This window comes from Ictalurus furcatus, chromosome 25, assembly GCF_023375685.1.
Source record: "Ictalurus furcatus strain D&B chromosome 25, Billie_1.0, whole genome shotgun sequence".
Taxonomy (NCBI): domain Eukaryota; kingdom Metazoa; phylum Chordata; class Actinopteri; order Siluriformes; family Ictaluridae; genus Ictalurus; species Ictalurus furcatus.
In genome coordinates this window covers 2221455-2292847 of record NC_071279.1, presented here as the reverse complement: position 1 = coordinate 2292847, position 71393 = coordinate 2221455, and the positions used below count along the sequence as shown (strand labels likewise).

The following is a 71393-nucleotide window of genomic DNA, read 5'->3' as shown; positions in this document are numbered from 1 at the left end:
CTGCTGTTGGTTTCAGACAATAATATCCCGAACTGAAGGTCATGAAATTTATTCTGGAAATGAAAAGGATACTTCTTGAATCCCATTGGCAGACAGTAGAGGAGGAGGTTTGTCCTAGCTTGCAACGTGCACCATGTGTCCAGGCGTGTCCTTCTCGCTGTAAGTTGACGGGTTCACAGACAGATTGCTGTCAGAAGGTCAAACCACTCGGTGGCTGTTTGGATATTCAGAGCAACTGTGCAAATGCTTGTTTGGAAATTCAGAGCACAATAACACATTCTGGATGTTCTGGCTGCAAGGCTGGGGGAATCCAACATGTTCCAAAACAGTTAGCCATTTCAACTGGTGCGCCTGACAGCCTCTGACAAGCCAGACAGTTACAGTTTGTTATTATTATTATTATTATTTTTTATACACATACGTGTATTTCTTTTAACAATAGTCTGGGGCACTTACATAATACCACTATATGCTGATTTTTCAGACTTTCACCTGAAATTAAAAGTGCACTACTGGCAAAAATGTGCTATGCTAGCTTCTGTTGAAAAATTCATGTGTGTGTGTGTGTGTGTGTGTGTGTGTGTGTGTGTGTGTCACTGCCTTTGCCATTCTTTGCCAGCAGACAACAGAGCTCTGGCAAGAAGTGCCACATTACTCACACGGCATGCCCATAGTGACATCAGTACATGGATTCTCTCTTTGTGATGCTCTTTCTTCCACCTTCACCCTCAATCAGCTACCGATCTTGTGATTTTGGCCCAACACATTATACACACTCCTTAGGTTTGGGCAAAACCAACCAACCAGACCTGTTTATCGCAGCTGAAATGAGTGATTCAGATTATCGGTTGCTTTTTACATAGATTTGTAAATTGCCGTTTTGGCCCACTTAACTTCAACGAGAAACTGATTCGCCGATAGAAATGAGTTCTTGTGTGAATTATGACGAGTGGCTTGAATCTATGACGTCCATCCATCGTCTATACCGCTTATCCTTTTTAGTGAACCTGGAGCCTATCCCAGGGAGCATGGGGCACAAGGCGGGGTACACCCCGGACAGGGTGCCAGTCCGTCGCAGGGCACGATCACATACACATACACACTCACACACCCATTCATACACTTCGGAGACTTTTAGACACGCCGATCAGCCTACCATGCATGTCTTTGGACTGGGGGAGGAAACCGGAGAACGCTCCCTGGGGTAGACTCCAGGTTCCCCTCAACCCTGAAGGATAAGCGGTATAGAAAATGGATGAAAGGACGAACGCAACCTTAATTAGAGTATGTTTTGAGATGACTAGAAATTAGCTCAGAACATAATACGGAAAACAGATTCCACTTTGGGCTAACACTGACTCTTCGGCAGAGTTCTGGCCCTGTAGCGTACACAGGAATGAACTCCCAGGACGCGAACTCGTTCTATTTTTAACCGATTTAATACGGCGCTTAGATGATGTCGTGCGTCAGCCGAAACTATCATTAATATAAACCTATCATTTATGCTACACTCCTAGACATTCAGAGCCGTGCTCGCAGAAGACGAATCACCTTCTGATTCGAAAATTCAGCTGCTCTGTAGCGTATATCTTAGCGTACATATAACGCATTCTCCGTTAAAAGAAAAACATATTTGACTGCTATTCGGGTTTGACGTCAAAGCCACATTTGACTTCCAGGAACCCTGGTGTATTGCCTTCTCCCATAACTACACATATTCCTAGACCTATTATTTTTAATTGTTTTTTTTTTTTTAAAAAAAATCCACCTCAATCGTATGATATAGTAATTTTTTAGAACATCCATTTACTTGCAGAGATCAGAAAGACCAGCAGGACTTATGAACGAATCATAGTGCTCCTCATTGGTCTGATCATGACTACAGCAGTGCTGTCACTGTTACTGTTTCACGTACAGTTTTATAATTACGACGCAGTGCCATTACGACGACGTCTTTCGTCGGTTAAAGGCTCGGAACTCTTTCCGGAGTTTCTGGCTGAAGTTTCGGGTGTGAATGAAGGGTAGCTGCTTTGCTCCTCTCTATACTGATCATTCGGCATGCAGCAGATCACAGCAGCGAAGGGCTTGTCAGTCAGCTCTCAATCAAAGCAGAGCCATGGTCTCTACGCTGCCCCCTCTCCTCTGTATTGATTTCCTGCTTTTTCATCTCTGCTGTCTGATATTCTCTCTGGATACATGCAAAGTTTGGGCCAGACCTGGCGAGCTGCGCGCCTGCTCTCCTCCTGCGTCCCACCCTCTCTGCTCGTGCACGCCGAGTTAAAGTGGAACAAAAGAAGCAATAATGGGCATTTTCAAAGTCTGTCCTCGAGGGGGCGATGAGGTTAGGAATGCACTCTTCATCCTTTGTGAATTGGCAGAGGAGGATTACAACTGTAAACATTTAGGGTAATGCACACACACACACACACACACACACACACACACACACACGAACTCTCCTCTTCTTTGCTCTTTGTCTCATTTCTAGACTCTAATAGATATGCACAAATAGAGGCGGCTTAGGAGAAGAGATAGTATGGATGCTGAAGGAAAAAGGAAAGCAAGAGAGCAGAGAGACAGGAAGCGAGAGAAAGACAGAGACGAGAGAAGAGAGGGAGAAATGGTTGAGTGACTTGATAAATGAGGAGTCAGGCTGAATGAGGGATGTGCATGGCTGCTTGCTGCTGCTGTGTGAGACTCGGCGTACACGGCCAGAATGTAAAGCAGCAGGCACACACAGGGAATACAGCAATACAGAGGCTGTCCCAGGCCCCCTGCAGGAGACACACACACACACACACACACACACACACACACACATCGATTCACTTCCAGTCTGCCTCTCCTTTCCTCTCACATTCTTTCACTTGTAGACACATACTGTATACAGAATACAAAAAAAAAACACATCCAATAAAAGTATTACATATATATAGATATATAGAAGCTTTTCAGATGAAACACACTTACACGATACATCACAGACCGCTCGTTCACATCTCATCGTCTTGTGTTTTCCCTTTTCTAACACAGGTCCGGCCATCTCTGTTCCTGGAGGGTCACGGTCCTGCACAGTCGAGTGATTTCCCAGCTCGCACACACTCACTAAAGCGAATAATACGAATGAGGTGTGTTTGAGCAGGCAAACCAGACCTGATAAACGACGACTCGACTCATAATCCTGCAGCTAATGAGCTGGAACAGGTTCATTTGAGGAATTATACATTTAAAATAGCAGGAGTCCACATGCTTTATCTCATCAAGATGAAATCTGCTCTGCGTTTTAGCCATCGCAGTACCCACTGCTCTGAATACGCGTGTTTGAAAGGGGCCTTTGTATATCGGAGCCATCACTTGAGAAAAGTTCCATACATCAGATACTTAAACGCTTCTGTAACTGGTACGATGTTTGTGAAGTTTTTCTTGTTCTTATCTCTCTTTTAGAGTGAGCATATTTGTTGGTAAGGTTGGTCACTTTATTAGGAACACATGCACACCTGGTCATTTATAAAATGATCCGATCGAGTGGCGGTAGCGCGATGTCTAAAATAACGCACATACAGGTCAAGAGCGTCCGTTAATGTTCACACCACGCGTTCGAAAAAGGGAAAAATGTGCTCTCAGTGACTTTGTTTTGATTTGGTTTGACTATTTCAGAAGCTGCTGCGCTCCTGGAATCTGAAATCACGCACAACTCTCGAGAATGGTGCGAAAAACGAAAAAAAAAAAACACTCGGCGAGCAGCGGGTCTCGGTTCGGAAACATCTTGTTGACGAGAGAGGTCGAAGCCGATGAGAATTGCCGGACTGATTTGAGCTGACATAAAAAGGCTCGAGTGACCACTCTTTACAACCACGGTGAGCAGAAAAAGCATCTGAGAACACACAACATGCCAAACCTTCAAGCAGATGAGCTACAACAGTAGAAGACCACATTGTGCTCCACTCCTGTCCAGCCAAGAACAGGAAACTGACGCTACAGTGGGCACAAGCTCGCTGAAACTGGGCAGTTGAAGTCTGGAAAAACATCACCTGGTGTAATGAAGCTTGATTTGCGCTCCAACGGGCAGCAGAATTTGGCATCGCTAGAATGAATCCATGGACCCAGCCTGTCTTGTGTTAACTGTTCAGGCTGGTGGTGGTGGTATAACGGTGTGGGGAATGAACAGAACCCTACAATAACGGGTCTTTCTTTCAGAGACGACCCCGTGTAGGAGGATAAGCGGTGCAGAAAATGAATGAATGGATAATTATACAACATTATTATCCATTTCAGTTATTACTGTACTGCTACTATCAACTTAACAAAAAAACAACAACAACAACAACAAAAAAAACACGATTACCTTGCTCTGAGATTTGAGAGGAGAATAATCCCTATTATAACTCTGAAGAGCTGACCTACAAGTGGACAAAAAAAAAAAAAAATGAGAAGAATTAACATAAAGGTAGGCAGCTGTAAATGTCCTTGTGTCTGCTTTAAAACTGAACACCGAGACAGCGAGGAAGGGGGGGGGGGGTTGTGGGGAGTGCAATATGAAAGTAAATAGGGAACGTGCTCAAAAAACGCCTTTGGCCACACGCACAAATAGCAATGTACTGGCGTCATTAAAAAGTTAATTAATCTTAATTAACTTCTCCTTTGTCTCAAAGTTCTTTATTGCAGGCGAGATGATTTGCCACACAAGGGGAAGAATTGGGCTGAGCCTAATGCTGTAATCAGCGGGCTGCAGGAGGCCAGGCGCTCGAGCTGCTGATTGCTTTTCTGACAGAGACTTACGCTCTGACATGCCGCTGTGCCTTTTCTCTTTCTCCCTCCTTCTCTCTCTCTCTCTACCACCCTCTTCTGTTTGAGGAACAATATACATCAGGCACAGTTTGAAGCAGAAAGTGTAAAATCCAACACGAGGCTCGGGCAGTTCTTTCTCTCGAGCTGTTTGCAAATGCACAACTGAGCATGTCGTGTTGCAGTTAGCAGGCGAACGCCGGCTTTGCATGACAATGCTATTTGGTGTGGCGGTAGCGAAGGAGGCGGAATGAAAGAGAAGACACACTCGCCTCCTCTTTAACTCACTGTTTGATTGTTCGCGAGCTCTGCCTGTACTGTGTGTGGGGATGTATTCAAAAAAGAGAAAGGAAGATACGACACTGTAAAACATTTCGTGGAAAATGTACTGGCAGGAAACATTAGTGTAATATATTTACAGGGAATTATTGTACTATTTTTTTATTATTTTTTTTTTACAGCATATCACTGAATGTTTACACTAATACTGTAATACAGTAGTAAAATAAACCATAACCCCATTGCATTTGCCTCACGATTTTATTCAAAGCAACTTCCATCCATCCATCTTTATGCTTTTCAGGGTCACGGGGAAACCTGGAGTCTATCCCAGGGAGCATGGGGCACAAGGCAGGATACACCCTGGACAGGGTGCCAATCACATACACACTCACACACCCATTCGGACACTTCGGACACGCCGATCGACCTACCATGCGTGTCTTTGGACTGGGGGAGGAAACCGGAGTACCCGGAGGAAACCCCCGCAGCACGGGGAGAACACGCAAACTCCGCACACACAGGGCCACGGTGGGAATCGAAACCCCCGACCCTGGAGGTGTGAGGCGAACGTGCTAGCCACCTTGCGCCCTAAGCAATTTCCAATTGACGCAAAATACAACTGAGAAGTAGAAGGTTAAAGGTCTTGCTCATGGACCCCAAACATAGCAGCTTGGCAGTGCTGGGATTTGAACTTACGACCTTCTGATTTGAAGCTCAAAGGCTTTCCCACTAAGCCACCAGGTGAAAAAGAATAAAAGATGAATTTCAGTGGTTCACCAAACTAAAGTGTCTTTACCAGCATGTAAACTTAGACCAATAGAGAGTTTGTGTTCGACTAAAATAAACGGCACAAAAAGGGTTTTCAGGTTTTGGCACAAAGAGAAACTATACCATTCTCACTCCTGCCTAAAACGTTCCATATCCACACTACACATAGTGTACTACACATTCTGGTCTTTTATAGTAAACCAACTCACTACTATAAATACCTAATCAGTTACAGTACGGTCCTGTAAAATAATAACAAATCGAATCAAATAAAACATGTGCCCTGAGATGGACTGGCACCCTGTCCAGGGTGTACCCCGCCTTGTGTCCGATGCTCCCTGGGATAGGCTCCAGGTTTCCCCGTGACCCTGAGGGAAGGATAAAGCGTTATAGAAGATGGATGGATGGATGAAATAAAACAAAACATCATTTTGCTGCAAAATAAATACTGTAAATGTACAACAGTGAAGACTCCACCTGGAGGAACCAACAAACCCTCGAACAAAGCATTTTTCAAACCTAAACATGTCTTTCCACTCTGTTTTAAAACCAGATTTAAGTAGACTGAGGCTGGAGGTAGATCTACAACAAGGATTGTAGCCCAAAATGTGTTTTGCTTACACTTCACCCTGTCTGGAAGTTTGTATTTCACGCCTAGAGATGCCGTCTCTCATGCGTCTCTGTGTGTGCACGACAGATTCCAGGCAGCCTTATTATTTCACAGTGCGGAGTGAGGTAAATACGAAGGGAGGCAGAGTGGCACGCCACGGCTCTACACTAGGGGCTGCTGGGAGAACAGGGCCGCCATCTTGCCTGCATTATCTGTCTTCCATATGTTCACCCTAGGCTGCCTCATGCTGCCGTAATTGACTTTCTCCCATAGAGCCCAGCCATAGCTGCAGGCAGTAGTGCACGTATGTGCCTGTGCTCACCCTGATAAAACTATTACCCACTCCCTGGTGATTCTGTGTGTGCGCTCAACGTTTGCGCGTTTGTCGCTGTGCACGCACGAGTCTAAAACCGTAACCTAACCATTGCATCATAGTTGGAATACGGAGACATGGTAGAAGTTCTGGTACAGAAAAAGATCTGGGACTTGGACTGAACTCGTACCCACACAAGCTGTCATGCTCTTCTCGGTGTTGAAATAGAAACCCCGCTCTGCTACAGAGGATTTATGCGGTGGATGCTTTACATATGAGAAAATAACCAACAGCTCCCATACTGCAGAATCCTGCTGATTTTTCCCGCTCCTGTGGCTCCTGTATTTGATCTGCTCCTGATAAAGCATCACCTGTGGCACTACTGTAATTTTTTTTTTCCCACTGATTCGCCTCGGGCTCTGTTATCGGCGGCTCAGACCGGGAGCTTTTAAGTGTCGCAGAGCTGATTGTCACCCGGGCTCGTTAAATTCGTTAATTTTATTGAAGGCTGTCACGTTTGCATAGGGGAAGAGAAGCAGTAAATTATTCATCATCCCTTGAAATGCAAACGACAGCTGAGGCAAGGGAGTCGTGCTATGTAGGTCACTTCCTTTCCTAACAACCCCCCCCCCCACCCCATTCATCCCCGCACCAATCCCCCCCTCAAAAAAACCACCAGTCAGAGAGAGAGAGAGAGAGAGAGAGAGAGAGAGAGAGAGAGTTAACTGCTGCAGAACCAATTGCAGTTAAGCCTGCTGAAACCCCAAAGATTGCAACAAACTCTCACACACCGCAATCTACTGCAAATAGAGATCATCCTCAGGTCTAATTGTAGCTCCAGGAACAACTTCTCATTAGCTCTAACTACACTCTTACATTTTGTGGGCTGAAAGCTGCACTGGTTTCTATCACAAAGCTATTTCATGCTCAATTCTGATTGGTTAGAAGGTGTTGATGAATTTTCTTTAACAGCAGCTCTGACAAAATGGATATTAAACGCACTCCTTCTAATACATTATCATTTCTATGGTAACTACTTGGGCGCACGGTGGCTTAGTGGTTAGAACGTTCACCTCACACCTCCAGGGTCGGGGGTTCGATTCCCACCGTGGCCCTGTGTGGGCGGAGTTTGCATGTTCTCCCCGTGCTGCGGGGGTTTACTCCGGTTTCCTTCCCCAGTCCAAAGACACGCATGGTAGGTTGATTGGCGAGTCCAATGTGTGAGTGTGTATGTGATTGTGCGCCCTGCGATGGATTGGCACCCTGTCCAGGGTGTACCCCGCCTTGTGCCCGATGCTACCTGGGATAGACTCCAGGTTTCCCCGTGACCCTGAAAAGCATAAAGCGGTATAGAAGATGGATGGATGGATGGTAACTACATAGACAGAGACTTGTACAGTATAATGGACGTTCCACATTAATGAATTTAAAAGCTACGTGCGAGGATTTACCGTATATGGTGGATGAGGACATGTTTATTTAGTGTCAGCGCTTTGTAACACTCACAGGTACATTCCACACTCCTATCACTAATCACATTTCCTTTTTAATTTCACTGCAGTGACTGAATTCAAAAAGTTCCTACAACCTTACCATACGTTCATACATACAGCGACTGGAGACCATTCATTTTCAGTGAGCGACTTCCGGCGACCTGAGTGACAGCAACCATTGGTGACTAGATGTGGGCGTGTCCAGCGAAAGTTTCACTTTACGCAAATTTGGTGAAGCGACTTGCTGCAGCGACTACCAATGGGAGCGAAGACAGTAGAGCTCATGTGAGTCGTGATCCGCCACGCTGCCTGCGAGTCCAAATTTTGTTTCATGGACCCAGAGAGTCCGGCACTCGCGCTTTTCGCCGCTGATGGATGGCCGCAAAGGCAAAGAGCTCACACTGCTTCTCCTTCATCTCGTAGGATATGATGCACACTGGTAAATTTAATATCCAAACGCTTTCCCTCCAGAATGTTTTATTTTAGCGGCAAGAAAAAGTGGAATGCGAGTTGCAACACACACTGATAAATGTTACTATGGCAACCAGTAGTAGAAACTGGTAGAAACGCTCACTGGTGACTTCACAAAACAATGACTGGCGACTGAACGTGTGAGCGTACCTTAAGTCATGAAAATTACTAAATGATTATGTTTTATGATGAATAACTAAATAAAAAACTCTTATGATATGATTATGACACTACAGTTAGTTGCTATATGACTGAAAGAAGACTTAAAGGGTTTTTAGACTGGTGACCTTTAGACCCTGACCTCGTGAACTAGCATGAGCGTGTTTCTGATCGGGACTACAAAGCACTTCTGTAAGTCACTCTGGATAAGAGCGTCTGCCAAATATCATAAATATACACAGAAAACTGTAGAGTGAGACATTCTCGTTCAGGTGAAGGGCTGTAGGAACAACCAAAGAATGGGAGGTGTTTGATTGAACCTTTTCCCAAGACTGAAACGTAGCCACACATCCCGCGATAAATTACACACATATTAATACTGCAGGATTTCCTTTCAAAGTTTGTGAGTTTCATATGTGTTTGCTAACGGAATGACATAAAGGAAATCCATAACAGACCACAAAAACACATCAGTATCAATAAACTGATAAATAAACACAGTCTGAATTTCCAGACAGACAGACAGACAGATAGACAGACAGACAGATAGACAGATAGATAGATAGATAGGCAGATAGATAGCTCGATAGATAGATAGATAGATAGATCGATAGATAGATAGACAGATAGTTGATAGATACATAGACAGATAGTTAGACAGACAGACAGACAGAGAGATAGATAGATAGATAGATAGGCAGATAGATAGATCGATAGATAGATAGATAGATAGATAGATAGATAGATAGACAGATCGATAGATAGATAGACAGATAGTTGATAGATAGATAGATAGACAGATAGATAGACAAACAGACAGATAGACAGATAGATAGGTAGATAGATAGATAGACAGATAGATCGATAGATAGATAGATAGATAGATAGATCGATCGATAGATAGACAGTTCGATAGATAGATAGGCAGATAGTTAGACAGACAGACAGATAGACAGATAGATAGATAGATAGATAGTTAGACAAACAGACAGATAGATAGGTAGATAGATAGATAGATAGATAGATAGTTATACAAACAGACAGATAGACAGATAGATAGGTAGATAGATAGATAGATAGACAGATAGATAGACAGATTGATAGATCGATAGACAGATAGTTGATAGATAGATAGGCAGATAGTTAGACAGACAGACAGATAGACAGACAGATAGATAGATAGACAAATAGTTGATAGATAGATAGACAGATAGTTGATAGATAGATAGACAGATAGTTGATAGATAGATAGACAGATAGTTGATAGATAGATAGGCAGATAGTTAGACAAACAGACAGATAGATGGATAGATAGATAGATATATCGATAAATTGATAGATAGGCAGATAGTTATACAAACAGACAGATAGACAGATAGATAGGTAGATAGATAGATAGATAGATAGATCGATAGATAGACAGACAGATAGTTAGACAGACAGACAGACAGACAGACAGATAGATAGATAGCTAGATAGATAGATAGATAAACAGACAGATAGGCAGAGAGATAGGTAGATAGATGGATAGATAGATAGATAGATAGATAGATAGATAGACAAACAGACAGATAGATAGGTAGATAGATGGATAGATAGATAGATAGATAGAGAGATAGATAGAGAGAGTTATACAAACAGACAGATAGACAGATAGATAGATAGATAGATAGATAGATAGAAGAAGCCTATATTTGTCACATATACATTACAGCACAGTGAAATTCTTTTCTTTGCTTACCCCAGGATGTCAGGAAGTTGGGGTCAGAGTGCAGACTCAGCTATGATACAGCGCCCCCTGGAGCAGAGAGGGTTAAGGGCCTTGCTCAAGGGCAAAACAGTGGCAGCGTGGCAGTGCTGGGGCCTCCGACCTTCTGATCAGTAACCCAGAGCCTTAACCGTTGAGCCACCACTACCCTTTAATAGATTGATAGATAGATGGACAGACAGATAGACAGACAGACAGACAGATAGGTAGGTAGGTAGATTGATTGATTTCAGGAACAGGACTGGGGAAGCCTCCTACACCGTATTTACCCTTCTTTACCTTGTGGAATCCCTTAGCTTTATTAGATTTGAGGCTTTCATATTGTTGTCAAGTTATTAAAGGTCATCCAATGACCTAAAATCTCCATCCATCCCACCATCTCTCACTCTCTCCATTTCCCTGTCTGAGTCTCTCAGTATGACTAAGTTTTGCTCTTATTTCCCTTTTCATTATGATTCAAAGTCAGTGCGCTTTTTAGTCTGCTGTGCTGGTGGGGGGCGTCTGTACTCTCTGTGGGAACAGGCAGCCATTTTGGCTGCATACAGCGAACCTGATGGCGTAAATACGGCTGCCATCAATCAATCCCTGGAGCCCTGCAGCGACACCATCCCTAATCTCTCCCTCACTCTTGCATTCACTCTCTGAGTACCATTTAAAGGCACATGGCTCTGAAACAAAGCACCAGTGACCTAAATGACAGTGATCAGAAAGTCTGTACACCTATAATAGAACTAGCATGAATTATTCAGCAAAATATGAATAACTTCTTCACTGGTCAGGATGAACCATTTATTCACTATGGACAGGTTCTGCAGTATAACCCATACGGGTTATACAGGTCTCGGCATGCTTCTTCTTTTTTTTCTTTTTTTTTAATTTCTAAACTTAACCAGCAATGATTACGTAGATCATGATTTTGATATAACCGTGAGAGATGGAAAAATAATGGAAGGAGGAGATGGGGAACACATGGCTTGCAGTATGATCCAATGTTCTCTGGAATAAGTGAAACCGCCAGTTTAGATGAGGAAACAGCTGTGAGTCTGTAGGTAGCTTAATCAAAATGAGCATGCAAACCAAGTGTTCAGACAGTACCTGTCAGAGTAGTGCTGTTTCTCACATCGTGCACACTATCACTGTCACGACTCTCACGCTACACTGTCCTTAAACTTTGCCTATTTGGGATGTAAGTGCTTTACACGAATACTGATTTTAGGTGCAGTGACGGGGATTGTGAGGGTGTTTGTTAGAACTCTACTTTATAACAAAGACCTCGTAATTTGCTGCTTATATGAGATTGAAACTTGTATTAAGAAGTCCTCACCACTGGGTTTGTGTACTAAAAAAAAAAAGAGTACCTAATAGGCAAATATTTGTGATACGTTTCAATAAATACCTTAACCTAGTAGGTGCACAGTCAGGTTTTACATCAATACTCTAAAGAATATTGGAGGGATTTATTTAAAGAACGGGGATCTATCAGAGTCTGATCTTCACAACACATGTGTTCGTGGAAGTGTATCATGGCACGAACAAAGGAGATTTCTGAGGAGTTGTTGACGCTCATCAGGCTGGAAAAGGTCACAAAACCATCTCTAATGAGTTTGGACTCCACCAATCTACAGACAGACATATTGTGTACAAAAGGAGGAAATTCAAGATCATCGTTTTCCTCCACAGGAGTGAAGACCATCAAAGATCACTCCAAGAGCAAGACGTGTAATAGTCTGCGAAGTCACAAAGGAACCCAGGGTAACTTCTAAGCAACTAAAGGTCTCTCTCTAATTGGCTAATGTTAATGTTCATGAGTCCACCATAAGGAGAACACTGAACAACAATGGTGTGCATGGCAAATCTGCAAGGAGAAAGCCACTGCACTTCAAAAAGAACATTGCTGCCAATCTAAAATAAACTAAAGGTCACGTGGAGGAGCCAGAAGGCTACTGGAAATATGTTTTGTGGATGAATGAAAAGCTTTGGTCGTTGTCATGTTCATGTGTTGCTCCTCATAGCCTGCATGTTTTTGCCTTGCATCCATTGTTTCCATTTATGGTTCTTGTTTTCACAGTTTTGGTCGTTTGTTTTGCACTTTATACAATAAAAATCCGCACTTGCTTCTGCCACCTCCGCAAATACCTGACAGTATAATCGAAACCCTTGCACTGTACTTAAATTTTGGAAGCTGTGGCTAGAGAAACACATTCAAAAGATAAACCTCATCACTAAATTTCACATTCCCTACCACCGGCATTCTTTTAAACCTGAATAATTAGCACAAACTGCACCAGGATCTGGAGAAAAATTTGTTCTGTGCCATTTTAAACAGGACTCAACATGTCTAACCGCACTCCAGATTTTGGGATGAGGTTTGTCATGACAAGCATCATGACTGAAGAATTGTGGGTATACATCAGTAGCGAAAATTAAATGTACTATCTGGAATTACAGCTCAACACAAAATGGGTTTTCCAAATGACAAAGGTCTGTAATATTCCTGAAATGTCATGAGAGCTGATGTGACAAGCAGCTTAGCTGTAAATGGAAATGATTTATGCTAGGTTTTCATTAGTTTGGGTGGTGTGGTTAGAGATTAAGAATTGTCTCTTGATTTTGTACATTTAACTGAAGATTCATCTTCATTGATTCGCAGAAATGTCAGGCATATTTAATAATCAATAAAGTATGTTTAAAACAGCAAAAAACTTTATTTTTTTAACATGCTGTTCCAACTTGTCCAACAGTGAATACTGCAGGAATGTCTGGTCCACTTGGGGGCGCACGGGGCGCTTAGTGGTTAGCACGTTCACCTCACACCTCCAGGGTCGGAGGTTCGATTCCCACAACGCATGTTCTCCCCGTGCTGCGGGGGTTTCCTCCGGGTACTCCGGTTTCCTCCCCCAGTCCAAAGACATGCATGGTAGGCTGATTGGCGTGTCTAAAGTGTCCGTAGTGTATGAATGGGTGTGTAAGTGTGTATGTGATTGTGCACCCTGTCCAGGGTGTACCCCGCCTTGTGCCCAATGCTCCCTGGGATAGGCTCCGGGTTCCCCCGTGACCCTGAAAAGGATAAAGCGGTATAAAAGATGGATGAATCCACTTGGGCTACTCAAGGTCCCAGGGGTTCATTGTCACATTTCCACCCCAAACACTGCTAGATATAATATTTTGAAACAAACGCAGTGACACAGAAAGCCCGTGGTTTATTGACCATTTTTGAACGGCGTGTGAGCAGAAAGGAGGCCAGCTGAAACTTAAGAAGTGAGGTGAGCAGACAGGAGCTGAATGCTAACTGAAATGAAAAAGGTCAGAGCTGAAAGGCATAACCCATCCCCACAGCACCTCCCTTTGCTGGCTGGAGCTGTGGAGGTTCTCATCATCTACTATTACGACTCCCTGACAGCTGTGAATTTCTCCATACTGGAAATCAATACAGGTGGAATGTAAAAAGAGGTCTTCAACGATCTTTAGCATTCCAGACTCGTCTGACTGAAAGATATTGTTACCTCTTACACGCAAGTTATCAATCTATAAACCCACAAATTTGATCATATGACCACATAAGGTGAGGGGTGTTATTACTTCTAGAGAGAGAGAGAGAGAGAGAAAGAGAGAGAGAGAGAGAGATCTAAAAGGGAAATCTAAATTAGTGGCAATTATGTGCAGTGTTTAACTCCTCAACAAAAGTACTTTGTTTTTATTTTGCTCTCTACTGGTGTAGAGGCAAGTGACAGGGTACACAGCAATACTAGATGTGCATGTCGGTGAGTGTGCTCATGAAGATGAGATCGTGATTGAAGGTAAAGATGTATGCATATATAGGCATGTGCACTACTGTATACAATACCATTGTATTCCCTTTCCATTGGTGGGAAAATCATTCTAATGGCAGCACCCTATCCACTCCACACACCTCAGTGACACTCCAGCTGAAATGCCGCAGTGCCCTTAGCTGGCAGTGCCACTCAACTCCCTCTTGGCTTCCATGCTAGGCTGACTTCAGACTGGGAATGTTGCCAAGCCGCCACTGCTTGAGAGAGATGGAGAGAGAGAGAAAAAAAATGAGGTAAAGATTGCATTTGACCATAACATTTGGTTAAATCGGTCTTAACATAAAGAATGCAGCTTCCCATACATGCATATATACACGCATTACTGGTAACATTTAGAGCTAGAGAAATGGGAGTAGGAATATGAAGACGGATAGAGACCACAGGAATAAAAAGGACAGAGGGGAAAGAATGAATGCAAAGAAGCTAGTGGGAGAGAGCGAGCGAGAGAGAGAGAGAGATGAAAATCAATAGCTAGGTTCCATGCAGGGCAGGCTGCTGTGGACTGTGTTGTCAAGGTGACAGAGGAGCTGTGGGGCTTGGTGGCATTGGCTGATAAATGGGCGGCAGGTGAATGACCTCATGCTACCAACACTGCTCCACACACTCCACACACTGCACTCAACCTCCAGTCATTCCCAATAATACAGAACTCTGAGCTTTGTTTACTCTATACACTATAGCTTTACTATGGCACTTCATGGTAACTATGGTTAACAAACTCTGAACTACAGAAGGGAAATAAATATTTGTTATTTAATACACTTCCCATGCGTATATCCACTTCAAATTTCTTTTGACATTGGACTTACTACAAAAAAAAAATATGTATTCATAAGAAGAAAAATATGAAAAAAGAAATATATATAACTACATTGCTACATAAAGTATGTACAGTATGTGTAAGAGGGCAGACAGTGTTAGCCTTCACTCTTCCCAGTTCCTAGCTGTTGTGTGATAGCAGAGAGCTTCCTATTGGACGGTAATTGGCAAATGACCAAATTGGGAGAAAATGGAGTAAAACTCTACCAAACTAAAAGTTTGGCCACGCTGTTCATAAAAGGGGTTTCTTTTGTTTTCCTACTATTCATGCTCTACTACTATTTCCATCTGCTACTATTTCGAATATTTACATTAACATTATGAAATAGCATGTTATAAAGTTATACAAACAGTATATAAGGTGTTGACCAAAACTACAGATATTTAAAATTCTTAACCCTATTCCTGTGACGATCTCCCCTCGTGCTAGCGCTGCGGTATTGCAGTGTGCTCGGAAAACCGAAGCGCAAGCTCCTTATGCGAGCTCAAAGCGCGAGCTCTTAGCGATCGCACGCTTTTGTGTCTTCAGCGACATTGACTTTGTTTACTTTGGACACGTGCTTTTGTTACGGTTTATGTCCCGTCTCCGTCCCTGTTTTGTCATCATGCGAATGCGTGTCATCATTGCTTTCAGCTGTCCTGTGTTTCACTCCTGATTACGTTTGTCATTTAAACCCCTCCTGTCTCTTTGCACATCGCGTAGTATTGAGTGTATTCTTGTTACCTAGCGGTTGTTCCTTGTTTCTCGTTTTGATTCATGGTTATTGACTTTGTTTCTCGTTCTGGATTCTAGCCTTGCCCAGGGTATGCCTGTTTGTAGATCGCCTGACCCATCGCCTGTTTTGACCACGCTCTTGTATCATGATTTGGATTTGTCGCTCGCAAATAGACGTCTTTAACTACACTTGCATCCGTCCCCACTGCCATTATGTAGAATACGTGACCATTCTTGAATTGCATGCTCTTGGTATTTCCTCAATCTGCTTCACAAAAACACCTAGGAGACAGGGCTCCGGGCTGTTGCCATTTCTACGCTTTCAAGGAGTTCTCAGGGACAACATTATAAAACAAGACTTGAGGAAAAAGTTACAGGGCCACAGCAAAGACCTTCAACATCCCTGTCAGTACAACTGGTCAGATAATATGTAAGTACAGGGCATCTGCAGGTATCAGCACTTCAAATTTAATGCTTTTTAATTCCATATTCAAATATGGTATATGGTATCTGTTACGATTTCCCCTCGAGCTAGCGCTGTAGCATGCAGCGTGCTCGGAGACCTGAAGCGTGAGCTGATGTGCGAGCTCTCAGTGAACGCATGCTTTTGGGTCTTTAGTGACATTGACTTTGTTTACTTTCTACTTGTGCTTTTGTTATGGTCCTGTCCCCGCCTCTGTCTCGTCATTGGTTGTTTCCCGTAGGTGTGCTATCATTGTTTTCAGCTGTCTTGTGTTTCACCCCTGATTACGTTTGTCATTTAAAACCCTCTTGTCTCATTGCACATCTCGTAGTATTGAGTGTGATCTCCTTACTAAGCGGTGGTTTCTTGTTTCTCGTTTTTGATTCGTGTTTATTGACCTTGTTTCTAGCCTTGCCCGGTTTATGCCTGTTTGTAGATCGCCTGACCCATTGCCTGTTATTTCGAACACGTTACTATCTCATGATTCGTATTTCTCTGCCTGACCCTCTCAAATAAAAGTCTTCAACTGCACTTGCATCCGTCCTCAGCTTCAGAACGTTTAATACGTGACAGTATCAAATTTAAGACCCGCACGTCACGTCAATCAGCTACAGTGTTCGTGCATATACGTCCATTTCTGGGTTTAAGTAAACTATAGCAGGGTAAACTTCTACAGAGGGATATGGGAGCCTGTAGCAAACCATGCATTACCATTTACTCCAACAGTGAAAGGAAAAAAAGCGCCAGCATTTCCTTTCCATGACTCCAAGAGCGGGGGAAAAATACAGCGAGAAGGATTACAGCAATCAGAAGAGAAAAAGATGTCAAATTTACCATCACTCCTTCAGCAGCTGTGTTAGAATCCGCCTCGCAGCAGTGTTTACAAGGTTGTTTTTTTTTTTTTTGGAATTTAATGCCAGGGTAATATAACAAGTAGTGTTATAAATATACATACATTTTTGTAAAGAAGAAAATATAAAAACCTTTGCTATTTTGTAATATTACTCTTGCAGTGAATAATACTTAATAATAATAATAATAATAATAATAATAATAATAATAAGAAGAAGAATTAATTTTTAATTGGGGGTAGAAATAGTACTAACACAATAGTAATATATTTCTGACTTAATTCACTTTCATGTGTTAGAGCTTGTGGCTTTTATTTTGGCGGAAAACGGCAGGAAGACGTCTGTGTAGTTGGCAACAGTTTTTTTAAATTCACTTCTCATCACCAATCAGGTGAAATACTGTAAACCTCTGCCCACAAAAATGTTTGAGATTACGCTAACGTAAAACCAGAGAGAATCTGGTGCGTCGTGTCTAAATGCAGGTTAAAGGCGACTCAGACTCACAGCACAGACAGAGATGAAGTCGGTGTGGAGCGAACCGCTCTAAAACTCTAATGAGCCACACACACACTCTTGAGAGAAACACGGTCACACGGGTTTACCGTCTCTAACGGCAACGAAATCAGATCTACATCTGCTTTACGGTGTCGGTTCTGTTGCCTTATTAAGACCTTTGAGACGCAGATTTAAGACATTTTAATGCTAATTAAAGCCTTATTTTTTTACATTAAGGACTTTAAGACGTTTAACGACTTTTTAAGGATCTGCGGACACCTTGAGGTAAGAAGGTTACGGTTATGGAACGACAACTGATGGTGCTCCAGACAGGCACAGCACGAAAGCTCTCACGACACACTCTCAGAATAATGATAAGGAAGGTGAGTGAGAAGCCTGCAGTCACTTGAATCGAAAAGAGTTGCAGGATGACCTGAAAGCTAAAAAAGAAACAGAGATAGACACAGAACACCACACCCACACCCACGTGAAGTATGGAGATGGGAGCATCATGATAGGGGGCTGCTTCTCTGCAAACAGGACTGGGGCATTACGCACCATCAACGCAGACATGAATGGAACGAGGTACCAGGAATCTGGGGAGATGATGATTCGTTTCCGTACAGCCAAAATATCTCTAGAAGGCCTTGATGGTGTAGCCAATCTCCTGACTTGACTCTCAATGAGAATGAATGGAGGATTGTGAAATTGTGAGTCCATCAGATGGACCCTTGTAACCTTGGGGAATTGAAGATGATTTGCCAAGAGGAAAGGGCCAAAAACTGAATCACAATGCTGCAAGAAGCTAATTACTTCATCCTGTAGACGTCTCAAAGCTGTCTTTACCAACAGCAGCTTTGCAACAAAGCACTAATGTTTAAAATTTGAAGTAATTTCCACTTACTGTACATGTAGACACTGTGCATGCAGCACTCTCATGGCAATAGGTGATAGAGAAAGAAATGCTGTGCTTCACCCATGGGCTCTGCAAGCTGCCAAGCTCAGCAGATGGCACAGGCTCAGTGTAGAGAGATGCGTCTCATGAATCCACCCTACTTTCTTCTCTCTCTCTCATGATTAAGCGGTGGTGGGCACTGTGGCTCCAGGGGCCATGCAGGCACCATCGAGCAATCTCTCAGGTGGGTTGGGGATGGGGGGATGGGGGGATGGGGGAAGCAGGATTTTCAGTGTAACCAAAATCTGGAGTTTAGCCCTCACTAGGTCAGACTCTGCACACATGCACACACGCACACACACACACACAGTGTGTATTCACAGAAGCATGATGTATGCTAGTGTGAATGGGGATGATGCACAAAGGCACAGTTCATTCTAATAGTCCCACTAGGTGTTCTTTAGGGGCTGCTGGTGAATTTGTCTCTGCCGCGCTCCTCGACTGCTCCATTTTGTATTTAGCCTTGCTGTTGTGCTGTGTGCTGTGTGTATATATGTGTGTGTGTGTGTGTGTGTGTGTGTGTGTGAACATTCAGAGGGCATCTGCAGTTCCAGAAGGCCATGCTCCAACGAGACAGAAAATGTGGCACAACAAACCTTCGCCTGGTCTGACTCATCTCACAAAATGAGAGAGAGAGAATGAGAGAGAGAGAGAGAGAGAGAGAGAGAGAGAGAGAGAGAGAGAGGAACGTCAGCACTATGATGCAGTCAGATGTGGGCTGAAAGCAGTCTCTCCCTTTCTCTCTGCCTGTCTCTTGTACTTTTCCTCCTTGTCTCACCCTCTGCATCCTTCTGAGACACCCAGTCAACAAAAAAAAAAGGGACAATCCTTCATTCCTTATAACCTTAAATCAACTGCGGACACCCATTTGATCTCCACTTCAAATATTCAATAATGTACACAACATGTACATGCATCCATTTGGGCTGATGCCGTCAGGCGAGGATCTCCTGGGAGGCTAATTAAATTGAAGGCAGCCCCTGCTGTTTGCTGATGAGATGCAGTGTTCTCCGGCTACTCTCTATGCCTGAATCCTCAAAGCCAGCTTGTGTTATGGAAGCAGAGCCTTCATAGATGTCTTGTCACTGTGACGCTTTATTGTTTTCTGGGGAGGAACAGAGGAGAGAAAGAAAAATAGAGAGAGGCATTTGATGGATGAGTCAGTACAAATACCGGGAAATTCCCCAGACAGAAGACAGGGGGCACCGTAGAGCTGTTCATATTGGCCTCTATGAGATTCGACGACTCGACCTACCCGTTAAGATCGTCTCCTGTCTTCTTTCTTTCCTCGGTCCATCTTTTCGACATTTCTCAGGAGATATTCCTCTTTTTCACTAGCGGCTTCCAATCGCGGCATCAATTGTAAGCATTCGTAAAATGCAGTCCTTTGTCCTTGTTGTGCTTGGAGTGAAGGTCTTTTATCATTTTGCAGCCTCCTTCATCTTCATACACCTTGCTTTCCTTTTTCAGTTCTATTCTCTGCAGTCCTCTTCATCCTTTTCACTCTGTCTCGATCGTTGGTTCATATCGGGGACCACCGCCCTCCGGTAACACACGTTCACATGTGGATTAGATTGTAGCAATTAAGAGTTTCTTTTCAAAAGCCTGACAAGTGCCAGGGGATGAACATTAACACACTAACACTTTAACTCAACCCAGCAGTATTTTTGCTAACAAAATCAAATTGCTTCAAACCCAAGCGCCATGGAGAGACAAAATCTCACGCTGCCTTTTCTGCCTCGATTAGAGTCGAGGCAGTCGAGTGTTGGGTCTCTGCCAGCATGAACAATTGCAGCTATTTTTTGGTTCAAAGGTTTACACAGGCTGCCTCCTCTTCTCTCTTTATTATTATGATCAGCTTCATTGCACATCTTAGTGAAGACAATGAATGGGAGGATCACACACACACACACACACACACACACACACACACGAGTGAGAGGCCCCAGCTCAGCGCTCCAGTCCATGTGCCCTGCCAGACAAACCAGCACACGTATGTGTGCTGCTGATCCAGAGACAGAGGCCTCTCTCATCAGGTAATGATATCTCACGCCTGGTTAGAGCGCTGCCGCATAATTAGAAGTGTGGGAGCTGATGGATGGTTGAGTTGTGCGGAGTGGTGGAGAGCAGAGCTGCCCAGCTGACCTTGTCATCATTACGGATAGAAGGGTCGGCCAGAGCAACCACAGCTCCAGTAAGCAGCTGCTTCCTTTAATGGCACCATTTGTTCTTCACCTTGTCCTGACTTGCTCTCCCTAGATTCACGGTCAAGGGCAACTGAGAGTCTGCCAAGCTGACTGGTGATCTCTGCACAGGATAACAACGTGTACTGGCCAGACTGTAGTCGAGCGTGGTTTTTTTTTTTTTACTGACCTCACCTTTCTCTCTATTCACCTTCTTTCAGTCCCGCTCACAAAAACATGCGGTTATAAATGATTACTGAGCTGCCAGTAAAATCCCTTATGGGTGATTTCAATTGTCAATTTTTTTTCAATTTGTAATTAAAAAAAAAAAAAGTGTTGCATCTATTTGAAATGCATTCATCCATCTTCAGTAACCGGAGGAATGGTGGCTTTGTGGTTAGCACGTTTGGTTCAATTCCCGCCTCCGCCCCGCATGCGCAGAGTTTGCATGTTCTCCCATTGCTTTGGTATTACTCCAGTTTCCTCCCCCAGTCCAAAGACATGCGTTGTAGGCTGATTGGCCTTTCTAAATTGTCTGTAGTGTGTGAATGTGTGTGACTGTGCCCTGTGATGGGTTGGCACCCCGTCCAGGGTGTCCCCTACGTTGTGCCCCGAGTCCCCTGGGATAGGCTGCAGGCTCCCCATGACCCTGTGTAGGATAAATGGTACAGAAAATGAATGGATGGATATGCAGTAACTACTTTATTCTGGTCAGGGTTAAGGTTGATGTTGCAGCTATCCAGAGTACACCAGACACAAAGAAAACACTCGGGATGGGATCTGTACAGCTGTTAAAGTGGAATTTTTTAAACAGAGAGTGGCAGAACTCACTAAGGACATCCATCCATCCATCTTCGATACCACTTTATCCTTTTCAGGGTCACGGGGAAACCTGGAGCCTATCCTAGGGAGCATGGGGCACAAGGCGGGGTACACCCTGGACAGGGAGCCAGTCCATCGCAGGGCGCACTCACATACACACTCACACACCCATTCGTACACTACGGACACTTTGGACACGCCGATCAGCCTACCGTGCATGTCTTTGGACTGGGGGAGGAAACCGGAGTACCCGGAGGAAACCCCCGCAGCACGGGGAGAACATGCAAACTCCGCACACACAGGGCCACGGTGGGAATCGAACCCCCGATCCTGGAGGTGAGGCGAACGTGCGCCCTTTCACTAAGGAAATATCAAATGGTAAAACATGGAAAGCGAATTAAACGCTGCAATAGAACACGGTGTGTGTCCATTCAGCGGCGGTCAATTAAACTCATGCTTTGCATGCATCTAGCATCAAATCTTTACTTACGATATCAGATTACATTACGTCCTAGCTAGCTAGCAAACGTGAGCACCAAACCAACAAGCTAGTTACATTAACACATGATCTGATCAAACGATTTGGTCACGATGGCGACGAAATAACTCGATCGCTAAACCGAGGGCGATACGAATGAAATGTACGTCGAATCAATTGCGACTTGACCTCAGTAAAGCTGGCTCAGGGTACGATATTGACCCTAAGTGAGGACGCAAAACTTGCACGTGGAAAAAAGGGAGAAAAAGACGGATAGAAAATCGATATGACCGACAGGCTGACCCGTCTGACCGTTTACCAGAGCTCTAACGTTATCAGCTGATCACGCCTGATGTGTTTTCACAGTACGAAATATCATTTTACAGTTAACTTCACATCATCGACATTTGTCGTGTACAGTACCGTTCAGCGAAACATATTTCAACGTCTTCACCAGTGGCTCCGTTACGCTGCAGGAGGTTGTTTGTTGCCATGATTTAGGTCTAGCCGTCCTCTTAGAGAGAAGGGTCACGCCAAATCTTCCCAAGGTTGTTCTGAATGATCACCTTTATTACGTGATAAAACATTTCTGTCCTGACGGCAGCGGGTCCCTTCCAGCATGACAATGTTCCCTTCCACAGGAATCGGGAGCTCGTCGCCTGGCGTTACGAGTACGAATATGGCGTAAATCATACGGTATGGCTTTTACACTCACGAGACGTCGACCCAACTGAAGACCTTTGTGAGATTTTATAGTGATGTGTTAGACAGTGATCTCGAGCACCATTTCCAGCTCCAGAGACTTCCAGAGGTGCGCTGAAGTTCGTCAACAGATTAATAGACAGTAAAACTGATTGACCCTTTACAATTTATTCCACACCAGCAATGTGGTTCCTACAGGATGTCAGGATTAGTGCCACAATACAAAATACGGTATTTTATCTTGATCATTTGTGCCAGTTGCAGTATTTTATTTCAGTACACACACACCATCCATTTAATAGGAAGACCTGTACACTTGCATATTTATGCAGTTTTGCAATCATGTGGCAGCAGGACAACGCATAAAATCACACAGATACAGGTCAAGAGCTTCAGGTAATGCTCACATCAAACGTTAGAATGGAGGGGGAAAAGAAAAAAAAAAAAAACATGATCCCAGTGACTTTGACCAAGGCATGGTCGGTGGTGCCAGATGGACTTGTTTGAGTATTTCCGAAACTAATGATCCCCTGGGAATTTTACGCACAACAGTCTACGTCCGAGTTTACACAGAACTTAGCGAGAAATCTTATGTTTCCAGAGTCCAAAGTACTTCAAAGAGAGTAAAATTTGAATAATTTTGAAGTGGATGCAGCAGGTTTCGACTGAGCGGTGGTTGATGAGCTAATCACAAAGCGCGTGAGGCGGCCTGGAAGCCACACGGCACTTCGTATTCTTCCAAGCTCTCCCTCTTAAGCGGAAGAGCATCACCTGGCCATCTGCACTATTCAGGTCAAGGACACCATGCTTCCGTTGCACGCATACTCCAACTTCAGACAGGCTCACATCTACAGAAATATCTTTCACAGCTGAGACAAGTCGAGAGTTCTACTGTTTTGGGACCTATATAGACATTATGCTGGCAAAACTGTGTGGACACTTGACCGTCACACCCGTATATATAGTCCTTCCCCAAATTATTGCCACAAAGTTGAGATCACAATTGTATAGGATGTATTTGTATGCTGTAGCGGTACAATTTCCCTTTAGTGGAACTCCAGCACGACAGTGCTCCTGTGCACGACGTGAGCTCCATGAACAAACTTGCCAAAGTTGGAATGGAGGAACTCGAGTGACCTGCATAGAGCCATGACCTCAAATCCACTGAACACCTTTGGGATGAACTGCAACACCCCCGTGCCTCTGACCTCACTAATGTTATTGTAGCTAAATGGGCAAATCCACACAGTCGTGCTCCCAACTCTAACCTTATAAAACCTTCCTAGAAGACAGAAGGTCATTATAACAGAAAATGAGGAGCTCGATCTGGAATGGCATTTCAAAATGGACACACGGACGTGATGGTCAGGTGTCCACAATGTTTGGCTGTGTAGTGTACCAGAACAAATTAAACAGTCTGGGAAATAAGATACTGCAGTTTAATCTTTTTAAACAACACACTTTGTTGTGCTAGATATGGAAGCGTGGCTTGGGGAACTAAGGGCAATTGGGGAACAGCAGAATGCTGCAGCGTTGCTGTTAACCTTGCTGTGTAACAGTACCATGTGCAAGTCAGGCAGGATGGACCCTGACCCTTGACAGAACAGGCCCAGAGTACAGACTGAGTGGACAGAGATGGATGACAGGAAGTCTTAGAATGAAATAGTAGCTCAACCTCTTTCACGTTTCACTCAGAGATGCTGAAGGGCCACGGAGATTGCTTCCTCCCAGATCTGTTCCCACCAAGCTCTCTGCCTGCTCTTCGGCACGACTTCAGAATCCTCCTAAGTGTCTGTATCACTGCTCTCTCCATTCAAGAAGCTTCTCCACAGCTCATCAGAGTTGGTTCACACACACCACTCGGGTTATCGATTCCTCCAGCTTCACAGACTCCAAACTTCCTTTTCTACATTAGCGCAACCAAAACAACAAACCAGCCAGCCTTCCTAACAGAACCTTCTCCTCTCTTTTTCACTAGAGATATCAAACAGTCAGGCTAAGTTCTGAGGCGGGAGTTACTTATGCTGATGTTGCTCCAGACAGCTGTCATGGAAACAGATGTCTGCTCGGTTATGATGTGCCAATGTGTTTGATTGTGACTCCCTGTGCCTGCACAGCACGGTGCCACCATTGATGTTACGGCGAAAAGAAGGCCTCGCACTGGATTCATTATCGGAAATTCCCCTACACTTTCTGCTCCCAGGTTGGAGGAGACGAGTCAGCTGTGAGGCGCTGTTTGAAGAGCGGCGAGACCAGATGCGCGCTAATGACAGCGTGTTTGCCGCCCCTCCTCCACTCCCTTCATCCTCGACGAATTAACACCGTGTCTGACTATCAAACAGAGAAAGGTGGAGGGATCTACGATTCAGAACATGCCCTCTTTGGAAGCTGTTTGCTCGCGTGCACGTGTCGTGCCAGAATGGGCCATGCACTAGTCTGTAAAAAGGGAGTTGAGCTTGAAGTGCTCTGCTGCAGTTCTAACTGAAGTTCTTGGCTTTCAGCTCCATCAAACAGACTGCAGCACTGTATACTAATGTCATCTGGGTGTGTTACACACAATGGAGCTCTGTGTAAAACGAAAAAGCTCGACTGACAACTACTAGCTGTGTGAGGTGATACACACTCAACACCCTGCTAGCGATATGAATCCACAGTCTCGCCCAAAGGTATTGCCTTCATATCCCAGCGTCAACGATACACGTCTCCACAGGCCTCCAGAGGAGCCGAGATGCTGCAGTGGAGATCAGAGCAGAGCATGCTGGGAGCTATGTTGGGATTCACACCTGCCTTCGTCTCATGAAGGAGAATATGTTCTCAATCCCCGTCTTTGCTGCGGGGCTTATCAGAATTTTAACATGTAGCATCGATGTCTAGACACAGGCTTACTGCAGAGAGCTGCACTCATCCAGCCAGACTGGAAACAAATACCCGATGCTCAGAGGACACCATCGCACTGTTGAGCATGTACCCGAGAGGCCATGCTTCCCCAGGTAAATCAACCCGACCTTCACACTGCTTAGATCCCGCCCTATAGGTTGTACGTCTTGGATTTAGTCATCAAACGTGTACAAGTCCAAATATGCATTGGTGTCGTGTGTAACATTAATAAACTAAAATTCCTGTACTTAACATATATTCCCCACAAAAAGCGTGCTATTGGAGAAAGCTAGTAATGCTCAGTGGAAGTTATTAAACAATGCAGAAATCGTTTAAAACGTCTCTCGAGTATTTGCATTTCTTTTCACTATTCTATAAACAGATTATAGCTCCAGTCTTGGTGATCCACAGGAAGAAATAAAAAAAAAACCCCAAACAACTGCAGTGCCATCTGGTGTTACGTTACGGTATTACAGTGGGTGGGTTATATGGAAGTATTTTGCGGACGATTTTCAAAAGCTTTCCTGTCTGCGGACGCATAAATTGTGAAAAATGAAAGCTGTTCATTACCGTTCGCATTTTCATTTACACAAACGTACGGCTTCTGCTAAATTTCGAACGGAAACAGTTCATTCACAACTGCATTTCCTACGTCTTACAAGTTCGTATCGAAATAGCAATAGGAAATCCCTTCGCGTTTGCATTTCCGACGCCACGCGCAGAAACATGACGCGAGTGTGACGGCACTCGTAGTCGAACGCATTTTAGAGCGCCTCGGGGTCGTACGTGGCCATAAAGCAAGCAGACGCAGTGTAAAGTTTTCGTCGAGGTGTAATTTTAACTAGCAAATCGCCCATAAAAACTATCCCGTTTCCACAAGCAAGCATTAGAGTCAAGGAAAGTTGGCTTTCAAACAACTCTTCACCTCACAGCTGTAGCGTTTGGAATAACCAGCATGTTTTGCACAGAAACAGGACCTTATTATTAAGAATATTATTACCATTTTAAATTTTATTGGCGGCGGCGGGGGGGGGGGGGGGGGGTTGATATCCACTCGGTTATGAATATTTACCACAGGACCAGAATGTTCATGAGACACGTGTTGAGATTTCAAGGACATATCACGTCCCCTTTATCGTATCAAATCCTCAAGTTTATTAAAACTTTATGCGAGCAGTGTTACGTCACTTCCGAATACAAACACGCCCGTAGTATACTTCAACCTCCAGCACTGACTGGCAGGTTCCCGTGCAAGAAAGGGATTGCGATTCCGTTCGGATTTTGGCAGGCGCCGTACACGACGCAGAGGAAGAGAAATAGCAAGCGGGGTAACCGCTATCGCCGTTTCGATACGACGGGGTCACGGGTCGTAAGACACGGGAAATGCAACTGCAAATTGCTGTTTCCATTGGAAATTTGAACGCGACTGCGAATACGATTCGCGGTCGCTTTTGAAAATTGTCCGCAAAATACTTCCACAGGGTATCACAATACGTTAAAACCAACAGATGATACAAATTAGACATACTGATATCAATAATGACATGATACGGTCTATTAACATTTAATTACTGGTTATTAACTAACTGGTTATGTATGGTTAAGCCCTCATGAAAACCCCGTTCTTTTACCATGCCTGTAAACCTGTGTGTTCAGAAACAAAAATGCTAGCAAAGCATCCAAACTCAGATGTTATTTATTTACAACAACAACAAAAAAAAGTCAAATGAAAATTTGAACATAAAAGTGCAGAAGCTTGCATTCCACAATGAGAACACACACAGTATTAATAACCTGAGCTCGTGCGTGAACACAGCAGCAGACTTCGTTAGCTAACACCAGTTACAACTGAGGCTTTGCTGCTCCCTCTCGAGAGAGCCTGTCTGCCTCCTCGTTTCCTAAATAGCCAGCATGGCCTGGGATGTGCATCTGAAAAATAAACAATAGAGAAGGATTGAAGACGGATGAATTGTGTTAACATCGAACAATGCCATCTCTCACTATAAAACCACAACACTGCCGGTCCAAAAGTCTGGACACACACTACATTCAATCTAGATTTTAAACTGGCAGGACATTTGGTAAAGGCTTATGGTTGATATTTGTTTTTACGACACATGTAGATGGTGAAGTCAATGCCCAAGTGTACAGTGCCGTCCACTGATATTGGCACCGTTAGTAAATATGAGCAAAGGCGGCTGTGAAAAAGTGTCTAAATTATTGTTTAAAAAAAATTTACACAAAAATACTCTGCTCTCATGGATATGAAAAAACAGATTTATCCAAAAAAAAAAAAAAATGTATGTTAAATATAGGTGTGCGATGAATTTATATGAGAAAATATATTTGAAGTATATTCCCATTGACATTTTTTTAATGTTATTTATTTACGTTTATAAATAAATAAATAAGAATAGGGCAACAACCAGGAGCTTATTGAGAAGATTCCAAGAGCATGAAATTCAGGAATACGGTTAAGAATTTTTAATAATCAGTAGTTTTGGTCAACATTTTTCCATTGTATAATTCTACACATGCTACTTCATAGTGTTAATGGAATTATTCTAATTAGTAGCAGATGGTAATTGTAGCAGAGCATGAATAGTAGAACAAAGAAAACCCTTTTATGAACAGCGTGGCCAAACTTCTGTCTGATAAGAGTTTTACTCCATTTTCTCCCAATTTAACAATTACCACCCAGTAGGAAGCTCTTTTGGACTCCTGGTCTTTTGTGGGTGTGGCATCGTCAGGCTTCAAAGCTGAATCTCATTGGGTGGGTGAAATAAATAAATGAACAAATAAATAAATAAATAAATAAATAAATTCTGCTGCGTCACTCTGGAGTTTAATGCATCTTAACAAAATATCTTAAACTAATAAACAACAAACCGGTCTAAATGTAGCACATAGAAATAAGCGTTTTATTGAGCTCAAATTATGTTTAATATGACTAAACATTATTAATTTATTATTAAAATTAAGTAAAAAAAAAACACGATATATTCTGAGGAAAAGTACCTTCGTGAGACCCGACAGAAAGTGTACATCAAGGTACGGCCTGCCAAATTCAACCAATAACCACACGAGCGAAATTTACTGCACTTGAACACTGCAATTAATAACAACCGAACCAAATTAATAAGATACGTCATAAAACACACGGACTTTAAATTAGACAATCCAGGGTGTGTGTGTGTGTGTGTGTGTGTGTGTTCGTTCTAACTGAGACCACACCTACTGTATCAGGAAACATACCCATTTAACATCAAGTCCTCCATTTAGCTCATCAAGCTTTTGGAAGTCTTCTTTATTGACCACCTTGCCACCTGTTTGGAGTCTCCAGCCATTGGTTTTCCATTTCTTTACCCAGCTGGTAATCCCTTCATGGAGCAAAAACATGCAGAGTTTTACACTAAAACATGAATATCATTTTTTAATCATGAACATATGGAAACCTGCATCAGAAGACTGATCGAGGACCTTCAAACGTGCTTTCATATGAACTCAGAAGGCAGGTGAAAATATACCGTTAATAGTGAACTTGCTGTCTGTGTAGACAACCAGCTTCTTGATCTCCATATGTATAGCTTGCTCCAGCGCCTTGCAGGCTGCCTGAACCGGAAATGGAAAATGAAGAGCATCAAACAGACAAAGCATAGGAGAAAAATCTGTATTACGCAGAAGATTTGATGATCCAATCCCTTATCAGTAAGTCTGTCTATGCTGTAACATTTGTTAATTGAGGCAGATTGTTTTGCTTAAGTTTACTTCGATGGAACCGTTTTAATCGGACGTTAGAGATCTTACTCGCGCCACACTGTTCATCACACGATGAATCCGACGTTGTGAGCGAGGACCGACGCGGCCTCCTTACTTTGCTTGCGTTTCCTCATTTGTAAGTCGCTTTGGATAAAAGCATCTGCTAAATGAATAAATGCAAGTGTACTAATAGATCGCTACCGTTACGATAAACGTCAGAATTCACACCGCAAGCCGCAAACACGGCATATAACGACAAACCCCGCCCCCCCCGGCTGTCACTTGACGATTACGCCTCCTGAGGTCATGTTGGGTATAAAATGTAACGTCGACAAACAGTAAACTCTGGGTTTTCTAATAAAGCTAGCGGCGTGACGTCGCGTGCGTTTGACATCACGCGCCATCGACTGGGAAACGGCTTATACGCCCGGGTAGTAAAAAAATCGCTAGTGTTCAATTTGAGACGATATTACCCTTCTACACGTCATACACTAGACAATTCGGTACACAGTGCATAGTGTAAGTGTACAGTACGTCATTAGGGATACAACTCTTTTGGGACTTTACTCTTCGATGCGTGTTTTCGGAACACGACAGGCCCCGCGCCGTGTGCAGACCGACCAATCGATAATGAGATAATGACTTTCATAATCGATTAGTTATTGCATATCTAATACACACACACACACAATTATTACTATTTTTTTAAAATCATACACGTATTTGTTTAGGAGCACATCACATGTTCAATCCAAAGAAAGCATTCGCATTTGGTTACATCTCTAGTCCGTAATGATCATGACAAGTCATTTAGCTTATAAAAAAATAATAATAAATAATAAAAAAAAAAGATATTTATGAAGGGCTTTAATTTTTTTAAAACAAAATGATAAACATTTTTTCTATCACCTTTTGTTTTTATCATTTGTTCACCAGGGGTGTCAATAGTTCTAGAGCTGAACGTAGGCTCTATGGACCAAATAATGAAGCATTTTTGACCCCCTTTATTGAAGTCAACGTATGTAACGTACTGAGCCCCCACTGAATCGAATCGAACACTGGGTAAAAGGTCTTTCAATGCTTAATCACTACCGTCATCTCAACTTAGTCCTGGAGTAGACCAGATCTACATCAAGGAAAAGCAGCCCTTAGGTTTTCCGTTGATTTATGGGTGTAAATGTTCTTCTGATAATGAGAGCCTTGTAATAACTCACCTGCAGTTCAGCTCGTTGGTTGGTCTGTCTCCCTGGTAACCTCTCTGCAACGTTACTGTAGAAAGTAGAGCAAAAAACAAACCGGCTCAGAAAATCCTAGGCTGAACAGCTCATTTTATACAACTCCAAACCGGTAACTAAAGACTGATTAGGTTGTGTTGGAGATTACGTTCTTTTATCAGAAAACACATTTGTTATTACGTGATCGAAGAGCGTTACTCACAGAGGGTGACTGGGACCCCAGTACACTCCGATCCCTGCACGAGCGCCATGTCTCCCATTTTTTGTACAACAGCCATCTGTGTACACCACCACCGCATCTCCTACGACCAAAACCAACACACCGTCTGTAAGCTGCAGTTCAGACTTTTAACTCAATGCTCTGGTGTTTGAACGCTGAATAAAGAGAAACCTCCTACCCCATATTTTCAAAATTATTACCCATGTAAGTGAGTCCGCTAGTACTGTTGGCAGCAGAGGGGTCGAGTTTCGCTCGTTTTACACTCCCTCCATCAACCTCGTCCTCTTCAACGGACCTTTTAGAGCAAACGGGAACACTTGGGGTATGCAGGGTGGCTTCAGAGTCTAGACACACAAAAACCTCATTGAACATTGAACTACAGCACGGTAAAGAAAGGACGGACATGACGGCTTTCGCTTACTGATAGAAACAAACAGATTTATAATAAATAAAAAGGTTGATCCGATTTAAACCAGACATCAAAGAGAAACAGAGAGAGTGTCTTTTAAGATCTGCAATTATATCCCCTTTAAAAATAAATAAAATTGAGAAGTAGTAGTGTGCTAGTAGGATCCTAAAGGCAAAAAAACTGTGGAAAATTGCTACCAGATCTTGATCACTAATGCTCTTGTGCACCATTTTCATATCAGAATTCCCCTTCCCCTCGATTCATGCTCCACTACAGCCGAGTTACAATCGTGTATGAAGGTCAGTTGTGTTTGAAGGGGTCCTGTGATTAGTAATTCTGTTACAGGGGTTGAAATTACAACCCACAATCATCAAAGCTGATATTATATTGATTAGCGAGTCAGTCTGTTTGTTTGTAAATGAGACCTTTTAGCTGTACTCATGTTCGACACACATGAATCAAAGAGGGCTTCGGGTGAATACAAAACACACAAAGCAGTAACGAGCAATACGTAGAGTTCATTTCGGCGTACGATAAAAGCGGCTTCGGCGTGTCAGATTTTTAATGTGCGGCTCAAGAAGCCGGCAGGGATGATCTATAATCTCCCAAAAATCTATACATTTCGTACAAATGGTCATCAGGATAAGCCAGGGGATTGTGTCCGTCCCTAAAAAGTTCTTTCCCTTCGAACACTGATGAAATATTCTTTTTTTTTTTACAGTTAAAGGGACCCCTGGATATGTTCCATACTCTCTCTCTCTCTCTCTCTCAGCTGTTTAATAGCCGTCACCTCACGTGAAGATTTATCTTAAAGCTCTTTACTTCTTACTCTCTGTGGAGGTTGTCTCGTTCCTTACAAAAGCCCAGGCTTCATCTTCACGACCAAACTTTTTATACCGTGCATCAGGAAATCTGTCCACTTGAAATTTGCACTCTTCCCTTTGGGATGAAGAACAGAAACAGGTAAGGATTAAAGCGAATACACACTGTGTGTTAAGAGTGAGAAGACGAAGAGTTGGAGTGCTCACCATGTTTGGTACACACCAGGCCTGTGTCCTTTCTTTACGGCGTAAAAGAAACTGCCCTTCTTACCCATTCCCTCAGTGCTGACACACAGAGCTCTGCGTACAAGCCTGGAAACACTGGATAATCTCAACATAACCTCTACTCAATCCATGCTAATAAAACAAGACCAACCAAGCGCCACGTTAGGAACAACAGTGCTCACCGAGAAAGCGTAGTTAGGCCTGAAGCTAACTTTAACTGGAGATGCGACAGAATAAGTGATGTGTAGGTTTGGTAGCTAGTTAGCAAAACATGGCGGCACTCATGTTTCGGCAATTTCCGTCTTTCAAAAACAGAGCTAAAACAAAGGGCAAAAATAGAACCGTATAAGTGTGTCTATTTATTCTAGCAATACGATATATTATTATTTTTATTATTATTTTAATTTTTTTCAAAATTAACGACTTGTTTATTCGTCGTGCAGGTGAGTTGTTGCGCGCTTCTTCTTCTTCTTCTATAAGGGCGCTTGGCAATACTGCCACCTAATGGCCTGGAGTGTGGAGCATCTATAGAGTGGCGCAAGGATGACGTCACTTCGTAGCGCCAAAACCCGGAAACGAATTAGCATTTTATAGCATATTTTATTTTATTTTTTTTCTTAACAACACGAACAATAAAAACGAGACATAGAATATCACGAAAACAATACAAATACAATAACCAAGAGCCAGAGGGGAAGAAAAATAATAATAATAATAAAAATACAAGGTTTATATACAACATTGAAAGCAGTCTTTTGAAAGATTGAAAGATTTTTTTTAAATTTTTTTTATGCCCATCAAAGATAAAACATAGGAATTATGGTCTACCAGAAACATTGACAGTAGCGGTATCTTACCCAAAAATTTGCATTTGTGAATAAAAAAAAAGCCAAGTATCATGAAGAGATTAATAGTGTACTGAAAATACATTTACGTTTATTCATTTAGCGGACGCTTTTATCCAAAGCGACTTACAAATGATAAAATACAAGCAAAGCGATATATCAAGCAAAGAACAATGCAAGTAGTGCTTTTATAGTGATAAGCATTTTAGAATGGCTTTTATTATATAATAAGAATTTGAGTTGTGATAAAGGAAAAAAAAATATGAAAGGTATTAATTAGAGACGCACCGATTATCGGCCGATACATCTGTGCATCTCTAATTAATACCTTTAATATTTTTTTAAAGGCTATTTTTCCGTTATCGCTATCGGCCGATAGTTTAAAAGCATCCGACGATCAGGACCGATTATATCCTGTCAATCAAAAGATGGCGGGAAAACACATCGATTTCATGCTGAGTGTAAAGATGATGTTTCTTGTGTGGAATGATGACAAAACTGCAGTTTGGAAGCTCTGTAATCTCTGCACCGCTAAAATTTTAGCAACAGAAACGGAAGTTTCGGCGTCAAGTCTAACGTTAATTAGAGTAATGTGTTTTCTATTTACGAGACCAGTTACTGTGAAACAACTTGCTGAAATGGAGAGAATAAAGTTTTTATTTCCGTTTCTTTCAGAATTCTTTTGAATCAATTATTATTAATTTAAAAGAAGGTATAAAAGGCAACACTATCGGTATCGGTTATCGGTATCGGCCGATATCACTCTGAATAATCAGTTATCGGTATCGGCTGAGAAATTTAGTATCAGTGCATCTCAAGTATTGATGCATATTCTGACATTTTTTTTGAGAGAGAGAGAGAGATAGGTACATACGAGTTAGCAGTTTAGCCCTTCCGGTTCCATTGTCTAAACTCAATGGGTTTTTTGAATGGGATTTAGATTAAAAACCTGAAATAAGGTCTATGGTGAACAAAGATTAAAATTTTTTCACATTTTATTCTACGACATAAAAATACACCAGTAACACCCCGTTCATGTTTTTTTTAAAAAGCTTTTACGTGTATTGAAAAAGGCGGTTGCTAACATGTTGCTAAATGGCACTACAGAGGTTGTCAGGGACAAGGTTTAGGTATACTGTGCACAATTCCCCACCAAAAATATGGATGAAGATCCATCCACAGAGTAAATCTGTAAAATGTTTTTAAATCAAGTTTGAAAAAGTTTGTCGGAAGCTCGGTGATGGTGACGCTGGACTCGAGCGACCGTGGTGTAGTTCCTTTATAGCATACAGTTCACTTTTTATTTCTGGCGATTGTATCCAGGCTTCAAAATTAATAAAAGTTGGGTTCGTTTGTGAAAAATATCTTCATGGACACAACATATTATTGTAAACTTTTGTCGATTACAGGGCTTATTTTTTTCCCGATAATCCAAAAGCCTATGGGAAAATCCTATTGGGTTTTTGTCGAGGGAACTGGTGTGATGCTAACTAGCAATGCTACCTGCTGTTCCAGCACACCACCCCTAAAATAAATGGGTAATTTCTATCTTAACCCTCCTATTATGTTATGGGTTGATCCATTTCCACATTTCTCTCTTTTTCTCCTTTAATTTTTTTTGACTTTCCTCATTTAGGGTCATGAACTTATATGCAAATATTTAAAAAGGGTTAGTAAAAAAAGTTTTTCTCTTTTAAGCTGTTCTTTGCTGTTTTTGTGTGTATTTAAACTCTGGAAGTCATTTTGCCCCGTAACATAATGGATGTAACTTTTTCCCCCAACATAGGGTTAAACCATAAAGAAAATATTTCCCACTAAACTTTTCTGTAAATGTCTTTGTCTTGAGAGGCCCATCCATCCATCCATCCATCCATCTTCTATACCACTTATCCTTTTCAGGATCGTGGGGAACCTGGAGCCTATCCCAGGGAGCATCGGGCACAAGGCGGGGTACACCCTGGACAGGGTGCCAATCCATCGCAGGACACAATCACATACACACTCACACACCCATTCATACACTACGGACACTTTGGACATGCCGATCATCCTACCATGCACGTCTTTGGACTGGGGGAGGAAACCGGAGTACCCGGAGGAAACCCCCGCAGCATGGGGAGAACATGCAAACTCCGCACACACAGGGCCACGGTGGGAATCGAACCCCTGACCCTGGAGGTGTGAGGCGAACGTGCTAACCACCAAGTCTTGAGAGGCCTTCAAACTGAAATAAGTATTCTGATTCTAACAACATAAAAATACTAGTTTTTTTCTTTTTATAAAGTATGCAAATTTTGCTAAAGTGTGCTAGATAGAGTTTCATCTGCAAAAATGTATTGATTGTCATCTATTGTTTTTATTCATTTATTTATCTTATGGACTCGGGGCGTCTTGCCTTAAAGTCGTGTTTTATTTATCGTTTTCCTGACAATCACAACCTGCTTCCCAGCTCCTGTTTATTATTATTACCTAACACGCGCGCGCTTCTTCTTCTTTTTCTTCTTCTTTTAGTGTTAATGGCGGTTGGCAAACCAACTAAAGGTGCATTACCGCCATCTACTGGACTGGAGTGTGCGCAGTAGATTGGCAGAAAAAATAAACTAAAATGGAAAATAATAATAATAATAGTAATAATAATAATAATAATGATAATAATACCAAAACAATAATACATAAATAAAAGAAAATAAATAGATAAATAACTATATACTAGATATTACTACTAGATTACTAAAGTCTCTCACTTATCCCAGTATTTCTCACACACTTTCCCTTGTTGGCAAAAAGGCAACGCGCGCCCCCTATAGACCGGAAGAGCAAACGCACTTCCCGCGCACATTTCCCATGATCCTCCGGGGCGACGCGCTTTTACCGGCCTCTCGCGAGATTACGGCCTCTTTCCAGGCCGTCGTTGACTGAGGTAGGTTAGTTCAGTGTAACGTCTCGAGCTGATAACGTGCTAAAATGTCGAAAATAGACAGTTTATTAGAGTTTTATTTGTTGATATGGTGTAAATACCCCGGGATGCGTTAGATAAAGGCGTTAGTTGAGTCGGATGGCATTTTGGAGGGAGTAATTGTTAAGAGTTTTAACATGGCTAGCTGAAGTGACTCGCTGTTCATGGAGAAGCGCGGTAGAAAGGGCTTGGGCCCGTCTCAGGCTCTGCTGTATTGGGAGTATATTTTAGGTAATTTGATCCATTTTGTTTACATTTTTTTTGTGTGGATATAATGCTAAATGTAAATGTTTGCTAAGCTGACTACTTTTGTGTCCTTCCTAGTGAGGGAGTGTTAGCTCGCGCTGCTAATGAGAACCACGCCGAGATCACTTCAGACCAAAATCCTCATTTTTCTGTTCCACTTTTCAGCAGCTGTGTCCTGAAACCACTCATTTACTGCTAGAGTTTAGTTTATTAATGGCTGCTTCACTGGTTAGGTTGTTAATGCCTGTGTGATTAGCTAGGAGAGGTGTGTTAGCTAGCTAAAGCCTCAGAAACCTAGCCTCAGTTTTATCTAGCTGAAGAAGAAACTTGTCAGAGGTCTGACTTGGTGTGTGTGTGTGTGTTTCAGTCATAGGCCATGTTCAGTAGCAGTGCGAAAATCGTGAAGGCGAACGGTGAAAAGCCAGATGAGTTCGAGTCTGGTATTTCCCAGGTAAGATGATCAAACCTATCCTTGACTTCTCACTCGTGTCCTGTCCCGTGTGTTGACCGCGTCTCCTCGCTGCTCTGTGACAGGCTCTTCTTGAGCTGGAGATGAACTCTGACCTGAAGGCTCAGCTGAGGGAGCTCAACATCACTGCTGCTAAGGTCAGAAATGATTTTTTTATTTGTTTATTTATTTATTTTTTCCTCCCTTTTTAAATCAGGCCATGAGCAACACTTGACATGCGGTGCTTTGTCTGGTGTCTCTTGCTGGATGCTGGCAGTTAAGCTCATAAATCCTAAAGCTGGACATGAGAGATGGATTGAGAGATGGCAGATGTCCTCAAGTTTGAAATCATTACCTACGTCATAACATTATACCTTTATATACCTGGCCAGAAAATAAGGTATGGTTTTGGGGCTAAACACTTTGTAGTGATTGCAAGATTATCAGTAAAGAAGCTATTATACAATTTGTGACAGAATGCTGGAGTGTTTATTATTTTTTTTTTTTTAACTGTGTAAAAGCTTTACATATCCTAATTGGCTTTAATGCGTTCGGTCTGTTCCTGGTCTTAAAGTTGCACATGAATGAATTCGTGTAATATCCAAGAATCTTGGATATGATTCATTTTAATGACTGAGTGTTTAATCACTGTAATGAAAAGGCAGTTTCCAGTTTTTTTTCCCCTTTAACACACCTTGAGTTTGATGGTCAGTTAGACCATAAACACTCGGGATAGATTTCAGCTGTTGGGTTCGTTGTGTATGCTTTTACAGTTAGCGAAGATGTTGGGATACCAACTGATATGTCTTTTTATATATTAAATATCCCACCCTTCTGAGTCGGACAGAAGGGAACGGGTTCCTACCCGAGTCTGGACCCTCTCTAGGTCACTTCCTCGGTTATATCAGTTTTTCCATTCTGCTGCAAGTGCTATACAAGTGAACTTGAACTCAATCTAATGTTGGCGGTGCACTTGTGAAACACCTCGTCAGACTTTTTATTTACCAACGTGGGCATCCTGTGAGTCGGCTCTCATGTGGCTCTGTCCGTGTGGCGTATGGGAGCGTAGCACTCTAGTGCCATGACGTACAGTCCCGTTCCACGACGTTGGATAGCAAGCATGTCCCCGGCGTTTAGCTGGCGAGGGCGGCGTCCTGTATATTCCTAGGTCTTTCCAGAGCCTCATGGGCCGTTACTGGGGAGGTAAACCATGCAGCGCATAATCTCAGTCTTTGAGGATGTTTCGTTCATTGTACTGTAATGTTGTCGAAGCTTTGAGAGATCTGAGGCTGAGGAACACTGTTTGCTTTTTGTTCTTTCAGGAAATCGAGGTTGGTGGTAGCAGAAAAGCCATCATCATCTTCGTGCCCGTGCCCCAGCTGAAGGCCTTTCAGAAGATTCAGGTGCGGCTCGTGCGGGAGCTGGAGAAGAAGTTCAGTGGCAAGCATGTGGTCTTCATTGCACAGGTAAGGATGTGTGCTACCTTTTCCTCCCAGGTGGCTGTTCTTTAGCGTCATACACAATCAAATGACAAGTGTTTTGGCTGGTAGTATATCGGGAGTGGACAAACTATACATTATCTAGTCCACTGGGCCAGTAAATGCCCCAGCATGCTTAACCAGTCACATGTTCTGGCTTCCTGGAAGTGGTAGCTATATGTAGCCCATATGTATGACCAACAAGTCTGCTCACTTACATTTAAAGGAGTTTGGTTGTGCTTAGTATGTTTGTACACACCCAACGTGGACATCCTGTGAGTCGGCTCTCATGTGGCTCTGTCCGTGTGGCGTATGGGAGCGTAGCACTCTAGTGCCATGACGTACAGTCCCGTTCCACGACGTTGGATAGCAAGCACGTCCCCGGCGTTTAGCTGGCGAGGGCGGCGTCCTGTATATTCCTAGGTCTTCCCAGAGCCTCATGGGCCGTTACTGGGGAGGTAAACCATGCAGTGCATAATCTCAAAACTGTTGCTAAGCCGGATGCTTAGACGTTGCGAGTTTGTAATACAAAGCTGTTTATTTGCAGAGGAGAATCCTGCCCAAGCCCACGAGGAAAAGCCGCACAAAGAACAAGCAGAAGCGTCCAAGGAGGTAAGCCTGGCCGTTTGTTACTGACTTTAATTAGTATGATTGGATGCTTGATGTCCTTGTACTGGACAGATGAGGTTTATTTTTGCAAGAAAACAAAATAAACACACACCCAACGTGGACATCCTGTGAGTCGGCTCTCATGTGGCTCTGTCCGTGTGGCGTATGGGAGCGTAGCACTCTAGTGCCATGACGTACAGTCCCGTTCCACGACGTTGGATAGCAAGCAGGTCCCCGGCGTTTAGCTGGCGAGGGCGGCGTCCTGTATATTCCTAGGTCTTCCCAGAGCCTCATGGGCCGTTACTGGGGAGGTAAACCATGCAGTGCATAATCTCACTAATTTCTATATTATTAATCATTGCATTAAATATGATTTAAAGAGCCCATGTGGATAGATTTATTTATTTTTTTAAAATGCTCAAGAAATAACTTGCAAGGGATTAAGCGTCTCTGCACCTCAGATATTAAAAGGCTTGAATCTTAGTTTATGTGCAAGTAGGAGTGGCTGATACGGCCAAATGTTTTCATTGTACGTGTTGATCACGTTATCAGTAAATACAACACTCTGTGATGTCTAACAATATTAAGTACAATATAATTTGTCCTTTAAATCGCATGACCACACCGAATGATTAGTGATCATAAATCAATTAGCATGCTACTTCCAAAGCCCGTGTCTGTACTCGACTAACTCCGGCGTAATTGAAGCAAACTATGAGCATCTTTTCCATCCACGCTATTTAGCAGCATGTTTATAAAAACAGGTTCTTGTATATATTCTGGATATAGACGTTGGTGCATTCTAATAATAATGCAGGCCGTAAGTGACTTAAGTTAATGATTTTACACCCAAAAGCCTCTTAGGAGTCCACGCATGCGCGTCAAACAGCGCCCGAGAGACAGAAAGTGCATTAACTGACCAAAATATTCACTTTGATCATGTTTGATGCTGTATTTACAAAACAAAAGTAATTGTTTGAGAGTAGTAACTGTAATGGAGTTCTAACATGTAACTGTGTATAAATGTCAGAAGTGTCGTACATTTACAGAATAAAGGAACGTTACTGTGTTCAGATGAGTGAATGTGTGTGGTACTGCAGAACATTCAACCTCTTACCGGTTATCACTTGGTTTGTGCTTTTTCTTTTTTAATATAGTGATTTGACTTCTGCTTTAAAGCTTGTGGAAAATCAGTTTTTATTTTCAAAATATAATAATTTAAAAATCCTTTGCAGAATGTATCGCATAACGCAGTGGTTTTCAAAGTGGGGGCCACCAGGGGGTGCCCGGGGGGCCTCAACAATTTGGTGTGAAAAATAAACACATGATTTTATATAATGTTTAACCACCTGCTACTATGCATGAAGTGCAATTTGGAAATTCAAAATGGCTCTTAATGTTCCAAAACAATCCAAACTACTTTATTGATTGTGAACCTTTACTGAGAGAGCTAGCCAGCTAGTACAGTTTCTCGTGTCCTCAACCTCTAATTTGTATACTGTCATGATGGCAAGTATTAATCATCTAAAACCGAACTGACATATTTAATTAATTTTGGAGATCCTGAGAGCTGTGTTCAAATGAAAAGGTTTGAAATTAGCTATGCATTTAAAGTTTTTGACCCTGTATGTTTTCAGCACAGGGACACTTTAGGATGGGTTACTGTGCAGTTTACTAGACGATCGAAGGGTCGTGAGGTTTAATTGTAGTTCTGTCCCGCAGCCGAACCCTTACGGCCGTGCACGATGCCATCCTTGAAGATCTGGTGTACCCCAGTGAGATTGTTGGCAAGAGGATTCGCGTGAAACTGGACAGTAGTCGGCTCATCAAGGTCCACCTCGACAAGGCACAGCAAAACAATGTTGAACACAAAGTAAGTCCTACTTCTGTTCTCACCCTGACCAACGTGGGCATCCTGTGAGTCGGCTCTCATGTGGCTCTGTCCGTGTGGCGTATGGGAGCGTAGCACTCTAGTGCCATGACGTACAGTCCCGTTCCACGACGTTGGATAGCAAGCAGGTCCCCGGTTTATAGCTGGTGAGGGCGGCGTCCTGTATATTCCTAGGTCTTCCCAGAGCCTCATGGGCCGTTACTGGGGAGGTAAACCATGCAGTGTACAGTATTTCTCTCGAACGTTACTTTTTAAGTGATTGGGGCTTAGTCCAACACCAACCTTTAGAAGTCATAATCTAGACACCTAGGTATCGTTTAAACAACCAGTTTGAAATACTTTCAGTAGTTTTGAAGGTTTGTGACTTGCGTACGTTCTAATCTCTACGTGTATTAATTGGAGCTTTTTGTTTTATGCACAGTTTAATTCCCTGTAAACTCTCTTCTAGGTTGAGACCTTTGCTGGTGTCTACAAGAAGCTCACAGGCAAAGACGTCGTATTTGAGTTCCCAGAGTTCCAACTGTAAAGTGCAGATGGCAGAATAAATTTGTATACCATCATGTGCACCATTTGTGTTCTTTCTTTAATGTGCAATGACTTGCACCTTACTGCAACAAATTCCATACTACTGTTGCGCCAGGATGCTTACGGTACACCCTTGCTTTGAAAATGTGATTATTGATTCCTTGTAGGTTTTCGTAAGTGACACTTTGGTAAACTAACTGTACACAATTTTTCACCCTGGATGCTGATGGTTATAAGAAATGTTTGATTTGTACTGACGCTACAGGCTGATGTTGCTGTTTAATAAGCTAAGCGTGTAGTTTAGCGTGCAGCTGGGCTAAATGGACTCCATTTGCCCCAGACTACTGTGCACTTCTGATGTTAGCATAAAGTAGTGCGGGTCAGTACATCTTCAGCTTCTATACATCAGGGCCATGTTGCAAATAATTATAATAAATTAGCTCATGTAAATTTGTGCATATTTATTAAACACTATAAACAGTTTGTTTGTGTGGCATCACACCACTCCTCATCTCACAGTTCCCAAGCTGTAGATAAAATGGCTTCAGGCAAGCTGAATACAATCCTTCCTGTACGTAGTGGCACGGTTCACCCGGTTGCTATTACCGAAGGTGACTTTTTAAAAACCATGTAGACTCTCTGGCTGGAGATGTTACGATCACAGCTATGGATTATATTTCTCAGTTGTTTGCTGGCGTGCAGCAGTTGGAACCTCAGCATTCAGTGGAGGACGCTGGATGTTTGGAAGATAACACGCATACTTCAAAGCACTTTAACAAGCGTTCGAACCCTTTGTGTGTGTGAGCACCTTGTTGCGACAGGAACATTTCTACTGCAGGCGGCTGGTCCCGTTTCAACCCGCTTCAGGTGAGTGGACCATTTTTCACGAGTCTCAATGAGACCACCAAAGCTCCAGTAGCTCTTGAGGTCATGTTTCTTTCATAATCGGTGATTTAAAAAAAAGAGGCTGTTAGAAAGGAAGATGTTTAACATGTATAAACAAGAGAATATGGAGCAAAGTGTGTCCGATTTTATCAAACAGGCCTCGTGTAGGATATTATCAGCTATCAGAGCTTTAGGGCTTTGTTAATGAGGAAGGTCCTTCACAGCCTGATTTGGCTTGCAGTTGTGAAGAGTCTCACGGGTGCGTCCCAAACCGCGTACTTACCTGCGATACAGTAGGCGAAATACATGTATCTCAGCTACTATATAGACGGTAAGTACGCGGTTTGGGACGCAGCCCACGGCTTCACGCAGTCGTCTATTAGCACGTACAGCACGACAAATAATTAACCGCACTTGAAGCGTTCGTAAAATTAAAAATAAAAACACCCGAAACTGTACACGGTCCCATAACGAAGACCGACTGTACGTCGATACGTGAAATCCTGGAGGGGACGTCGGACGGCGTGGCGCGGTGACGTAATGACGTGTGACGTTAATCCATCTACGTTCTATAACACGTAAAACCTGAACATGAAAGGAGTATTCTAAAAGCGACTCATGTAAACACCTTAATCAGAATATTATCGTACTCACAATAAGGTCAATAATTAGATTACACTGAACATTTACATGAACTTGACAGTTCTGCTATATGCACCTGTAACCTCGGAATGATGCATTTTACTTCACGAACAGTAAATATTTTACGAGCAGAGTTTGGCTATGATGAAGAGAACTTTGCACATTACTAATGACTAAGATGTTTCAGTGTTCTCCATGTGTTAATGATGTGGAACAGTACCGTAAAGTGAAACCTCATTACTGAGCAAATCGAGACCCAGATAGTGAAATCCCACTCGTTTCTTCCTGTGGCAAATCTGAGCTAGTTTACTAGCTAGTTAGCTGACATATGACACGCTCATAGATTCATGCGTTTGTTTGTTTTTTTTTAAAAAAGGGGGTAAAAGCGTAGACGTACAATTCAATTAATGTAGTACATTTCTGGGCTATAAATATTAAACAGCGTATCAGTCGTCTACTTTTATTGTAATGGTTTAAAACGACGTGTTCGGGAGTACTTCGAGGAGTCTCGGACAGCTGTAAAATTGCTTCCAGTTCACCTGCAGCGATCATTTAATATCAATTTGAATTACGTCCATGTGTTAGTCCCATACCGGTGCTCGAAAATGTGTTTCCCGCCTCCATTCAGATGGATTATTCCACTAAGCAGTGTATTCACGAGCGGGATGCGTTACGTATTCGATACAAACGAACAACAAGGACAATGTTTAGCAAATATTTGATCATTCTGTTATTGTTTCACAGCTAATGACTATATTCCAGTAAACGATGCTTCGTCGACGATAGCACCCACTGAACCCCGACTATAGTAACACATTATTTCACGTAAGCAGGTACTGTGCTTCGCCGAGCCAAAATATTACAGTTAAATGAATGAAATAACTAATAGATAAACTTTAGGTAAAGTGTTCTCTTGTCCATACCACACTAGGGGCGCTTGATGTATCTTATTAAAAAGAGAGAAAAACAACAACCCCGAAGCGACACCAGTGAGGCTGCTCTGAATGTGTACTTTGCTCTGTTCGACCTTTTTAGTAAACACACAGTTTTTCCAAACCGAAGAACTCAGTAGGACGAGAAAGAAGCATTTATTTCAGGCAATCCTCGAGGGCTGGTTACAATTTTCGAAGCGTTTGACGTTGAGGATGGCAAACCGATCGGCTGTGAAATTGAACTCCGGTCAACCAGATTTTGTGCAGTTTAACAATCTCGCGTGTGAGACAGCAGGAGGAAAGGTGAAAACTGACCACTAATACGGCACACGTTGTGCTCTGAGCGTCTCTCGATAACTGTGAATAATGTCGTTCAACTGCATGGATTTGGTGAGGTTGCCCATGGTTCCTTTTGCTACTCTGTTTGTTACTCTAGGTGATTTTCGCTACGGATGAGTGGTTTGCTCCTGCTGGAAACCTCTTGAAGGTAGAGTGTCTGGTCCGTTCTTACTCACGCGTGTTTCGGTAACTAAAACGCCTATGTGCAAAGAAGCGTGTTTAAATCTGATTTTTTTTTTCCCCTTCCAAATTGATGTTCCTCTTATGACTGAATATTGTTGAAACTGTACTCTGAAGAAGGGGCCTGCAGTGTTCCTTGCCTCAGCTTTCACCGAGTTTGGGAAATGGATGGACGGTTGGGAAACAAGAAGGAAAAGAATACCAGGTATCAGAAAAATCTCAGTTGGCCAGCTTCCAATCTTCTAATTTGCAACCTTGGCATTGATCCACTTTATGGCTTTGACGAGTGTGTATGTAGTGTAGTGTAACGTAGTGTGGGCCACCTTCACGACGAACCCTCATCTGTCTGCTCCACGCGATCAATAAAATGACAGGAAGGAAAAGAGCTCTTTGAAATATTACAACCGGACAAGGCTATCTGACCTGGCTATGAGGGATGGTCTTATAATCCTCAAAACTCTCGTCTGCTTAAAAGTCACGTATTGATCTCGTGAAAGATGCACAGTTTGTTTTGTCTTGTGCTAAAGGTCATGACTGGTGCATTGTGCAGTTGGGAGTTCCTGGAGTCGTTCATGGCGTTGATGTGGACACGTCGTTCTTCACAGGAAACTACGCACCTTCCATTTCTATCCAGGCCGCCTGTCTTGGTATGTATGGGCAACGAGAAGCTGTGGATAGAGTAGTTAAGAAATAGTGTTACATTTATTCACGTGTGAACGTCATTAAAGTACGACTTAACGCACGTGTCTTAACGAAAATGACTGTCTGACTAAACCCATTCTTGAGATGCATCACTTGGTAGGGATAAAAGCAATATCCAGAGAACAGATCACATGTGGCGCACTCAGTTTTTGCCTGTGCCACGTTGGCATTGGCACCCCTCAAAGAGCCAAATCCATCCATTCTCTGTACCGCTTATCCTACACAGGGTCACGGCGAGCCTGGAGCCTATCCGGGGGGACAAGCTGGGGGACACCCTGGACAGGGTGCCAACCCATAAAGGGCACAATCGCACACCCATTCACTAACGACGGTCAATACACTGTAGAGACGACGCCTGATGAGCATCAGCAACATTTTTTTCTGAGGTCCTCACAAATCTCCTTTGATACAGTTCCACAAACGTGTGTTGTGAAGATCAGACTCTGATAGATCCCTGCTCTTTAAACAACAACAAAATAAAGGGCGCTCACTCGCACCTGATCGTCACCCCATTGATTGAAAACACCTGACTCTGATTTCACTCTCAACTTAAACCGCTAATCCTAGAGGTTCACATACTTTTGCCTCTCAGGGATATTCGATTTGGGATCATTTTCAATAAATAAATGGCCGAGGATAATATTTTCGGTGTTCACGTGTTTAACTGGGTCGTCTTGATCATCTGTCAGGACTTGAAACCCCCATGGTGTTTTAGGTCATATTCATGCAGCTGTATAGAAAAGTCTTCACAAAAGGGTTCACAAACTTTCAAGCACCACTGTAACCAAAATTAGTGAACCATACCTCGATGTGCTTTACCAAATTCATGCCGTTTAGGGCGGCAAAGAAGAAGACAGCTCTCTTTATATTGACATTTCGCTGAGGTAGAGCCAGGGGGTCTCGTCGTCCCGTTCAACACTGCAGTCTGGTGGCTTATTCATCATCAGACAAACACGGATAGCTACGGCGTTCACTTATAGCACGGAAATGTCACGGCAGATGATGAATGGGCATGATTATTAGTAGTTTTATTCTACATGGACGAATTGGTTCGATTGGCTAGATGAGAGAAGATTTGTAACACGCATGCTGAAGGTATCAATAAAAATGTAATAAAGTAAAGAGTGTTCAATTTGAAAAATACTCATACAAAATATAAATACACCAAAATAATACTTGAGTGTATTGACGAAATACTTCCATCCATCCATCTTCTATACCGCTTTATCCTTTTTAGGGTCACGGGGAAACCTGGAGACTATCCCAGGGAGCATGGGGAACAAGGCGGGGTACACCCTGGACAGGGTGCACAATCACATACACACTCACACACCCATTCATACACTACGGACACTTTGGACATTGACGAAATACTTCGTATTTAGTAATTACTCATGTATTTTCCACGCCTGGCCACGAGTCAGTTTAGTCAATGCTTTTTCTAAGCAAGTATTTTTTTTGCCCTCCATCTCTCAGCACTCATGCTTTCTCTCCATCAACTTCTCCATCGACACTGAGGGCATTTCAGAGGTATCATACAATACTAATATTTACGGGCAAATGGAATAAACGCGAATATATAACGTCGTATGTTTGTGTGTTCAGCTTTCATTTCAATAATTAAGCGTAACACCTGTGGCGTATATAGATCCTATGGGATGTGGATCGATTTTGATGGGCGCTGTACAGATATGTGACTTGTACAGGGGGATTTATTACAGGTCCTTGAGTTTGAGACCTGTGCACTAGATGGTGGTATACAGCTAAAATTGAAGCGAAATTGGGTGGGGTGTAGCGATGCATTTTTTTTTCCCCACCCACATTATACTGACCCGGTATAATGTTTGAAAAGAATTTGGCCAATCAAATACAGACAGTAAGCAACAAAGAAATACTGAAATAAGCGTAAAAAACAAAACAAAAACGGTGCAGATTATTCCGGTAGTATTCCACTATTTCAGTTTTCACAAGAGAAGACTAATCGAGTTCGTTTATGCCTCGTGTGTGTGATTCAGAAGGACGGTCTGTGCCGTGTTTAGTTCTTGAGGGAGATCGAACAGGCATGGCTGCTTCAGAGAGCCAGTTTGAAGCGGTGGCACAGGTAATTCGTTGTTTGGACTAATATCTAAACTGTCTCAGTGCTGACGAAATGGAGTCGAAATCAAACGTGTGTGATTGACAGCTCCGCTCCGAGAGCTGGGAGGAGATCGTACCAGTGACGACGCTGAAGCCTGGATACTCTGATTCCTGCCACAACTTCTTCAGTGTTACCTTCCCCTATCGAGTCACCCACATCCGCCTGAACATGTATCCGGGTAACATGCACGCTCAATTTCGAATCACTTCGTATTTAAGGATGATCCTACACTAATTACACGGAGCACACACTGTACCTTAATTATTACTTATGACTATATTTAAAAAGCAGCATTATTCAAAGGCGACATTTGATGTATGTTTTTTGTTGACTACATGCAATTTACCAACTGTTGACAGATGGAGGTATTGCGAGACTGCGCGTGTATGGGATTGGACAAAGAGACTGGTCGAGTGTACTCAGTCAGGAGGAAACAGATCTTGTCTCACTGGTCAATGGCGGAGTGTGTGTGGGCTACAGCGATGCACATTTTGGTCACCCACGCAACATGATCGGTACTGGATTCATTAGACTTTTAGTGTTTAAAGAGAACACCTTGACATGCTTCTTCTTCTTCTTCTTCTTCTTCTTCTTCTTCTTCTTCTTCTTCTTCTGGTTGATCCACTTGTCAACTAAAGTCAAGAAGAAGCTCAGAAACAGAAACAGTATAAAACAGAAGACAATTTTGCTCATTAGTGTGATGTGAATACACTTCTTTATGAACACATTAAGAGCTTGATAATGGATAATATAGTGTAGCAACGTACAAACGCTGTGAAGCAAACGTACAAGTTTTTGCACTTTTGCAGGTTTGGGAAGGGCTGACAACATGGCTGATGGATGGGAGACAGCACGACGCCTGGATCGTCCCAAAGTGTTGAAAGTATAATAATACTCTTTCAATAATAATAATAATAATAATAATAATAATAATTGTTATTGGGTACTCCGGTTTCCTCCCCCAGTCCAAAGACATGCATGGTAGGCTGATCGGCGTGTCTAAAGTGTCCGTAGTGTATGAATGGGTGTGTGAGTGTGTATGTGATTGTGCACCCTGTCCAGGGTGTACCCCGCCTCGTTCCCCATGCTCCCTGTGATAGGCTCCAGATTTCCCCGTGACCCTGAAGAAGCAGTAAGAGGTATAGAAGATGGATGGATGGATGGATGGATGATAATTGTTATTATTATAATTACCCCTAGGTGTGAATGAGTGTGCGAATGGTCTCTTTGGTGGACCAGCATCCCGTCTAGGGTGTATACTGTGTTCCTGGGATAGGCTCTGTATTCACTGTGACCCTGAGCAGGAAATAGCATTTACTCATGATGAATGAATGATGTTGATCGAAGGAGAATAAAATCGGGTGCCGAGTACAGTCCCCTTTGAAACTATCGGAACATCGAGGCCGATTCTTTTATTTATGCTACACGTGGAAAACTTTTGGGTTGGAGATCAAGAGATGACTGAGACGTCAGATCAGAATTTCAGCTGTCGTTTCCTTACATTTACGCCTGTATGTGTTAAACGACGTACAACATGGCACACCCAAGTTTTTAGGTGAACAAATGTATAGGAACGGGGTGGGGGGTGGGGTCTCCCTTCTTGAAGTCTTCTCTTCAGGAGGTGAAATGCATGCTCAATTGGGTTAAGGTCTAGTGATTGACTTGGCCAGTGTAAAACCTTCCACTTTGAAGTCCTTCGTTGTGTTTTGGGTCGTTGTCTTGCTGCATGATGAAGTCCTCTCAATTAGACTGGATGCGTTTCTCTGTATATTGCCGGACGGAAAGTTTCTGTAGACTTCTGAATTCATTCTGCTCCTACCGTCGTGACTTACAGCACCAATAAAGATTAGCCAGCCCACTCCGGAAGCAGCAAGAGTAATTTCACTGACCTTACAGTATGCTATATTCTCACTCAGATGGACAAGAAGGGCATCTTGCAGGTCCCTGGATTTGAGTGGGCCGTCTTCAGACTTGGACATCCTGGTGTGATCAGCAGAATTGAAATAGACACCAATCATTTTAAAGGTACACCAAGTGAGCAGATGGATGTTACTATTACATCAGCGTTACATAAATCATAGTAGCAGATATTGCATTTTCATATTCTCTTACATCATTTAGGTAATTTTCCTGACTGGTGTAAAATTGAGGCGTGTTGTTTAACCCCAGAGGAGGAACAAACCTATATAAAGCACAAGTGGATTAGTGACAAAGGTCCCACGTGGAAAATCCTTCTTCTTCCTCGGAAAGTACGCCATGTGTCTTGACAGTGCGCATGTCTCATATTGCTTTATAAACTATATAACTTGATACCTTTTACATGCAGTGTGGAAGCTTCGATATTGGAATTGGTGTTAAATATCCATCCACTTTCTCCTTGTGAGTATGATTTCTCTCTTCTTTTTTTTTTCCCCTCCCTTTGTTCAGCTGAAGCCTCACTACAGGCACTTGTACTCTGGAGAGTGTGTGCTGCAGTGTGGGCGTGTAAGTCATGTGAGGCTCGTAATTGCTCCTGATGGAGGGGTCAGCCGGCTCAGACTCTGGGGTCACATCATCTCCAACGCTTCAACTAATCCTCATCAAATCTCAAAACTCTGACCCTTAAAACTACACCAGAGCGGTCTGATCGCACAGAACCATTTAGGTGACATGGTAGTGTGATTAAAAAAAAAAACCGACGAATAAGCCTATTAAAGTCACAAGTGAAGTTTCTCGAGATCTGTTTTGTGCCTCATAGCAATTCTTGTCTATTAAAACGAGTGTGGCAGAGAGAAATCAATTGAATTAGACCATTTTGACCGTCGGAACCTAAGCACGGAGATAACATAGTATTACACTTGTTCCTGCCTTAATCGGACGTAATCGAGTATTTGTTTCCTGCAGTATATTAAGACACGGGCTGCATTATTAATTGATAAGTGAGGATCGAATTGGCTGAAATAAAGACAACATGCCATTAAAGAAAATAAATACTGCCTGACTGATTTATTAGCACTTTGTTAGCACTGTTCACTTCGAATCTTGTCACACGTTAACGAATCGAATGAATATAAAGCGCGTGGATAAAGTTTCTTGATAAAGTTTCCAACACAGACATCGATGTAAGACTTTAGCCTGTTTTAAATCCTATCCCTTACGCCTTATTCCAGCACCGCAATGTGAAGGAAATTTAAAGTAGGCTTCGCTGTATATACCGTGCCCCTTTATATACTGACGGTCTACTTGCAGAGTTTTTCCTAGAGTTTCTTTGTTATCACATCTGTCCTGTCTTGGTGCAGATTAAGCCAGCGGTCCATAACAGGATAATAGCGTCAGGACGATGGAGAAGGATTTTACCCAAGTCATGCACTATCAAGTCAATACAGAGTTCCTGCTTTTGCTGGAGTTTACAATTCAGATTTGATTCTTTCCATATGGGCTGGCTGAGAGAGAGAGAGAGAGAGAGAGAGAGAGAGAGAGAGAGGATATAGCTGTCTTATTTCACTTCGGGAAATGCACACTGAAATTTAGGACAAGTTAGGGTCATGTAACACTATTTCTGCAGCTTAAAGAATGCGGTAAACTGTTGCTTATATGAGATATGAGATTGTGGTAACACTTTCTGTAGTCGCCATATGTATAATGACTTATATACATTCATAACCACGTTACAATGCTTTCACAAGGCTTTATATTTTCTCATATCGCACTAGGCAAAGTGGCGCTTCGCGGTATCACGTGTTATGAATACGTTTTATCGTCATCATCGCCGTCACGTTCACGATTCTATGCTTTAGCTATAAAGCGTCATGCGTTTTCATAAACAATTATAACACTGTGTATGATGCATTATGACATGATAGGAATGTATCATGATGAAAAAGTATGATTTCTTCTTGTTTTTGTGTATCTCTCATACGAAACACGACATAAAACAAAGACAACCTGAGTACACGTGGAGTACAGTTTTTTTTATTTATTTTACTGAAGCAAAAAAAAAAAAGTTCTCCAACACCTATCGCATATGTGAAAAACTAAATGCCCCCTTAAAATTAAAATCTGGTTGTGCCATCTTTAGCAGGAATAACTGTAACGGAACGCTTCTGATAACTGGAGATCAGTCTTTCACGTTCTTCTAGGACTAGGGTTTACTCCTACGCTTTGGATCGTCGTCTCGCTGCATAATCCAGTCGCGATCGAGTTTCAATTTAGGGAGTTGAGAGCGGACTTTAGCTTCCTCATCCACAGCCATCCACAGCCCCTACTCCTACACCTCCCACATTGGGTGAGAAGGCAGAGACATCCACAGTCCCAACTCCTACACCTTTAACGTGGGCTGATGTTGTAAAAAAAAAAAAAAAAAAAAAAGGTTGAGAATCTGACTGAGGAGGTTAAACAGAAGAAGAAGAAGAAAACAAGAAGGCGCAAGTCAACCAGCGGCTTCCGAGATCAAGAAGTTCCCTTTGGACAAGTCTCGGCACAACAAGGACACCGAGGTACAACAGTAAAGTCTGTCTGAAGATCACAGACCTGAGAGGACATACCTTTGCGTCCATATTTGGACATGGGGGTGTGTCTGTGTGGAAATGTTGGCGTGTCTTTTAGGGACTTTGGAAGTTGAGAACATCAAAATGTAGAACTGTGTGTACATGTTTGCATATATCTCATATACAGCTGAGCCGTTGAGGGTTAAGGGCCTTGATCAAGGGCCCAGCAGTGGTAGCTTGGTGGTGCTGGGATTTGTAAGAGCATCTCTTCTCCTAACTTCAAGTAAGAATGCTATTACATGAGCAGAACTTTTTTACTACAGTTTGATATACAGTTGCCTGTTTGTTTGTTCAGTATATAGAATTTAAAAAAAATGTTTGCACCAAACATCAGGAGGTGGTGGGGGTGGGCGTGGTTCGCTGCTGTCACATGATTGGCTGATTAGATAACTACATGAATGCGCTGCACAGGTGTTCCTATTAAAGTGGACGGTGTGTGTATGTTTTGAGACCAAATTAATTTTGAAGGTGGATGTTCCCTTCAGCCACGGGTCAGATTTGGAAATGGACATTGCAAGTTGGAGGTTGTTGGGGAAACTCCTGAGTAGCTGTAGAAATATTGGGGTTGGGAAGAGGGGAAGGGGTTGGTTGGGGGTTGCTAGGGTACTGTTCTTGGGATCACTGTTGTTATAAACGGAGCACAAACGATTGAGACTATTTTACAGATGTTTTGCGTTGGGGGGCAACTTCACGCAGGTGACATTCTCCTTTAGGATTTTCTGGTAGAGAGCAGAATTCATGTTTCTCTCAATTACTGCAAGTTGCCCAGAACCTGAAGCAGCAAAGCATCCCCACACCATCACACTGCCTCCACCATGCTTGACCGCAGGTACACTGGCCATAGGTCTTTTTGTGGAATTCTGTGTTTGGTTTACTCCAGATGTAACGGGACCCCTGTCTTCCAAACAGTTCCACTTTCGACTCATCAGTCCACAGAACATTCTCCCAAAAGGTTTGAGGATCATAAGGTGTGTTTTGGCAAAATTCAGACGAGTCTTAATGTTCTTCTGGGTTAGCGGTGGTTTTCACCTCACCACTCTTCCATGGAGCCATTTTCCCCCCAGTGTCTTTCTGACAGTGGAGTCATAATCAGTGACGTTTATTGATGCAAGAGTGACCTGTAGGTCCTTTGATGTTGTCCTCGGCTCTTGTGTGACTTCCTGGATGAGTCGTCGCTGTGCTCTTGGAGGAATTTTGGAAGGTCGGTCACTTCTGGGAAGGTTCACTACCGTGCCGAGTTTTTCCATTTGGAGATCACGGCTCTCGCTGTGGTTCTTTGGAGTCCCAGAGCCTTTGAAATAGCTTTGTAACCCTTCCCAGACTGGTGTATTTCATTCACCTTCTTCCTCATCATTTCTGGAATTTCTTTCAACTCCGCCATAGTGTGTTACTGAGTAAGACCTTTTAACCAACTCCATGCTGTTGAGAAAGTTCTATTTAAGTGTTGATGTGATTGAACAGGGTTTGCAGTAATCAGGTCTGGTTGTGTCTCGTCCAGCTGATCTCCATTATCAATGCAGACTCATAGATTTGGGGAATTAGTAACTATGGGGGCAAATACATTTTCACACAGGCCCAGTTGGTATTGGATAACTTATTTCTTCAATAAATAACATTATCATTTAAAAACTGTACTGTATGTTTACTCAGGTTGCCTTTGTTTTATCTTACATTTTGATTTAATTTCTGAAACAGTTTAGTACGAGATCTACACAACAACATTTTTTTCACAGCACTGTACATACTACACTATAGGTCCAAAAGTATACGGACACATGACTATCACACCTGCATGTGATTCTTCCCTAAACTGTTGGCACAAAGTTGGAAGCACACAATTGTATAGAATGTCTTTGTGTGCTGTAGCTTACTATACCCCTGTGCACAAAGCGAGCTCCACAAAGACATTTTGCCAAGGTTGGAGTGGAAGAGCCCGAGTGCCCTGAACCGAGCCCTGACCTTACCTCAACCCCACTGAACACCTTTGGGATGAAGTGGAGCACCGACTCCCACCCCAGGAGAATAACTCTGGAACGGGATGTTCAAGAAGCGCACGAGTGTTATAGTCAGGTGCCCCCACACCTTTGGCCATATAGTTGATATCTTTAGTATTCCTTGTGTGTCAGTTTTGGAGTCATAACACCCGATTATTTCCTGGCACAACAGTTGCTTTGACCGAAGGGAAACATTTTACAATTTTGAAATGAAAGCATTTCTCTTCCTCACTGCTCCACTCTTAAATGCCTTACAAATGTCTTTTCCTTCTCTGGGACTAAACGACATCATTTCTCATCAAAACAGTGTACTACATCATTATTGTTGTCACCATTTTCCCAAGCTATGAATGATCTATCCATACAATTTTTGCGCTCCCCCTCTTAACCCCTTGCCTTATATTTCTATCATTTATTGTTTCCACATAGACCCTTGTGTGTTCTAGGAGTAAATGTGTGTGTGTGTGTGTGTGTGTGTGTGTGTTCTCTCTTCCTGCTTTTCTGCTATCAACTCTCAAGCACTTGTAACAGGAGGAAAGTTACATTTTTTGTGTTTAGTACCTTTGTGCTTAGACTGGACAGCACAGTGGGCGGTATCCCCACCTCACAGCTCCAGGGACGACATCGAGCTCGGGTTACTGTGCGGAGTTTCACATGTTCTCCTTGTGTCCATTGGGTTTCCTCTGGGTTCCTTTCCTTCCAAAAACATACTGCATGGTGGATTGGGTAGTCTAATCTGGGGCGGCTGCGGATCAGGTGGTAGAGCGGGTCGTCCGCTAATCATAGGGTCGGCGGTTCGATTCCCGGCCCACGTGACTCCACATACCGAAGTGTCCTTGGGCGAGACACTGAACCCCAAATTACTCCTGATGGCAAGTTAGCGCCTAGCATAGCATCTCTGCTACCATTGGTGTATGAGTGTGTGTGTGTGTGAATGGGTGAATGAAACACAGTGTAAAGCGCTTTGGATAAAAGCACTATACAAGTGCAGACCATTTACTATTATAATTTCCCTCTCGTTGAGTGTGCGAATGTGTGTCCTGCGATGGAATACGGTCCCACTTCAGTATATTCCCGTTTAGCATAGGATAGGCTATGTTTGGAACCACTGCAGGATAAAGCCGTTACGTAAGATCAATGAATTAACGAATGAATAAATATCTGTGCAAATGTAACTGTCCATTCTTAATGATGTCATATCTCACGATGATGATGATGATGATGCCAAACTGACGAGATGCCTTTCCTTTCAAATGCCTGCGTAATTAGACCTAAATGTCTGCATACGGGACCTTTACTGGAACTCCTGGAACAGGACGCGTAAAGGTATAGGTTTCCATCTGCTTCATCCATCAGGTAGGGGCTTATCTTTATGACTTGCACAATATCCCACTACACACGGCGTTGTATTTTTAAGACAGTATTTTGCATCCCAAGTACGAATAAATTTCAGTTCTATTCATTCCCAGTATGGGGAATAATAACGATGTATACAGCAGGTGAGAAGGCATTTTAGATAGACAAGTGAATAAATAAATAAAGGCTTGAAATGATGAAGCTCTGAGTAATTTATATCAGGTTTCGAATGTAATAATTATATACAGATATATAATTTGTAAGACTCTTAGTGGTTAGTAGGATCAGTAGGCAGGCTATTATAATACAACCCATTTAGCTCATTAATTGAAAACCTCCAAGGTGATAAGCTGGGTTGTTGAATGCCTCCTGATGTAATAATAGTTTCTTTTATGGCCAGCCGCTGGATCAGAATGATCTCAAGCTGGCAGACAAGCTTGGCAGGGTGCTGCATACACTCTCATTGTGTGCTTTATGGTTTATTCATATTTCTCACTCAGTGCCTGGTGGGAGGATAAGCTGTGAATCTGATTAAGATTTTGGCTCTTTACAGTCGTCTTCATTAAGCTGAGAATCCCTGCAGTGTAAAAAAATTTTTTTATGAAACTGTCACAATGTAGTTCAATTGAAGTAACAAGGTGCAATGTGCGAACGCGGCTTAAATGATTCTCCACGTGCAACGAAGAAGACGCGCGTATTCCTGTATAGTCGGAGAACGATACATGCGCTCGAAGTTAAGACGGCGTTAACGTACGTATCAGCAGGATACGATCCTACGTTGTTTGCGTCGTTTTTTAATCGTATGCGTGTCTTCAGATGTCCTTGAACAGATCAACCATGTGGTGATTGAGACAGCGCCATACATCCCTCGTTTCTCTGCAGCTAAATAAGCTGTATTGTGATTAATTACAGGGAATGATGCTCACTCATGCACCCCCCCCACACACACACATACACATACACGTACACATGTTCTCACTAGTGCAGAGCTTCATAAAGTGGTTGATAAGTGTTCCTTGGGCTGAGCTGAAATGACTGAGGAGGAGTGAATCGCAGACTCAGCTTGTTTAGCCTGAGAAAAGGTCAGTGGAAACGATCTGATATATTATTAGCATGAAATATTACAGCTGAGGTATCAACAACATTACCCAGACTAGAAAATAGACTTTTCCCCAACTGCTATCGCTTGCTATGATCTAAACGAGCCTAGCATGCTTTGTTAACCCATTCCAGGGTGTTATTTGGGATGTAAATACAGATGGAGGGCCTATACAGGCACTGTTTGTCAGATCATAATTGGACTGGGTCTTTCAGGATCATATGGTGCTCTGTATGTTTCACTCTGTAGTGATGAGTTGTTTCGAGATGATATTGAAGGGGATGTTTGTTGCTGTTTCATTATACGTATGTCTTACGATTAAAATAATTCATGATTTGTTAAGCTCAGTATTATTACTGGTTTCAATCAGTTTGTTTTTTGTTTTTTTTTGAAGCCATGCAATATAAGTTTATTAGTTCAGTGAGGTGTGTGAACTACTAGAGTTTCCCAGTAACCACTAATGCATGCCTGGAATATTTACCTGCCTTGAACTGTTAGATTTGTTGCTCTGTGCTGAGCATGTGAGCTGTCTCGCCAGTGATGTCCAGCAGGGGGCAACAGAGAACCAACAAACTCTGCTACATCACTTCAGGATAACTGTGATCACCATATATGAGACTGGTTAGTATGTGTGTGTGTGTGTGTGTGTGTGTGTGTGTGTGTGTCCCCTCTGCATGACCTCCTCTTTATCTCGCCGTGAAGCCCCTCTCTTTCTATCTCTCTCTCTGTAATTGTGATGTATAGTGTAAGTCATGCTGGCTGGTTATGCCAGTGCCTCTGTATCCTGTAACAGGGGCAAGAGTTCTTCAAGACTCTACAGTTCAATGTCTCCCAGATGTGTTGCTACTGCAAGTGTGTCAACATTTTCGCACGACACTGTTCCTCCATATCTCATTTGACTCCTGACAGTGGCAGACAAAATGAGAACACAATCCATGTGGGTTGAATGTCGTGGGAAACTCTGCTCATTAAACATTTCAACTATACAATGTGCATCATGCAGCACTATATAGCGTCACCATCTTGTGGTGAAATCCATTCATAACTGTTTGTCGTTAGATCATCAAGCTAGCTAGGTGTATACATTGCTTCTACATAATTAGCATCATTATTCTTATCCACACTGCTGTGTTTTAGCATTTCTGATTATACAAGAAAGGGCTTCATTTTATAGAAATGAATAGGAGAACATCTAAAGGAATATCCAAGGAATAATGTAGGTATACTTGAATTGATAAATGTTCAGGACGTATTATATACATATGGATCTAACTGGAAAATGCATAGATCTTGATCACATTAATTAGGACTTTGCGGCTCACGGCTTACGGTTGATACCAGCTACGAACCTGTTGTGTAAAGGCTTAATTGATTTTCCCTCTAGCTGCAAATGCTGTTTGTAAAGCACTAATTTAGAGTCTCATTAGGCATAAGTGCAAAGGCCTAGTTCTTCCTTCGAACACATATTTGATATTTGTGGTTATTTAATTTTCATATAGATTATGTGTTTCTAGACCTACTATAATCCTAACGTTCCTCACACTTGTGACTGCTTCCTGTTAGTTTCATTGTATAATTGACCGTAGTTACTGACTAACACGGTGCAAACGAGGCTGTGAAAAATGGTCTCGATCAAAAAAAAAAAAAAAATGCACAAGAATACTCCGCCCTCGTGGATTTCAAACAGTTGCAAACAAAACACAGGTGTATCAAAAATAAATAAATAAATAAAATAAAGGTTTTAAATGTTGCAGATCAGCACGTGTATCTTGCGTGAATATTTCTCTACTCTATTGAAAAAGTCTTTGTTTAACCAATAATTTTTAAATCTGCTTGACCGACACCTCTCCTTGAGAAGCCCGTGCTTGACCCCACTAATGTCGCTAACTACAAACCTGTCCCTCTTCTACCATTCTTATTGCAACATGCAGTTCTAGCACGGCTGTCTTTATATCGTTATAAATAAATGACCCCTTGGATGCGAAAGAGTATGTATACAAGTCCACGTATTCTACCGAGACTGCCCTGCTTGCAGTCACTGAAGTTTCACACAAAGCCGGAGAGAATTCTGTGTCCTGTCGTCCTTCTTGACCTGTCTGTATCCTCAGCTCCAGTCTTATGCACTTAGTGCTCATTGTACCTACAGGATTGACCCTACCATGTAGCTTGAAGAGGTTCAGTTTTATAATTTCACAGCCTTATTACAGGAGTCCCTCAGGGGTCAGTACTTGCTCCACTCTTGTTCTAATTCCATCCTAAATTACAGGGCGTAGTGATCAGGTCTCATGGCTTCTCTTATCACCTATGATCACACGACTTCTCTTTTCCTCCATCCACCTCCCAAGTTGCTCAGAATATATCTGACATTTCTTCCTGGATGAGAACTCATCAACCTTGAGAAAAATGAACTGATATACTTACTGATGAAGAACTGCCCTTTGCCACTGCTGTCCACCCCAGCACATACAGCGAAGAATCTTGGCGTACGCCCTGTACAAGCCCTGTTTATTTCTAGACTGCGACTCAATTCTTGCTGGTTCCCTTCATATGAGATATCACCTCTAAAGAGTATTCTGAATTCTGCTGCCGGTGTGGTCCGTAACCTCATGAATTAACCCCCCCGACCGAGGTCACTCCACTGGTTTCCTGGTGCAGCAGATATCAAATTCAAAGCCCTTGCCGTAGCATCTTTATCTCTACTTGTCTTTATAAGTTTGTATCTTGTGTCTTTAGGCCCTCTTGAAAATGAGATCTCAAGACCCTACCCTTTCAATAAATTCGACAAGTTCAAATTTCAATACGTTCTTCTTGTGTCAAAGGCGTTCTTAAAGTCTATCTGGGGGGGAAAAAAACAACAACATGGAAGACGTTTCGCTAAAACTCGTTAATCGTCCCTATGTATGGAGACTTTTTGGACACCCTGTAGTCCTCTCACAAACTTACAACACACTTTTCACCCCTCACCTTGCCCTTGTCTTTCACTTGATAACCTTCCTCATCAATTCGTGTCGGCTGGCTGTCAAAAAGAATGATATTCCCAAGAATGATACTGTGTTTTTCCCCTCATCCTTTCTTCTAGCTTGTTTGGATTTCCTCTCTGATCTGCACTGTTAAATAAGACGAATGCCATTAGAAATTCATGGCTGCTCCGTGCCATCAATAAATGATTAGTTTGCAGTGTTTGCTCGTGATTGATTGGCTGAGCACGAGACGTATTGGAACCAGACTCGGTGTGTGCTACGAAAAACACAAGCTGGCAATGAATGTCATTAATTTACATTAAACTGTGATGCCTGCTATATGTCACTGCTTTCTCATGCAGTATCGTAGCTATCCTGCTCAGTTAGAGGCAATTTCCGACTGTCCATTATCCTGTAATGCTGTTATATGCAGGTTGGGTTACTTTTGAGTGTCTGATACATTACGTTTGATTACTTCGAGTAAGTTCTAAAGGACATGTCCACAGTTTAGCTCTTTCCAGGCAACCTGTGTGAGATAGATGCGGTGTCTGTAGATGGTGTTTATAGGGAGAGTGTTTTCTGCAGGGACAGATCAGATGTAATGTGTATATTGAATATGGCAGGGAGGGATCGTGACCTAAGACCAGAGCTTATATTGATATCTGAATTAGCAGAAACGTTGAGAACTGGGGTAAGGCACTTAGCAGTGTGAGTCTAAAGCACCATTTTTTTTTCCTAGGGTCACATGGGTCATATGGACATCTGTGCGATTATGGGCTCAACACCGCACCCTGCTTTCTTATATAATATTCTGTATGTGTCACGTGTAATGTAATACAGGACAAATGTATTGTGAGTTCCACTTAATCTTCAGTGATTATGGACAGATTTTTAAGGCTCAGTGTGTATATTGGTGAGGCTGAGGTCTATATGCTTGGCCTTAACGAAAATATGCCTCCGGTGGTTTTTATTTGTTTTGAGAGATGAATCTTTGCCCGTATACTATTATTACCGTACAGTGTTTACAGTGAGCCTACGTAGCGTCAGATGGCTCAAAATGTAGGTCTGATGCCTCTCCAACATGTTTAATCTTTGTAAAATGACATACAGTCACATCAGGAACTTTTATACGTTCTTCAGCTGATCCCTTCGGGGAAACCCCAAAACGTTCTTCGTAGGGCTATATAACTGAGTGTTCCCTCAAAGAAAAGGGATTAAATCTAAGACAGCAAAGAATCGAGAAGCTAAGAAAGCAAAAAAATCTTACCAGTCCCAAGATCCCTTGAAGAGTTATTTTGAAGAGTATGTGGTCTCAGCATTTGTAGCGCTCATTTTGTATATCCTCTAAATCTCGAGTTAAAATCAGTTTGAATAACAAGACTAGACAAGCCTAGTTTTGCCGGACCGCCATCAGCTACATAGCGTTTGTCACACAAGTGTGAACGGATATTTCAACAATAGCAAGGCGGTAATTCGTGTAAGGTTTAAAAGATATATCCTTCTTATTTTAGAGTTTTGGGTAATGCCCTGTAGAGGAAATGCGGCACCCCTTTGATAGCTAGCTAGTTAGTTAGCTAGCTAAGCACAGAACATGTATTCATGTAAGTAAACAACATAACGGTCTAGATAAATGCGACCATAATGTAGCTACAAATGCATTCATGTGGATTCATATCTTCAGATCTTCCAGTCATAAGGAGGTAAGTGTGTGCGCAATCAAAGACTACATCACAGGCTAGCAGTCCAGACCTCAGGTAGAAGCTAGCATGAATTCTGCAGCGAAGTGAACATTTACACCCGACTGAACCTCAAATATGATCGTAAATGAATTCACCACTTGCGGAGCACGGTCGAAACCTTATCAGGGAAGTCTGTCTCTGTTTCCCTGTCTTCCAGCGTCATTACGCCAAGTCTGGTGACTGACATCAATCGTTCATCTCATCATAACTACATTAAACCGGAGATTGCTCAGGTCACATGATGAATTTTTATAATTCACCTTCCATGCCGCTCCAGTATGCTTCAATTCATAACGACCGTGCAAAATCAGTAGTACTGCTGATGGATGTCCAGCCATTTACATTACTTTGAATGTTAACAAGGCAATTTCTCTGTGAGCCTGAATCTCTGAAGGTGCGTGATCGTGTCAGTGCGGTTCAATTTATGTTCCCATAAACCCTCTGCCCCATTCACATCGCCGTTTCTGAGTGACATGCTGCTGTTGCTGATCTGGAGATTCCTATTAAACCCACTCAGCCATTCACATATACCGTCACCCATCAACATCAGTGTCAATCCTGCTTCTCTGTGACTGTAGCCAGAGGCAATATAGAACAGATCACACACCTTCTCACGTGTTTTCTCACATCACCTCACAAGGCGCTGTTGTTGCCATAGATGCATTGAAAAGAATTGTTTCTGTATTGAACAATAGTAGACAGCGAAGTAACAGCTTTTCAGGGCACATGGAGCAGAAAGATTAGTAGAAGTCAGTCTACTGGGACTTGGATGTCAGTCAATAACAGTGAGTGGATGTAAAGCTGGAACGACAGGCTCATAGATTCCTTTCATTGGTGAAGAAAGGTGAAATAGTGTGTGTGTGAGAGAGCAGAGTGGCCCATAAGAGGATCACTCACTGCCTGACCCAGTAAATGGAGTGGCAGCAGGCAGCAGTAATGGTGATTAATGGCCTTGCCTCTAAGGGCAGTGTGTTCAGAGCCAGGCAAGCACAAAAAGGAGACTGCAGGAGCTAGCAGAAGATCACCAATTCAAGGTGGACATGCCCATCCATCAGGTACTTCTCAAACATGCACTTTGGAGACAAACAAGCTGTGTAAACAGGTCTCCAATATCCAAAGCTGTTGAGTTTAAGAGATGTTTGAGGATTGCTGGCAGTGCTGGCGCTTTCGTAGGTTGTGCTTCTAGTTTGGGACCAAAGTAGTGGAGAAGGAACAGTGCAGCTCTGGTGCTTCAACCGACCGAGTCTCTCCACAGTCTATATCTCTCAACACGGCCGACTCAAACGACGTCAACCAGAACTTGCTCACAGGGATTCTTCTTTACAGTCGGCAACTTAAATTCCAATGATCTAGCCAATACATTCAGGGATATTATTTCCATGTCGAGATTTGCGCTATGCAGGTTCTTTACAGATTATTGAAATGACCAACGTGCAGTTCACGCCTCTGAGGTCTGCCTGGTTTTCTTGAGTAGAGCTACAACGGCAGGAGTTTTCCAATCTGGGCAAAAGATCACAGATCTCATTTAAATAATAATAATAATAATAATAATAATAATACAACAGACAAGAAAAATACGTTAGACAAGGATAATATAGACATAGTTATTTTTTTATGTGGTCAATATATTGAGAATATACAGTATATGAATAGTGCTGACTAGTTCAAACAAGTCATCAACAGAGTGAAGAACGAAAGTACACGGGAGGTGGGAGGAAACCAGAGAACCTAGAGGGAACCCACATGGACACGTAAAGCTCCACACGTGCAGCAACCCAAGTTTAGGATTGCGCCAGGGACCCTGGAGCTGTGAAGCAGCAACATCGGCTTGTATACAAGTTACTAAACAAGGTCATTCATACCCTTGTGAATTGTTATTCACTTTGAGTAGGGATGAACAAATCTCACTAGTTCTCTTCGCCATACGAAGATCAAAACTCCTGTCCCCCATCCACCAGTGACCTGAGTTTACATGTACGTCAGGTAGATCGGTGCGCAAGGTTAGCGGTTCACCTAATTTTCTGTTTGTATCCACATTTAATGATACTGACTGATCTACCAGACCGATGAGCATTTCCCCTCCGTTAATAACTCACAGTCTGTCAATACCGCACAGGGAAGCCTGATCGGTCGCTCATGCCATCCCTTTTCAATAGGAATCAGTGATGAAAAAAATGAAATCTCCATTTGTTGACCTCCATCGATTTACTTTAGTCTTTTCCACCGCTGTTTTCTGGCACAGATCAGAGCGCCTCTCTCTCTCTCTCTCTCTCTCTCACTCTCTCACTTCACACTCAAGGTCAACTTTAATCACGCTCAGGCCCTGTTGAGGGCTGCAGCCGCTGCTATTCCTCTGGGTGACGGCGTGACGGCTTACAGAATTACCCCGCTGTTCATCAAAGAGCCAATCACTCATTACTCACAGCGCTCCTCCCGGAGTCATTAGGAGCTGCAGAGCCAACACAGTCTCAACAGCGCAGTGCCAGCCGGTTCCCTCACACCCACCTTGGATAATGGAGATGAATTTGTGTAGGTTGAAGGAGTGCCAGCGTAATTTATTTAGCACATGATATTCATGTCACCAATGTAATTCATGCTTGGTGCGTTTTTTTTCTTCTCCCCCTTATGTGTTCAAACCTGTTCTTCCTCGTCATGACCAGTTCTGCACAAGTGTAACGGGTTGTTATTTAAAATGAAGCTGATACCCACAGTATGACCGTAAACACATGCATCACGTTTTGCATGGGACACTACTAAATAGCACTCATGTGTTCATTCTCTTTTACTGCTATAACGCTTTTAATAGCGAATCTTGTAAACTCACAGCTTTACCACGGTTCACTTTTTCGTGGCAGCTGTCGTGAAATGCTACGCTTTGCATCTGGGAGGTTTTCCCTTGGACAGAAGTCAAGTACTTCTCAGCACGTAGCAAAACATGTCGTAGTTACTTTCTTTATTCTATGCGTAGAAATTCCTACAATGTCCTTTAAGGGCTCCTGCCACAGATGTTACAGCACAGAGATCCTTTCTGATGTGACATATTGGCACATATCGCGTGTTAGGTCCACAAACAGACAAGGTAAGAGACTTCAAAGGACTGCACCTTTAACCCGGGTCTGCCAGCAGTCTGAGCTCTGTTTATGGCTTGAGGACTGACAGACTTTACGCTAGTGACTGGGAACTAAGCGCACAACTGGGACAGTATGGACAACTGAGACAGTATAGGGATAGAATTGTTGAGCTTTCTGGACCACACCGACCCAGTTCTTCACACCTGCGATTGCATGCTCTCTGACAAAGTACTCACTGATCGATTACAAGAAGGAGTGTGTAACATTTAGAGCTCTTTGCTGTCAATTCTATTCCTATTATTATATTGATATAAATTACAACTATATCAAACATATACACAAGCCTCCCCATTCTCCCACCTGACCTCACGCCCTCTGTTAAAACGATGTAAGTTGCTCTTAAAGAAACATAGTAGAGCTGAGCAGCTTTATTCTGGAAGGATCTGAACTCATTTCCAGGCCTGAAAAATCTCGACGAAAGCCCGATACAATTACAGCGTCTCAGAGACGCTACATAGCAACATTCTGAACCACAAGTGTTCTGAGGTATCTTTAAAATGATATGATTATTGCAGATTTAGAGACGCTTCTGAAAAATGACACACCGCACCTTTAACAAACCCGGGCTCGGCGATGAATACGACGAAATCCTACATTCTGAGGAAGAAATGTTCTCAATTCAAGTCAATTTGATCTGTATATCACTTTTAACAATAGTTCCACACTGTCACATTCGAACATCGGCACAACCAGCTTTCCAAAACTCTGACTGTAGATTTAGATTTCTAATGAACAAGCCAGAGGCCACGGTGGAGAGGAAAAGCTTCCTGAGATGACATGAGAAAAAAAAAAAAAAGTTCTTTACATCCTGAAGACACTGTATCTTCTCTGTTAAAGCTTTAAGGGTTCTCCCAGAGGAACAAACTGAAGAACCTTTCAGGATACTAGAGACCTTTTTTTTTTAAAAAAATGTTCCAAATGGCACAGGCCTTGGGGATCTCTCGTTGAAAATATATTAAAATTTGTCTAGGGTTATGTTAATTTGTGCTCGGGACTCTGCTTTGCAAGATTTATTGCATTTCTGTAAGTTAAACCACAGCCAGTAACGCATTCCTGCAGAAAAATGCGGTGAAGTCAGATGAAGTCACATCTCGCCTTGCCCACTTTTCTCTGAAAAAGAGACATTACTGTCGACCAGTCTCTAACCTTGCTCAATGAAAACGTCTGTGGTCATCCAGCTCAAACACGTTCATTTATTTGCTCATAACAAACTGAATTTATGGCTGCCCTGCTGCCTGCTGGTTGCCACTGACAGCGCACACTGAGTTACTACGTTCCACCTGAGCAAACTCTCGCCTCGTTTTTATAATATTAGGGTCTTTTGTGTGTGAGCCTCGGGACTAGGGCCTGCTCCAGCTCTACCACGTCTCTCCTTCAAAAGCCATCAAGCCCGTGAGCACTGACCCGGCAATTTACTGTGACAGTGGCGGTCTGGTGATATCTTTCATAAAACAGTCTGATTGACGATGGGCCAAAAAAGTGTGTTCAGTCATCATGGCAAGTCATATATTCACTCACACACTCACGGGCACATAGCCTGAGTCCCATGTGTCATGGTTAAGATGCTCCACATGGCTCGTCTCTCGCACAGTATATCACCCACAAAGCCCGGTGTGACTACCGTATGATGGTGCCCTTACCTCTCATTGGGATTTTAATCATCGTGTAAATCACACGTGCGTCTCAGAGAGCGAGCGAGAGAGAGAGAGAGAGAGAGGCAATGACAGTAGTGAATACCAAATACAAAACCAGGTGTAGGTGTGATTCGTGTCGGATTCCCCAACATAATATTATGCACTTGCGTTATGTGAAATATCGACGTATTTACAGCAGCTCTGAAAACTCTTCACATTCATACACGTGTACCTTCCATACGGCGCACAGTCGGTTCAACAAACATTTCCGATTGACTAAACCTGTGTGTGTATGTGTTTATGTGAGCTAGCCCGGCTGATCAGCGTCCCTCTTACTGAGTGTGTTAGTACAATCCTTCACCTTTGGCTGTGTTCATTAGGTGTTGTTGCAGACTTGTGAAAGTAGTGCTCGGAGAGCTAGAAAACACATCAGGCTTGTCCACCGATGCCACACTGTGCTTATTTTCCCCCAGGCAACCATCAAGGCCTATGAGACATGCTGAGATTAACTTAATATATAATTCATCATCCTGTGCGCTCTCTGCAACAGACCGCTCCCTATCTAACGTGGTTTGGCGTTAAAACCCCTCTGCGTGTTCTCCCCCTCCTCAACTCATTTCCAGCGTAACACAATCTGCACTCCCTCTCCGAGTATGGCATCTGAGTGGGGCGCATTTCCAAACAACTCCCATAACTAAAGCATGTCTATTCTTTCTTTTATTTATCCCCCACCCACCCACCCCATAGAATAGAAAGAAATGGAATCCTTAGTATTTGAGCAAGACTGGCCCAGCAGGCAAGAGAGACTCATTTAAATAACTACACATGCACTACACCCAATAAATCAAGTACATTTCAAACCAGTATACGTGTTCGTTTGTCGTAGGTCTCCTGAGGAAAGTGTAAACGCATTGCAGTTTAGAACATACAGCCTTCACTTTGTCCTAAAATGGCCTCGTAGTGGACGTGCATGATTTCCAATCAAGTGGTACAAATAGCTCAGCTAATCTGGGTAGATGGAAAATAAACATGGGGAATGAATCACTTAAAAGTGAGCTGAATCGACTAATAACGTTATTGCCAGTTAACGGGAGAAAATACAGTATGCATATTAAATCTGATCAGGTTTAATGAAGCGGAAAATGAAGGTTACTAATGCTTTTAGTTCCACGCTGAATCAGTGCCTCTGTGCTTAAGAGCAGCTTTAACAGCACGTAGAGCATCAAATCTAACCTGCTGAAAATATATTCCCTTATCATTAAAGCAGCAGAGAATTCCGTTTTCGTATTCAGTTACGTCTTGAGACGCGCAATCGGACGAAGTATAATTCCGTCATTTCAGCACGGACGACTACTTCTGAACGAGCTAGGCGTTTATCGTTTTAGCGAGACCGTCGATGTATACCGTTATCTTTATTCCTGCACACACGTATAACGGTATTATAATCTGTACCGAGTCTCGTCAACGTTTTAGTGTCGAGTGTATGTGTACAGAAGAAATCATGAAAATGATGGCGAACGGTTGATGTTTATAGCGGGTAATTAACACAACGGGCTGTCTTGTATGCCCGTCTTTGTAACTGAAAGGCACCAGCTATAATCTAATCCTTTGAATATTTACCCATTATTTTATGACACTGTGAAATTTGAAGGCCGTTCTCTTAACGTGCTAATTAGCTGCTGACAGGTAAAGTAACTCCTCTCAGAGTTTCTATAGTGTAGCACGCATCTGCTGCCTCCATCACTGCTTAGAAACCACCGCACACATTTCCACGTCCTGCTCATGGATGCGCATCCTGGTTACAGCTCGGTGTCGTGCAACCATTAGACGGGTTCACTTTCCATTTGGTAACTTAATCACCGGGTAAAAGAGCTAATAGTGATTACGTTATATTCTGTCCAGATGCTGAGACCCTCGAGGGAGGATCGGATCTGAATGACTCATAAAAGGTTTGACTTGTATTTTGTTTTCAAGGTTTGAGGAAATGGCTGCGAAAACCACACTTCCTGCAACGATATCGCTTAAAACCCCAAAACCAGAAACTCAAATTCAGTTCACCAAAATGCAGCTCTCTCTGGCAAACTGTTAACTTGACTCGCAGACATAACACAGTCGCAAAATGCATAAACACTCCTATCAACTAGTGAAATGAAATCAAATCAAATATGCTAATAAATTGACAAAAGGGATATATATGTTGGTTAGGGGTGTGACGGTGCACAAAATTCAAGTTATGTATACGATACATGTTTTTTGATACAGCAAGCATAAGCACTGCTTCAATATGTACCTTAGGTTTCCATTTTCAGTTGATTAAAGCGTTTAACATTATAAAAGCACAATAAGTGAAACTCTTAGTGGTTAGGACGTTCGCCTCACACCTCCAGGGTTGGGGGTTCGAGTCCCATCGTGACCCTGTGTGTACGGAGTTTGCATGTTCTCCCCGTGTTGCTTCGTGTTTTCATTTAGTTTTAGAGATGGACAATGTCGGACATGTTTGTGATATTAGCGCAACTGTATTGTGTATTGATTCGGCACACCGTAATGTTTTAGTCCTCCACTCGCTGGCCTTCAGCGTTGTAACTTAGCAGAAAGCCAACGTGCTATAAATATTCCAATTATTACAATATGTTTAACAATTATTCAGGTATTTTCCATCCCAGTAATATGCACATTTTTTTGACTGCAAATGAACCGCATCTGAAAACGAGCGTGACGTACATCAGGCCTTATGGGTTAAAATTTCAGTGAAATATAAAAAGCCAGCTATTTGACATATGTAATTGAACAGTATGCTCGTGTACAACCAGTGACACCAGCCTTCATGCCTTCAAGCAGCATCTCTAAAACACACTCTGCAATCAAGGCCCTGCCTCAGGCTCCTGCCTCAGCAATTCAGAGGTCTCAGTGAAGTTAAGGACACCGTCGACAGTGCTGAGATAGGAGGCTCTCCTGTGATGCTGAAGTAACTAAAGCTGCTGAAGTCGCCCTCTGATGCAGAATGATAAGATGACTGAGAACACAGGCTGAAGTTAAGAGATTGATAAAGGCAGGAAGACTCTTGCTTATCAGACGCCGGCAGAGTCGACTCAAAGATCAGATACAGATTTAATTTCGCTGCTTTAGAGTGGATCAATGGTTGAGTTAATTTTTTTTTGTGTGTGTGGTTGATATCGAGTTGGGTCTCATGCAATATGAGATTGATTGGATATATGATGTTAAAGGAGAAGAAGAAGAATGGCAGTCCCAGGTCTGAGGATATTTATTTCATTCAACTGCTTCGACTCGCGGATATGAACCGGACCCAGTCGTAAAAATGAACTATAGGCGTTTGTGTTTGTTGTCGTCCCCCCCACCACCACCACAGATCAGTGGTAGAGACGTTTAATCAGAGATGACTGGCATAGAGACAGCAATGACATCAGAGTGTGTTTGACAGCATGGCAGAACCGACTAATCCAGTTAAACGTTCCATACATCTGTAGGACTGAATGGTCTAAACAAAGCAATAACTAACAAAGCAGGTTAGTGAAGGATTTTCGACATTAAGAAACAGGGTGCCAGCCCATCGCAGGGCACAATCACATACACACTCACACACCCATTCATACACTACGGACACTTTAGACACGCCAATCAGCCTACCATGCGTGTCTTTGGACTGGGGGAGGAAACCCCCACAGCACGGGGAGAACATGCAAACTCTGCACACGCATGGCCCTGGAGGTGTGAGGCGAACGTGCTAACCACTAAGTCACCGTGCGCCCGTAAAATTGATATCATCAATCATTAATACTTAATCATTAATCATTAACACAGTTCACTGCAGCGAAAGTAAACAAGCAAAAGGTCTCAAGAGTGCATTTGTTTAATTCTTGCTAATTTTCTGACCAATGATTAGATGTTAAGACCATTAAAAGCTTAATATTTTGATGTTTTGTGCTTGGCCTATTTTTTATTTGCGCAGTAGTGTACTATAATACAAGTATTAATATGGTGAGTAGCAAATATAGTGAGTAGAGTAGTATAAGCAATAATAATTAAAAATGATAATAATTCATATTTTCTAGACACTCAAATACGTAGTATGAGGGGGGGGGGGGGAATCTCCTCAACCACCACCAGTGTGTAGAATCCACTTGGACGATACGATGGCAGCCATAGTGCACCAGAACACCCACCCGCTATTAGTGGAGAGGAGAGAGTGATGTAGCCAATTCAGAGATGGAGATTATTATGGGGCCATGATAGAGAATGGTAAAATTTCTCCAGGACACCGGGGTTATACCCCTAGTCTTCTTTACGATAAGTGTCCTGGGATTTTTAATGACCACAGAGAGTCAGGACCTCGGTTTAACGTCTCATCCAAAAGACGGCTGTTTTTACAGTATTGTGTCCCTGTCACAGGATGAGCGCCCCCTGCTGGCCTCATTAATACTACTTCCAGCAGTAACCTTAGTTTTCTCCAGGAGGTCTCCCATCCAGGTACTGACCAGACTCAACCCTGCTTAGCTTCAATAGGAAACCTGGCGAGAGCTGCACGGTGATATGGCTCCCTCAAAGGTATGAGATTTTGACCTTTAAAAAACAAAAACAAATGCACACCCCATAACCTACCGTATATGCCTACATGTTAGCATGAAGTTCAGTAAAAACAAGGATTGCAAAATACAGTCATTGACCATCATATCCTCTATTGAATCAGTTTTTTTGTGCCATTTTTGAGGAGTTTGATAAAATATTCCTTTTTAATTTTCAGCAAATAAAGCTTCACTGCATGCAGTGTATTTTTCCCCTGTTGATTTACTTACTTCCTTCGATCCTGCCTAATCCTTTCCTTTTTTATGGCTCACTACCTCAATACCTGCATTGATTAGGTGTGTTTTATGTAAAATACATGTACAGTATCTCACAAAAGTGAGTACACCCCTCACATTTTTGTAAATATTTGATTATATCTGTTCATGTGACAACACTGAAGAAACGACACTTTGCTACAATGTAAAGTAGTGAGTGTACAGCTTGTGTAACAGTGTAAATTTGCCGTCCCCTCAAAATAACTCAACACACAGCCATTAATGTCTAAACCGCTGGCAACAAAAGTGAGTACACCCCTAAGTGAAATCGTCCAAATTGGGTCCAAAGTGTCAATATTTTGTGTGGCCACCATTATTTTCCAGCACTGCCTTAACCCTCTTGGGCATGGAGTTCACCAGAGCTTCACAGGTTGCCACTGGAGTCCTCTTCCACTCCTCCATGACCACATCACGGAGCTGGTGGATGTTAGAGACCTTGTGCTCCTCCGTGCTGCAGCTCAGTGTCAGGGTCTTGGCAATCTTCTTATAGCCTAGGCCATCTTTATGTAGAGCAACAATTCTTTTTTTTTTCAGATCCTCAGAGAGTTCTTTGCCATGAGGTGCCATGTTGAACTTCTAGTGACCAGTATGAGGGAGTGTGAGAGCGATGACACCAAATTTACCTGCTCACACACCTGCTCCCCATTCACACCTGAGACCTTGTAACACTAACAAGTCACATGACACTGGGGAAATTGGGCCCTATTTGGACATTTTCACTTAGGGGTGTACTCACTTTTTTTGCCAGCGGTTTAGACATTAATGGCTGTGTGTT

At 42.7% G+C, this 71393-nt stretch overlaps 3 protein-coding genes and 4 non-coding genes across 10 annotated transcripts; 6 read left to right on the top strand and 1 right to left on the bottom strand.

Annotated features, from left to right (window-relative positions):
- Positions 1–27519: 27519 nt before the first annotated feature.
- On the bottom strand, positions 27520–32996 carry rnaseh1 (ribonuclease H1). Of its 3 annotated transcripts, XM_053614137.1 has the most exons (10): positions 32933–32996; positions 32691–32825; positions 32491–32604; positions 32292–32401; positions 31254–31397; positions 31036–31135; positions 30813–30867; positions 29367–29451; positions 29095–29219; positions 27520–27768 (listed from the first exon to the last, which is right to left on the bottom strand). In XM_053614137.1, the coding sequence occupies exons 3-10, from the start codon at positions 32556–32558 to the stop codon at positions 27682–27684; spliced, it is 774 nt and encodes a 257-aa protein (XP_053470112.1). In that variant the 5' UTR covers positions 32559–32604; positions 32691–32825; positions 32933–32996; the 3' UTR covers positions 27520–27681. The 3 variants fall into 3 exon arrangements, with proteins under 3 accessions (XP_053470112.1, XP_053470111.1, XP_053470110.1); XM_053614136.1 differs by lacking the exon at positions 32933–32996 and having other exon boundaries at positions 32491–32595; positions 32691–32923; XM_053614135.1 differs by lacking the exon at positions 32933–32996 and having other exon boundaries at positions 32491–32923.
- Positions 32997–36208: 3212 nt separating this feature from the next.
- Positions 36209–41545, top strand: rps7 (ribosomal protein S7). Its single transcript, XM_053614138.1, has 7 exons — positions 36209–36273; positions 36923–37006; positions 37090–37161; positions 38326–38469; positions 39029–39093; positions 40813–40963; positions 41430–41545. Exons 2-7 carry the CDS (start codon positions 36932–36934, stop codon positions 41505–41507), a joined length of 585 nt encoding a protein of 194 aa, XP_053470113.1. The 5' UTR covers positions 36209–36273; positions 36923–36931; the 3' UTR covers positions 41508–41545.
- LOC128601639 (small nucleolar RNA SNORA73 family) lies at positions 38008–38228 on the top strand. Its single transcript, XR_008384733.1, has one exon. It is a non-coding gene; the product is annotated as a small nucleolar RNA SNORA73 family (small nucleolar RNA).
- LOC128601638 (small nucleolar RNA SNORA73 family) lies at positions 38741–38961 on the top strand. The gene has a single exon (XR_008384732.1). It is a non-coding gene; the product is annotated as a small nucleolar RNA SNORA73 family (small nucleolar RNA).
- LOC128601637 (small nucleolar RNA SNORA73 family) lies at positions 39203–39423 on the top strand. Its single transcript, XR_008384731.1, has one exon. It is a non-coding gene; the product is annotated as a small nucleolar RNA SNORA73 family (small nucleolar RNA).
- On the top strand, positions 40992–41212 carry LOC128601636 (small nucleolar RNA SNORA73 family). Its single transcript, XR_008384730.1, has one exon. It is a non-coding gene; the product is annotated as a small nucleolar RNA SNORA73 family (small nucleolar RNA).
- A 2510-nt stretch (positions 41546–44055) lies between the features above and the next one.
- On the top strand, positions 44056–50298 carry allc (allantoicase). 2 transcript variants are annotated; one of them, XM_053614162.1, is made up of 11 exons: positions 44056–44268; positions 44402–44452; positions 44605–44689; positions 45012–45131; positions 47202–47287; positions 47369–47501; positions 47683–47838; positions 48133–48206; positions 49240–49348; positions 49445–49572; positions 49751–50298. In XM_053614162.1, the coding sequence occupies exons 1-11, from the start codon at positions 44179–44181 to the stop codon at positions 49919–49921; spliced, it is 1203 nt and encodes a 400-aa protein (XP_053470137.1). In that variant the 5' UTR covers positions 44056–44178; the 3' UTR covers positions 49922–50298. The 2 variants fall into 2 exon arrangements, with proteins under 2 accessions (XP_053470137.1, XP_053470136.1); XM_053614161.1 differs by having other exon boundaries at positions 44057–44268; positions 44602–44689.
- Positions 50299–71393: the final 21095 nt, after the last annotated feature.

Bases quoted from the DNA above. Each gene is read 5' to 3' on its own strand.
- rnaseh1 (XM_053614135.1), bottom strand. From the start codon at position 32,621: ATGTTGAGATTATCCAGTGTTTCCAGGCTTGTACGCAGAGCTCTGTGT. The intron at 32,402-32,490 runs GTGAGCACTCCA...TTCATCCCAAAG, and splicing joins CCTGGTGTGTACCAAACATG to GGAAGAGTGCAAATTTCAAG. The intron at 30,868-31,035 runs GTGAGTAACGCT...TACTTTCTACAG, and splicing joins TGGGGTCCCAGTCACCCTCT to TAACGTTGCAGAGAGGTTAC.
- allc (XM_053614161.1), top strand. From the start codon at position 44,179: ATGGCAAACCGATCGGCTGTGAAATTGAACTCCGGTCAACCAGATTTT. The intron at 47,288-47,368 runs GTAATTCGTTGT...TGTGATTGACAG, and splicing joins AGTTTGAAGCGGTGGCACAG to CTCCGCTCCGAGAGCTGGGA. The intron at 48,207-49,239 runs GTATAATAATAC...ATTCTCACTCAG, and splicing joins ATCGTCCCAAAGTGTTGAAA to ATGGACAAGAAGGGCATCTT.
- rps7 (XM_053614138.1), top strand. From the start codon at position 36,932: ATGTTCAGTAGCAGTGCGAAAATCGTGAAGGCGAACGGTGAAAAGCCA. The intron at 37,007-37,089 runs GTAAGATGATCA...GCTCTGTGACAG, and splicing joins TCGAGTCTGGTATTTCCCAG to GCTCTTCTTGAGCTGGAGAT. The intron at 39,094-40,812 runs GTAAGCCTGGCC...TCTGTCCCGCAG, and splicing joins AAGCAGAAGCGTCCAAGGAG to CCGAACCCTTACGGCCGTGC.